Source organism: Nicotiana tabacum, chromosome 4 (genome assembly GCF_000715075.1).
Source record: "Nicotiana tabacum cultivar K326 chromosome 4, ASM71507v2, whole genome shotgun sequence".
Lineage (NCBI taxonomy): Eukaryota > Viridiplantae > Streptophyta > Magnoliopsida > Solanales > Solanaceae > Nicotiana > Nicotiana tabacum.
In genome coordinates, this window is record NC_134083.1 from 2,202,567 (window position 1) to 2,274,655 (window position 72,089).

At 38.9% G+C, this 72,089-nt stretch overlaps 3 protein-coding genes across 9 annotated transcripts; all 3 read left to right on the top strand.

The window, feature by feature from the left end:
* Positions 1 to 16,718: 16,718 nt before the first annotated feature.
* On the top strand, positions 16,719 to 17,546 carry LOC107816335 (uncharacterized). The gene has a single exon (XM_016642031.1). The coding sequence runs from the start codon at positions 16,719 to 16,721 to the stop codon at positions 17,544 to 17,546; it is 828 nt and encodes a 275-aa protein (XP_016497517.1).
* A 2,994-nt stretch (positions 17,547 to 20,540) lies between these two features.
* On the top strand, positions 20,541 to 31,214 carry LOC107816337 (protein ROS1A). Of its 6 annotated transcripts, none has more exons than XM_075251223.1 (22): positions 20,541 to 20,683; positions 20,912 to 21,070; positions 22,343 to 23,170; positions 23,287 to 24,726; positions 24,807 to 25,181; positions 25,253 to 25,343; positions 25,421 to 26,636; positions 26,775 to 26,854; positions 26,951 to 27,035; positions 27,132 to 27,223; positions 27,303 to 27,371; positions 27,496 to 27,532; positions 27,633 to 27,715; positions 28,060 to 28,551; positions 28,840 to 28,876; positions 28,950 to 29,007; positions 29,104 to 29,189; positions 29,274 to 29,339; positions 29,446 to 29,560; positions 29,661 to 29,699; positions 30,229 to 30,366; positions 30,911 to 31,214. In XM_075251223.1, exons 2-21 carry the CDS (start codon positions 20,926 to 20,928, stop codon positions 30,318 to 30,320), a joined length of 5,526 nt encoding a protein of 1,841 aa, XP_075107324.1. In that variant the 5' UTR covers positions 20,541 to 20,683; positions 20,912 to 20,925; the 3' UTR covers positions 30,321 to 30,366; positions 30,911 to 31,214. The 6 variants fall into 6 exon arrangements, 4 of the variants coding, with proteins under 4 accessions (XP_075107324.1, XP_075107323.1, XP_016497519.2 ...); XM_075251222.1 differs by having other exon boundaries at positions 31,181 to 31,214; XM_016642033.2 differs by lacking the exon at positions 30,911 to 31,214 and having other exon boundaries at positions 30,229 to 30,595.
* A 6,103-nt stretch (positions 31,215 to 37,317) lies between these two features.
* Positions 37,318 to 41,124, top strand: LOC107816336 (AP2-like ethylene-responsive transcription factor AIL1). Of its 2 annotated transcripts, XM_016642032.2 has the most exons (9): positions 37,318 to 37,702; positions 37,790 to 38,297; positions 38,396 to 38,478; positions 38,621 to 38,629; positions 38,803 to 38,891; positions 39,135 to 39,208; positions 39,350 to 39,400; positions 39,889 to 39,965; positions 40,499 to 41,124. In XM_016642032.2, exons 1-9 carry the CDS (start codon positions 37,498 to 37,500, stop codon positions 40,972 to 40,974), a joined length of 1,572 nt encoding a protein of 523 aa, XP_016497518.1. In that variant the 5' UTR covers positions 37,318 to 37,497; the 3' UTR covers positions 40,975 to 41,124. The 2 variants fall into 2 exon arrangements, with proteins under 2 accessions (XP_016497518.1, XP_075107326.1); XM_075251225.1 differs by lacking the exon at positions 38,621 to 38,629.
* Positions 41,125 to 72,089: the final 30,965 nt, after the last annotated feature.

Below are 72,089 nucleotides of genomic sequence, written 5' to 3' on the forward strand. Positions count from 1 at the left end.
AGTGCAGAAGCGGAAAAATGAAGGAGTGCCCGGGGTCGCAGGTGCGAGGAAAATTCCGCATCTGCGATGCCCGCAAATGCGAAGATTGAGGCGCAGGTGCGAGAAGAGCCGGGCTTGACAGTCTCCGCAGGTGCGGAGAAATTGTGCGCATCAGCGACTGCGCAGAAGCAGATTTTGGCGAGCAAAAGCGAGAGGAAGCGCAGGTGCGAGTTGGACGTGCGTATCTGCGGTCGCGCAGATGCGGCTATTTATGCGCTGGTGCGGTCACGCCTGGGCAGAAGAGAGAAATCCGAGGGTTTGATTTCATTCTTCGTTTTTGGACTTGAGAGCTCGAAATTTGGTAATTTTTCAAGGGATTTTCATAGGAAGCTTTGGGGTAATGATTCCTAACTCGTTTTTGGTTGTATTGCATTAATCCATAGTTATTTTCTCCATTTAGTTTCGGGTTTGGATTGAAAATTTAGGAAAAAATTGGAAGAACTTCTTCAATAAAGATTTCGAGTTTTGAAAGGGAATTTATGGTCGGATTTGAGTAATTCTTATATGTTTGGACTCGTGAGTGAATGGATGTTCATATTTTGTGATTTTTACCCGATTCCGAGATGTGGGCCCGGGTTGACTTTTAGGGCGAATTTCGGAATTTATATTAAATATTGATTTTATTGATTAGATAAGTCTATTATTGTTGTATTCATGTTATGCAATTGTGTTTGGCTAGATTTGGGCCATTCGGAGTCGGATAATTGAGGAAAGGGCATTCTTACGGACTGTTTGAGCTTGGTTCGAAGTAAGCATCTGGCCTAACCTTGTGGGGAAGATTTTTCCCTTAGGATTTGAGTCTTCTATGTTAATTTGTAGTCCATGCACGCGAGGTGACGAGTGCGTGCTCGGACTTATTTGTGAAAAGTTGATCTTTTAGGATTCTTAGGTCCTTATATTCACTGAGTATGAAGTTATTCTTGATATGATTAAGTTTCTATTTGCTAGTTTCACCTCTACATGCTTTAATTAGAATTAATTGCTTTCAGGATTCACTCTTATTGCCTATTTGACTCTTATGTGACTTAACTGAAGATTTTTACCTCCTCTATTGTCATGCTATCTTTTCATAACTGCTTATCTTTATTTGAAATTATTATTATATCATCTTATAATTTGTTCAGTCTTAATTGAGGTTATGATTATCTTTCCGCTGCTTATCCTTAATTAAATTATTGAAAATTCTTAGTAATTTCTCAACCTTAAAAGAAGTTTTAGATATCTTATATCTTAGTCGACTTATTTTATTTGGAATTATTTAACTCGTGTTAGTTTCCCTGTCGTTGAAATGTATATTGTGGGATCGTTGATACACATTAGTTTTCCTTTGTTGAGTTGTTCTCTTTACGCCTAGCATTCTTTACTGTGGTTATTCCTTGTGATTTGGTCCCATATTTTTCCTGTGATTTAAAAGTTCTTGAGTTGATTTACTTGTCGTACTTTGTATTATTGCCATTGTTGTTGTTGTATTTATTGTGGTGATGCACGAGGTTTCTGCCGTGCGGTTGTTGTTATGGGGTTGCACGAGGTTTCTGCTGTGCTATTATTACTATTGATATTTGCACATGCGGCGTCACATATATATATATATATATATATATATATATATATATATATATATATATATATATATATATATATATATATATATGTGTGTGTGTGTGTGTGTGTGTGTGTGTGTGTGTGTGTGTGTGTGTGTGTGTGTGTGTGTGTGTGTGTGTGTGTGTGTGTGTGTAATTATGTTACTATTGCACACGTAGAGAGACAAGGTGGGTTGTGTCAGGGATTGATTTATGATGATTTGTGGCCTGGGGGCATTCTTGTTGTTGATATTTGTGAAGTGGTATACATACCTGTGTGAGCTTTATCTTATGAAAGTTGTGAGAACATATTCTACGTGATGTTCGTTCTTTTCCCTTATGTTTTTTTGCTGATATGGACTATGGTAGGATACTTGCACAAGCATACACGTAGTTAAACACTCTTATCGGATAAGAGGTGTTCTTGATATTGTTGAGAATATATGCTCACCCTTGTTTACTTGTCTTCTATGTGAGATTGGCTCTATTGGTACGTGAGTCGTCAGTGTGGTCATGAGGTGTTATGAGGGCATATGATGCCAAGTGTTAGGGTTCAGGTATTGAGATCCGTGAGTTGTGAATTGTCCGAGGTTCGGTACCTCGTGGAGTTGTTAACTAAAACCTGATGTAAAAGAGGTTGCAATTACTGAGTTATTACTTGTCCTTGCTATATTCGTGATTCCGGATTTAGGTTGTGTTCCATTCACTTCGTCTGCGTCATTTTCATGATATTCCGCTGATACTTGTTGTTTCTTGCTTTAATGCCATTACTGTATTGTGAGCCATATTGCATAGTCTTTATGTAGACATCATACTTCTGTTATTCATGTGCTTATATCTGTTCAGTTTATTAGGCCAGTGGGTGTCTTGACTGTTCCTCGTCACTACTCCACCGAGGTTAGTCTTGATACTTACTGGGCACCGCTGTGGTGTGCTCATGCTACTATTCTGTATATTTTTGTATAGATCCAGATACTTGTACGTTAGCTAGATGTGTGGACTGTTGCTGTGGAGACTCAAGGTAAACCTGCTGCTGCGTTCGCAGGCTTCGGAGTCACCTTTCAGTTTTCGTTTTGCACTGTTTATACTTATTTCTGGACAGTTATATTTAGAAGTTTTCTAGCAAACACTCTGTAGAGCTTATGACTTGTACTACCAGTTTTGGAAATTTTAAGAGATCCTATTTAAATAATATTGTTGTTTTAATTATTGTTAGGCTTACCTAGTCCCCAAGACTAGGTGCCATCACGATACCCAACGGAGAGAAAATTGGGTCGTGATAGCAAGCCACAAAGAAAATAACCATGCACTATTATACTGCTCTCTTTCTCAATAAATTTAGTGGGCGTTTCGACATAAGAATTGTAAAATTATGAAAAAAGGGGAAAACAAATTCAAGTAAAAATGGTATTTGAAAATTAGAATTGTGTTTGGACATGAATATAATTTTGGGTTATTTTTTAATTTTGTTGGGTAAAAAATTTGAAAAACAGTTTTTTTGAGTTTTTAAGTTTTCGAAAAATTCATCTTCAAAATATTATGGCCAAATACTGATTTCGAAAAAAAGTAAAAAAATTTCGAAAAAAAGTAAAAAAACAATTCATGGCCAAATGGACTCTTAGCGTGGTATATTCTCGTTGATTCGATAGGGACTAATTTAAAGTTTTATTAACTTATAAATACTAGTTCTACTATCTAATAAGAGAGAGTTAGCAGGCGGTTGTACGACATGTCTGCTTAGGCTTCTGAGGGGTATTTGGTCATTTTAGTTGAAATAAAGCTATATGATTGGTTGATAGAGAATCTTACTCTAGGCACCTTTAAAACTTTTGAGCACTTTGACAAGTTTAGCCCTCTGCTTATATCATCAGTCATCACCACATACTTTCTTTGTACAACCTCACATGGACCCCACAATGAAAGCATGTTTGACCTCGGACTGGGGCCTCCTCTTCTGCTTGACCGGGTGGAACTTCGGATCCATGATTAACTTGTGAGTGGTTATTTCCCGTGGTATCCCTATCATATCGAGGTGGGACCAAGCAAAATAATATTTGTTAGCTATAAGAAATTGAATGAGTTTTTTCCTGAGCTCGGGGTTTAACCCCGTGCCTAGGTATACCTTTCGATTGGGCAAGTGTTCACTTAGTACGACTTGCTCCAGTTCCTCGACCGTTGATTTTGTAGCGTCGGAATCATCGGGGAATATGAAAGACCTGGGGACTCCGCAGTCGTCACCCTCGTCTACCCTCCGCTCCTCCGATTCTGTCGAGGTTGGTATCGGTGATAGCTATTTGGCCCCATTTTCGACCACCGGATTCAGACCCTTAGATACCGAGAGTGCTGACGCCGAGATCACCTCATCGATAGCGAACATCTCCCTTACGGCCGGTTGTTCCCCGTAAACTATTTTGATTCCTTCGGGCGTCGGTAATTTCAGCACCTGGTGCAATATCGAAGGTATTGCCCTCATGTTGTGAATCCATGGCCTTCCGAGCAAAGCGTTGTATCTCATATCCTCTTCGATCACATAGAACTTGGCTTCCTGAATGGTTCCGGTGATGTTCACCGGTAGTGTTATTTCCCCTTTAGTGGTTTTACAGGCCATATTGAACCCGTTTAGGACTCTGACTTGGGGTACGATCTGATCTTGTAGGCTGAGTTGTTCCACGACCCTCGATCTGATGATGTTGGCTGAGCTACCTGGATCAATCAACACACGTTTAACTCGATATTTATTTATGAGTATCGATATTACCAGTGCATCATTGTGGGGTTGTGCGATCCCCTCTGCATCTTTGTCGTTGAATGACAAGGTTCCTTCAGGTAGGTAATCTCGAGTTCGTTTCTCCTTTGTGATGGAAAGTTTGGTACGCTTCAGCATCGGTCCCTAGGGGATGTCGACCCCACCGATGATCATGTTTATGACGTGCTGAGGTTCCTCTGGTTCGGTTCGTTTATTAGAATCCATGTTCCCAAAATGGCTCTTGGCCTGATCACTGAGGAATTCTCAAAGATACCCGTTGTTGAACAGCCGGGCTTCTTCTTCCCTTAATCATTGACAATCTTCCGTTCTGTATCCGTGAGTGCCATGATATTTGCACATAAGGTTAGGATCCCTTTGGGATGGATCGGATTGCAAAGGTTGAGGCCATTTGGTATCTTTGATGTGTTTGATGGCAGACACGATAGCAGAGGCGTCGATGCCGAAATTATACTCTGAGAGCCTCGGTGCTTCTTTAGGCCCGATGGGTCTGTCGAAGTTGTTTTTGCTCATGAGTCCTCGGTTGTTATATCCTCGGTCATTCCTTCTTTCATTACTCATAGGGTTTCGCCCAAATCCACTGCTTCTCCGGTCCCTATTGTACGGTTGATATCGATCTTGGTTTGATCTAGGTTCGTGATCGGTGTCTCTCTTGACTCGGTCAGTGATCCTGACGAGGTGTACGGATCTGGAAGGGGTCCCGAGTTGGTCATCCTCGATCCTGATTTTTGATTGATACCGGTTATGGACATAGGTCCAAGTGATGGCTGGATATTCTACCAAGTTCTCTTTCAACTGCTGCGAAGCCAATGAGCTTCGAATGTTGAGTCCTTGGGTGAAAGCCTGAAAGGACCAATCGTTCGCGACTGGGGGCAAATCCATTTGTTCCATTTGGAATCGAGAAATGAACTCTCTGAGCATCTCGTTATCCCTCTGATTTACTTTGAAAAGGTCTGGCTTACTGATCTCGACCTTTATAGTACCGGCGTTTGCTTTTATGAAGGAATCTGCAAGCATAGCAAACGAGTCAATAGAATTAGGAGGAAGGTTGTGGTACCATATCATAGCTCCAGGGTCTCTCAGAATGTTTTCAACAAGACAGACTCGATCTCATCATCTTCCAAGTCGTTCCCTTTGATGGCGCATGTATAAGAGGTTACATGCTCGTTTAAGTCGGCCGTTCCGTTGTACTTAGGGATTTCGGGCATGCGAAATTTTTGGGGAACAGTTTTGGAGCTGCGCTCGGGGGAAAAGGCCTTTGAATAAATTTCTTGGAATCCAGGCCCTTCAATATGGGGGTGCTCCTGGGATTTAGTCGACCCTGGAATTGTAGGTTTCCACCTTTTTATCATTGGCTTAGATTTTCTTTTCCCCTGTTTCTATCCGTTTCGTCAATTCTTCGAGTAATTTCAGGATTTCGGGGTTAGTACCCGATTCACTCTCGCTCGTTTTTTTCGTGATTGGTTCGTTTCTGCCGATGACTTCCCGAGGGAGCTCGGGTTCATTCCTGCTCAGTGTTCGACCTTGGTTCTACAATTGAGTTATCGCCGTATGTTGAGCCTGTAGCATTTCAAAGATCAGACGCAGGTTGATCCCATCATTTTCGCTGTCGTGAGTGTTTTGGGCAATCAAATGCACTTCCCTACGCACGCTGTTTTCGGGGTCGGTAGACTGGTTTGTGTCGATGGCCATATGCGAATAGGCGTCAATGAGAACCACCACCAGGATTCTACCAAGATCGATCGGTGTTGCCTCGTTATCGAGTGCTACATTGTTGTTCCTGTCATGGTGGTTGGATTCTATGTCTATGTTTAGAGGAACAGATTGTGGGTTTGGCATTTCGATCCTGACCTGAAATCGGAAACGCTTCAAAGAACAAGTGTAAAATGGGGTGTGTTATGGTGATTCGTATCAAATTGCCGCTATTATCCTTAGCCCCACGGTGGGCGCCAAACTATTTACCCTCAAAATTGGATAACAATTGAATTTGTTAGTAGTTTAAAGGATATGCAGATTAACTTGATACTGAACGATAAATTAGATTGCAATTAAAATAAATAATGATATATTAACTGCAAACCACACGAGTTGGATGATTTCAGCCTAGGAAAGCTGACCACCCTTTAGTTGAATGTACTTTGATTGACACCAAGATACCAAAGAATAAGAATTTAGAGGATAACGGTAATGTATTGCTTATGAATGTATGTCACAATGTACCTCATGAGTTGTGAGGCCCCCTTTATATATTAGATGAACCTACTTTCTAAGATATTATTCTATTATTTCATAAAAGGTAAAAAGGTCCTTGATTTTCTGACCGTTTGTCCTTTTTTGGTACGTTTCGTGATTTCCGCCGTGATGTCCGGTTAGTCACGGAAATTTTCGACCCTTGTCGGGCAAGCTGGATATATGTTCCTTGAGACCGTTATAACCGGGACTGGTTATGACCTCGGTAAACTCGAAGGCAAATCTGGTGGTTCCGGTGACTAATCTGGTAAGGCAGGAACCGATCTTCGGGATTTTATCACCATCTCTCGATCCCAAATTGTCATGCTGGATGCTCGGTCAAATATCGAGTTTGATTTTACACGTATACAGAGAGACAATTAAAAACATGCAGTTTTGATTCAATTATGAGTTCTCCACAGAAAGAAGAGAGGCAAAAGATCGGGCTTGGCAAGAATTTAAGGTAGAAATGATCCGAGGTAGCCACTTTAAAGGGCTGCTATTTAGGAATTAGCCAGTATATCCTTAATTTCAGTTTTTAGGACAAAAATATCTTGAATTGTCCTGAAGTTAAGATTATTAGTTTAAAATTTTAGGATAAAATAAGTACTGATTAATCTCTAAATAACATCCCTAAATATCACTCAAATTCGGATATATCCCCTTTATGTTGCTAATGACATAGCCCACGTTGCTCAAACTCTAGCCTCGTACTTGCATACGGTGCCAAGGGAGAATTTTTGATAGCGTCAAATGAGTTGCAACTCCACAATATAATGCACAAAAGTACCAAAACTGCATTCACGAATGTGACATATGTCACAATGCCTTCAACTTGCCTACCAACCTTGAATAGCATGAAGACGAAGCCTACTGATAAATGATGAAAAGTGCATAATTGTTAGTATATTTGCATATTAATTCTTGTGTGAGTCACGGGAGATTACATAGTTTTTGAAGTGAAATATGCTCATTATGTGTTTCTTATGTGTAGGAATGAGTTTGGATGATAAATGATCAAAAGATGACAATTGGACACAAAAAGGAGGAGATGAAAGAATTGGGAGCTCGTCCAATCTCATGCATAGCACGAAAACGGACGCGAAAAAGGAGAAAACTGAAGGCACAAAACAGCGAAGTAAAGCGAAGGCACGGATCGCTTCGCAAACTGGAAAAGTGCAAAAGCTAAGTACGCACCCATGGGCGCGCGACGCACGAAGGCAGACGCGGAGTCCAGCTCTCCTATCCGAGATTGAATTGTATTGGACGGTCCTCCACCCTACCAAGGTCATATAAATACACGCTACATGATTTTTACATACTTTTGGAGGAGGAGACACTACTTTGGGGTTACACAACACCTTTGGAGGCAAGAATACACTAGGAGCAAGGAGGAAGATTCGACCACGAGTTTTTCCTTTCTTCTTCCTATTTTCTATTGTTGGTTATGAATTTTAGTATTGTATTTTCACATACTACTATGAGTAGATAATTTATTATTTAGGGTTTTGATGGAACCTTTTGAGGATGAATTCTTGTTAAGTTTAAATATAACTTAGCCTTTGAATTTCTTTACTTGTTCAACTACGTGCTTATTTCTTTTGATTGAGTGACCATCAATTGAATGTGCCTATTTATTATGTATTGATTGGTAATGAGCACATATTTAGGTAGTTATTGAACAACGTCACTCCTAACGTATATGAGGAATCAATACGGCAGGTTTAAAGGTGAGTTTAGGAATAATAAAGCCTTGACGTGGTCATAGTGAGCGGTAAGATTGTGCCAGCTAGCATAGTTCGGGAGAATATGTCTAATAAATTGTGGTAGTTGCTCGGGAGAGAATGACGACACCTAAAGTGATCACGATCAGTAGAGAATAATTAGGCAAAATTATAGGAGACGTAGCGGGAAGGATTCCGACAATAGGGAAAATCATAACTCTAGACCTCCTTAATCTTATCTCCAACCCTTAGTATCTTTAGTTGTTAATTCACTCCTTTAATTTGTTAGTTAATTAGTTGGACATACGAATTTTCATATTTATAACTTCGAAATTGTTCGAACTTGTCTTCTTGGTGATAGTGAACAGTTGTAGCTAAACCTTAGTTCTCTATGGGATTTGACTCCGGACTTTTAGACCGGATTATATTTGCAACGACCGCTTATCCTTTTTAGTACTAGAGTTGGGCGTGATCAAATTTTGGCGTCGTTGCCGGAAAACTAATGTTGTAGCTGTAGCTGTAAATATTGCTTAGTGTCAAGTTTGAATTTTTATTTTATTTTGTTTTTAGTTTTGATTTGTGAGACATGGCATCGTGGAACTATGAGAGTTTTGATGTTGAAAATTCTACTTTTGATCATTCTTATGCATATTGTGGAGGAAACCACTCATGTCAGCAGAGGCGTATCTAGGATTTCAAGAGCATGGGTGCATCATAAGCGCTAGAGACCCGAGTTTCCGAGACGATGCCTAAGAGATATATTGTTGGTTTTGGAATTTTAAAAGTCAAAATAAAGACTAAAAAGAGAAGGATAAAAGATAAAAAGAAAATGTGTAACCTATAAAAAAGGGAAAAAAACAAAAAATGTGTTTAATTAGAAAAAAAGGTAGGGGCATGGGGATTCAACCCTATTTATTAATTAAAATATAATTTAAAAGAAAAAAGAGTAGGGGGATTGAATCTCTAACTAAAAGGCAGAAGGTGCACCTCCTTACCAATGTACTAAAGTGCTCACTTGAGCTTGGGTTCACCCGTGTTAATTTAAGTATTGTTGTTGAAATTCACTAGTGCTATATACATGATTTTAGGGAGAGGAGGATGGGTTCACGTGAATCCACTCCCTCCCCTGCATGTCAAAATTATCAAAATATTTTCGAGAGCGAGTTAAGTGCACCAACTCAATCATATGTGTGGAATGTGTGTGATATGTGTGGTGATCAAGATGGTCACTTTTATGGTTGTGCTTATATTTCGTATCCTCCCCCAACCCCTTACTATGATGATTCTACTTTTTCTTGTGAGGTTAACAGGAACAAAGAAATCGGGGATGACGATCTGAAAGAGATCAAGGATATGCTAAGGTACCTTGTGAAAAAAAAAATGATGAGACACAACTGCAAATACAAAGGCAAGATGCAACTATTCGCAACTTGGAGGCTCAAGTGAGTCAACTAGTTGAAACTTTTAATGCTCAACATGTTAATATTATGGATAGTAGCCAGGAGTAGTGTGTATTAGAGATAGAAATTGAGGTGCCAATGGATGGGTCCAAAGTAGAACACCAACAATCTATCCAACTAGAATTTGAGGATGCCGATGTTGAATAAGTAATACTAGAGTCAACCAAGGACATTTAGGATATAAATTTAGTTGACTCTAGTGTGATTGCTGTTGAGGATGTCGAAAATCTTGAAGTTTATGTATTTGAGCACGATGGATCTCATTCCAAACACTTCTCTACAGTATGTTCGGATGGTGAATTGGAAATTGATCCGTATGAGCATAAAAATGAGTCAAGGGAAGAGCTAAACGAGCCTTATATTTTAAAATTTTCAAGGCCGCCTAGGAAAGGTGACACTCCTCGATCGAGAGCCAAAAATTACATTAGAATTTATTTAATTTTTGGCTCGTAAGAATTTGTATCGCCCCAGGAGCATAATCGTAAACTTGAAGCAAAACTTGGGGTTCAATTCATAAGCTCGAGGTAGAGGCAAAAAGTGATTCGCATCGTGCCGCGACGTTAAATCAAGCGCTTGTTGGGAGGCAACCCAGTTTTTTTTTAACTCATTTTTTTTGTATTATTTGTGTAGTGTCATTTTTTTATTTCTCTAGGAGTATGGGAAGCAAAGTCATTGGAATAAAGCAAAGCAAGTGAGATGGTGAGAACTAAGTGTGGGGTACCCGCACAAAGAATCAAGTTTGGGAGAAGTCTGAGTACCTCATGAGCTGCTAATGCTTCGGCCTATGGCCTACCAGGGAGTTTCTTTTACCCTCGTGTATTTATGGGTGTACAGTAGGGACAATGGACAATTTTAAGTGTGGGGTGAAGAGACTATTTGAGAAGATTCCTATGCTAGTTTAGTTGTGTTATTTTATATGTGTTGGAAAAATTGAAAAACAATAATTAGGTAGAAATAATCCCTTTTGGTTTTTCTTATGACCTCTGTTCTTTTTCAAGGGACGACTCTTCGAACCAGATAGTTTTTTTTTTAGTAGAATTTTCAAAAAAGTTTGGACTTTTCCCAACAATGGACTTCCTAGACAGTTTTCTTGAGGGTTTAAAGTCTAAAGAAAAATACAAAAAGATTTTTTTCTTTTTTTTTTCAACTGTTAATGGAATAGGAAGAACTTGAGTATCTATACTTTTTGACATGTTTTATGTTGGGGCTTAGAGCTGGAGTATTTGCACTGAGTACTTTCTTCTTTATTCTTGTGACTATATGCCTTGAGAGTATATGTGTTTCTTTTGACGCTTGGGCTCGTCTATTGACTCCTTTTACTTCATAGTGTTTGGATTATATGATGACTGTGCTAGTTGCTTTAACTTGAGAGTCGGGTCTGAGCCGCCCTGAGTAAGTCATGTGCATTGTGTGAGGTGAGATATTTGGTTGTACTTTGTGTCGTCCCGTGCTAGTCTAGAACTTGTCCTATGTATGAGCTGAAGCGAAATAAGTAAGCTTTGCGAGTCTAGAAAATGATATAGGTGTTTCTTTGATTGACCTATGAGCTACTTGCCTACTAGTGATAAAATTATCCTTTGTTAGCCCATTTGAACATGTAAACCTTTTCTTTGGTATCCACATTACAAGACGAATCCCTTTTGTTCTTAATTAAATCTTGTTGAACCTTTACCTCCGAAAGCACTTAAGTCGCTAGAAGAGAAGAAAAAGAGATTGGGTAGTTTTTGAGTGAAGCCATAGAAAGAACAAAAGGTGCATGTGTGTATTAAGAGAGCCACTAGCTGGAAATACCAATTTATGGAGGGTGTTGAAAATATTTTGAAAAAAAAAAGAAATAAAAAGAAAATACAAAATAAAAAAATTCCTCCAATTCACTTTGATATGTGCTAGTGCTTACGTAGGTGTGCTTAAAGTCAATGGGCTACGTTATATACGGTTTCGTAGCGATATGTTGAGTGATCATGAAGTGGATGTGCTTAAAAGTTAAAGTATATTGTATTAAAAGTACTTAGGAGGGTTAGTCACTATTATCCATATCTATCATATCCGTCCCTTAGCCTACGTTACAATCCATGAAGACCTAATTGATCCTAGACATTGCGAGCTTAAATTAGTAGAGACTTATATTACGGGTAAGCCTATGGTACGAGCATTGGGGGCACATGAGTTTCTTTATGAGAGTGAGTGAATTCTTTCATTATGCGAGTCCTTAAATTATACTTGAATTCATATTTGAATGTGTGGACTGATTACTCTCTTTGTTTTTTTGGTGAGGGCACATGCTTTACAACGGATTGGTAAGGGACTCGTATCTTTAGTCTGCACAAGAAATGAGTCATAAAGAGGAATGTAGTGGAGTCAATTTTTGAGCCTAGGATGTTAGAAGAGTCACACAAATATTTTAAATAGTCTTGGCATTGGTCTAAAAATGAGGAGAGTATGAAGAGTCCTTATGTCGGGTTCTAAGGATTAATATAAACCATTGTCATTGGTAGAATGCTTGAGTATGTTATGAAAAGTGTACTTGCCGACATGCGGTTGCTCGAGGACCAACAAGAGTTTAAGTGTGGGGTGGTGATAAATGATGAAAAGTGCATATTTTTTAGTATATTTGTCGCAGGAGATTACGTGATTTTTGAGGTGAAATATGCTCATTATGTGTTTCTTATGTGTAAGAACGAGTTTGGATGATAAATGATCAAAAGATGATAATTGGACACAAAAAGGAGGAGATGAAAAGAATTGGGAGCTCGTCCAATCTCATGCGTGGCACGAAAACGGACGCGAAAAAGGAGAAAACTGAAGGTACAACATAGCGAAGTGAAGCAAAGGCACGGATCGCTTCGCGAACTGAAAAATTATAAAAGCTGAGTCCGCGTCCATGGGCGCGCGACGCACGAAGGCAGACACGGATTCCAACTCTCCTATCCGAGATTGGATTGTATTGGACGGCCCTCCACCCTACCTAGGTCATATAAATACATGCTAAACATGATTTTTACACAAATTTGGAGGAGGAGACACTACTTTGGGGTTACACAATACCTTTGGAGGCAAGAATACACTAGGAGCAAGCATGAAGATTCAACCACGAGTTTTTCCTTTCTTCTTCCTGTTTTCTATTGTTGGTTATACATTTTAGTATTGTATTTTCACATACTATTATGAGTAGCTAATTTATTATTTAGGATTTTGATGGAACCTTTTGGAGGATGAATTCTTGTTAAGTTTAAATATAATTTAGCTTTTGAATTTCTTTACTTATTCAACTACGTGCTTATTTCTTTTGATTGAATGGCCATCAATTGACTGTGCCTATTTATTATGTATTGCTTGGGAAAGGGTACATATTTAGATAGTTTTTGAACAATGTCACTCCTAACGTATATGGGGAATCAATACGGCAAGTTTAAAGGTGGATTTAGGAATAACAAAATCTTGACGTGGTCATAGTGAGCGGTAAGATTGTGCCAGCTAGCGTAATTCGGGAGAATATGTCTAGTAAATTGTGGTAGTTGCTCGGGAGAGAATTACGACACCTAAAGTGCTCACGATCAGTAGAGAATAATTAGGCGAAATTATAGGAGACGTAGCGGGAAGGATTCCGACAATTGGGAAAATCATAACTCTAGACCTACTTAATCCTATCTCCAACCCTTAGTATCTTTAGTTGTTAATTCACTCCTTTAATTTGTTAGTTAATTAGTTAGACATAAGAATTTTTATATTTACAACTTAGAAATTGTTCGAACTTGTCTTCTTGGTGATAATGAACAGTTGTAGCTAAACCTTAGTTCTCTGTGAGATTCGACTCTGGACTTTTAGGCCAGATTGTATTTACAGCGATCGCTTATCCTTTTTAGGACTAGAGTTGAGCGTGATCACCTACCCTCAAGGAGGATTTCTTGTTTGCAATTTTTGGGTTCACATGTAATTTTCATGGCTGTGGCATTCAGGTCATCTTTTCGGCACATGAAAGTTGGTTTAGGTTGGGTTAAGTTAGACAGTTTTATAGTGATAGAAAATGTGACTTCACTCTGCAATCAACTGAATGTCAATGCCCTTTGAGAAATCAACTCTATTGTTTTCTTGAAATTTAAAAAGTATATTTTTATGTAGTTTTAAAATAAATTATAAATTTTACTACAAAAGGAAATAATTTTACATCATCAAAAACAACAATGTGTCTCCAGGAGATTAATTCTTTGGAACGGTCAAGAGCCTACCTTAATGCTCAAGTTGATTCTTTGAGAATATTGATACAACAAAAAGAAAAGGAAATGAAGTAAATGTAAAGAAACTTCTATTTTCTTTGAATCAATATTTTTCTCTAAAGATGTTTAAGTGAAGTATGTATGCCCGTTAGAGATGTTTCCCATTTGGCGAAATACATAAGTTGCCACCTAACCTATGGCCCAAATCCACCTTACATATTTTTTGTGGACGATAATCATATTACACACGCAACCTTTCTAAAGTGTATCTAGTACACACCTCTTTTGACCAGGTCCCGTAAAAAGTTCATCCGTATATTTCACACGTTTGACTTTATTTTATAAACTTGACCCACTTATTTTTAACCTCTTATATTATATTAATCAACCCGACCATACCCGACCCATCTGTTAAAAAGGGTTAAACCTAATTTATCCCAAATTAACTCTCATTTCTTCATATATCTCTAAGGAACGCTAGTGAAAGCGATTCCGACGACTATCTCAAGCAAGGCTTTCATCTTGTATGGGAGGTGGATTTATGCGATTTTAGGTTAGTAATTTTCTTCTCCCTGCATTACCCGTTTATTTTAGTAGTGGGTGGGTTGAACCTAAAGTTTTTTCGAAATTGCTTCTATTTGCTTTAGGGTTTTCGGACTTTTTAAAAGGGGAATCTTTTGTCATTATCGATATTACTGTGAAGTTGTCGTGTTGTTGCCTTTACAGAGAGTTTTTTATAAAAAGATTTAATTTGTGTTTGCAAACCGTGTGTAAAGTTAGGGTTTAAGTGATTATTGTAATAGCATTGCTTTGAACAATGTGATATGCTCTTGTCTTTGTCTCCACTTTTGTATTTCATCTGTATTTTCTTATTTTTAGTTGTTGCATATGCCAGTCGATTTATTTGTCCCCTTGTTTATTTGCAGAAAAATATCTTTTAAATTGATGACACTCAAGTGGTACCATGATGGGGTCTTAGTTCCTAGTAACTTTGCTCGTTATGTGGAGGGTAGTCAAACATTGACTTTAGATGTAGATGTGGATTTACTGTCTTTTATTGAACTGATGAACTACACTAAGTTATATGAATTTAAGAATGTGGCTGAGTTGTATATTTGTCCAATGGATAGGACGGATAAATTGATAAATATTCTCACAGATAAGGATATATTAGATATTTGTAATGAATTGGAAGATGAGGATACCTTAGATATTTATGTGACTCATGATGTCCCTTTAAATGTTGTTGACATAAATGAGGCTAGTAAAGGAGTTGGTGGGAGTAATAGTGGAGCTTTTAAGAGCACAGTAATCTTAGAAGAAGAAGATAGTGAACCTGAACCTGCACTTGCCCCTGCTCCTGCACCTTCAAGAGAACAAGAGAGTGAAGTAAATAGTGAATCAGATGGTGATGAGGGTGATGATGACAATGAGAATGATTCAGACTTTGATAATCCTGATAGTGATGAGAGTGATGGAGTAGACTTACATGTTTCTGATGATAATGATTATGGATCTGATATTCATGAAGAATTTGCAGAGTGTAGGGATGAACTGAGAAAATATAGGAGGAAGATGAGTGAAAGGCCAAAAGATAGGGGTGATATTAACCTAGGTGATGCAGGAGTTGATATTGATTTTGATGAATTAAGAACTGGTAGCAAGCAAAATAGGTACACAGGCTTAGTAGGGACATATGAGCCTTATTTTGGGTCGTTTGATACTGAAAGCTTTCCTTCAAATGCTGAAGATGAATTTGATGAATAACATAAGGAGAGAATGGCTGCCAAGAGGAGGAAAAAAGCCCTGATATTTGATCCAACTGTCAAGAAAATAACCTGGGAGTTGGGGATGACTTTTTAGAGTGTTGATGATTTTAGGTTGGTTGTTACTAAGTATGCAATTCATAAAGGAGTTCAAATTGAAAAGTATATTAATGAACCTGGTAGGGTGAGGGTAAAATGCATGCACCCAAAATGTCCATGGTTATTGGCTGCAAGCAAAGATGGCAGATCCAACAATTTTAAGGTAATAAAGTATTGTCCTGTCACAAGTGTTACAAAACAAATAAAAACAAACTCTGCAACTCCAAATACCTTGCAAAGCATTACATGGATAAGATTGTGTCAACCAAATATGAAAGTTTAGGAGATGAAAAAGCTCATTAAGGATGAACTGGACATGTATGTTGGTAGGTCTACTCTCCATAGAGCTAGAGCAGAAATTCTGAAGGAGATATTAGGTGATGTGCATGTTGAATTCAAGAGACTCCATGATTATAGAGATATTTTATTACGGACAAATTCAGGTACAACTTGTGTTGTGAAGGTAGAAGATCAAGGTGAAGGCAAGATTGTCTTCAATTCATTTTACATGTGCTTCTATGCTATGAAAAAAGGATGGTCTGAAGGTTGCAGAAGGATAATTAGCCTTGATGGATTCTTTTTGAAAGGCATTTGTAAGGGTCAACTGCTTGTAGCAGTATCAAAGGATGGCAACAATCAGATATTCCCTATTGCTTGGGCCATTGTAGAGTGTGAGAACAGTTTCACTTGGACATGGTTTTCTGAAATGTGTGACTCATGACTTAGAGCTTCAAGATAGAAGGGATCTCACTATCATGTCTGATATGCAAAAGGTGACTTCATTACTGTCAATACTTAATTTTTCTTATTTATATTTCTGTTGGTAACTAATATATTCTTCTTATGTTACGGGGATTGCTTAAAGCTGTATCAGAAGTATTGGCTGAAAGTGAATATAGGTGGTGTGCCAGACATATATTAGCAAACTGGTCCAAATATTGGAGAGGATTAGAGAGGAAAAATAACTTCTGGAGGTGTGCTAGAGCATCATGTGTGGCAGAATTGAATTTCCACCTGGACAACTTGAATATGCTTATGAATGGAATATGTGAGAGCCTCTTAAGGTATAACAAGGAAACCTGGTGCAGAGCATACTTCAACTGTGACAGAAAATGTGATATAATTGACAACAATATGTGCGAGATCTTTAATGCTTGGATACTTGCTGCTAGACACAAGACATTCATCACAATATTGGAGGAAATCAGAGTGAAAATGATGGAGAGAATAGGAAAGTTGAGGGAGTTTGTAGATACATGGATATGTGATATATCCCCAATTGCTATGAAAGTGTACCAGGATAACATGGTCCAGTCTATGAGGTGTACAATCAAATGGAATGGTGAATATGGCTATGAGGTTGAGGATACCTTATTAAGAGTGGTATTGAAGCACTGTGTGAATATGCAAACTCAGACTTGTACCTGCAGGTCATGGATGCTGAAGGGTATCCCTTGTGCTCATGCGATTGCTGCTATGCACTTCAAGAACATTGAGCTAATTAACTACATATCTCACTGGTACCACAAATCTACTTATCTGAAGGCATATTCAACATTTATCCAGCTTGTACCAAATATGCAGACATGGCCAACATCTACCAATTCACCAATTGAACCCCCACCAATTAAAAAGATGCCTGGCAGACCAAAGAAAAAGAGAAGAAACTGAACATTCTAAGTCTGGAAAGCTTTCAAGAAGGGGTATGGAGATGACATGTTCAGACTGTGGTGGCTATGGACACAACAAAAGGAGCTGCCCCAAGAAATCAAGGCCTGCAGATTCTACTCCTGCAAATGCTTCTTATAGAGAAAGATGTGGAGGAAGAGGCAGAGGAAGAGAAACAGGAACAACTGCTCCTAGAGCTTCAACTTCAACTACTTCTGCCCCTGCTGCTACTGGTAGAGGAAGAGGAACTCGTAGAGGTAGAAGAAGTAATACACTTTCAACTTCAACTACTTCTGCCCCTGGAATAGGAAGATGAACTGGTAGAGGTAGTGGAAGAGGAACTAGAAGTTTTGGGTTTGGACTGTTTCAATCAAGCAGTGGGTTCACAAGTTTTTCTGTAAGTACTTCAAACTTAACTTTATGTCTTGTTTGATTTAACTACTTTACTAAATATTTTCTGTTTTGGCAGTCTGGTGGAGGTAAACTAATAGTGGTTTCTTATGGTGGTGAAAAGAGGTCTTCATCAGATATTCATGAATGTGCCTACAAGTCAACAAGTGGAGTAAAATGGAATGGTAGACCAGCCATTACTAGAAGACAACTTGAAAGAACTGCTGCATCCCATTCCAATCTAAGTCAAGCAAGTTCATCATCCCAGCCATCCAAGAACAACTATATGTAGTTGTGTATTGAATGTTGTTATTGTGATTGTTAAGTTATTTTGGAACTGTTGTTAGATTATTTTGGAACTGCTGTTAAGTGGTGTATTCAATGTTGTTATTTTGTTAAGGCAGGCTGTTGTTATTTTGGTATGCTGTTAAGATATCAACCTATATTTTTGTTAAGGCGGGCTACTATTAGGTGACTGTAATGAATACCTTTACTTTATGATGATATGTGTTTTAAATTGAAAATTTCTGGGCAGATTCATCTCTTTAGTTTTACTACTTTAGTATTTCAGCATTTGAGTTGTATTTTAGGCAGCAATTTTAGCCACTATTTAACTGTGTACGCAGTATATTATCTGCATTTTCAGCTCACATAGCAATAATCACAAACCAAACAACATTAACAGTTACAAAAAATTTCATTCATTTCTAACAAAGGGATACAAAATCTACCAAAAAGCTTCATTCATTTTCTTACATTATATAACAATCAACACAATCAACTTCAATACAATTACAATTAAAACCAGCACACACAATCTCCTCCAATTTCTTTGATTCCTATTTTCTTTTAATAATGCATCAAACACCCTCTTCTTCTTAAGCAGCCCCAAAATCACAATTTTCAAGTGTTCTGGAGTTGGGGGATCAAACCACACAAAAAAATTACATGCCGAGCGACTGTCCCTCTGAAAATCGAAGAGAAAAAATTATTAAGGAATATAAAATCGATTATAAAAGTATAATTGATATTTACCTCATAAAATGGACATTCGTAAAATCGACGACTAGGATTATCAATACTCCATGACTGTATCACCACAACTTCTTCACCACAATAACAAAATTTTCTCAGATTATGCATTTCTCCTAACCCTAAAATTGAACCCTAGAAATTGAACCCTAATGTCGAAAAACAGAAGGAAGAAGTAAAAGAAGATTGTAATATTGGCAACAGAAAAACACCTAAGAAGATGTCAAAAAGAAGAAATATTCTGCAACTTCGAGCTTTCAAGGAGGAAGATGGAGGTGAATACGGGTCCAATTTGAGAAGAAATGGGTTGAGGGCCCTTTTATTTGTTTAAAAATGGCCGTTGGGATTTGTTTATGGCCGTTGATTTAAGTCAGAAATTGTCTGCTTTTACTGTCCACGCGCTTCTACCGTTTTGTGTTACACACGCTTAGACCTGGTCACAAGAGGTGTGTACTAGATACACTTTAGAAAAGTTGCGTGCGTAATATTATTATCGTTCATAAAAAGTGTGTAAGGAGGATTTGAGCCATATGTCAGGTGGCAACTTATGTAATTTGCCTTCCCATTTTGATGAATATGGTGATTAGCGCCTTCTTCTTTCTTCGGCCTTCACCCAAGATACTACATACTTCTTTGTCCTATGTTATTTGCTATAGTTATATGTATGTTATGAACTATATGCTCTCTCTCTCTCTGTTATCTTATAAAAGGAAAATACATTTTGTCTGTCTCTCTCTATTCAATTTGTGTACTTTGCAAATTATTTTTATGCCTTATGTTCAATGCCGTAGTTGAAAAGGACAATGGTCTTTACCATACAAATTGTCCTTTTCCAAATTCCAAGTAAAGAAATAATATTGATAAATGACTAATTGGGCCTTCAAATCCAGCATGGACCTCATATACCAACATGCTTAAATAGCATACTCAATATGGGAGATAAGTAGAATAAATTGATACACTTTTTAATATTTAGGGTTTTTTTTGTTTTTTTTTTTGAATTCTAATAATTATTTGGAAAAACTCTCTGACTGAAATCTCTAAACGTATAAATGAAAAATCCGTGCATTTTTTGAATATAGAATAGAAAATCAAAATAATTTAATTCAAAAAGTCGGTCTTTTAAAAGAGGAAAAGAACTGTTGAGCCAAAATAATGCAGGTACAAAAATTTTGAACTACATATAATCATGTAAAGTATTTATTTAATCAACCTATTATGGAAAGATATGTTTCCTTATTATCGGAAAAGTAGTTTAGTTATGTAGAAATGGAAAATAATAATAAAGAAGAGAAAGTGGTCATGAAGGATAAATACATAGTATATTAAATTACATAATTGAAAATTAAAGTAAGAATTCATATTATATAATTATGTATGTATGAAAATACACGTTTTTAATTGGTTTAATGTAAATAGGTGCATATAAATTTTTACAGTTATGAAGCAGTTGGTTAAGTCAACTTAATTTCAGGATTTACAGTTGTAATAATCACAATTAGTCATACGTTGTACTCTCATGGTAGAAGTCAAACTCTTTTAACCCTACCCCTCTTTACACTTTTTACTGGCCCATTCCTCCACTTATCTCATACACCACCACTTTTACATACAGTCCCTGTTTCTGCTGCGGGAATCAATTTTAGGAATTCTGTATAATGCTTTTCTCTTCCTTCTAGTTTCTCTTATTGTCAGTTTTCCTGCTGGAATTTTCACAGGTAAGTTAGAAATTTTATAATTACAGTTTTCCTGTGAGTAAGAACAAATTTATGTTTGGGATGATCATCTCGCCCACAAAGCAAAATGATTAGTTATAGAGACTTAAAGTTTTTTTTTCGAGTGTGTTGACTTCGTTCTCTTATTCAATTACTAGTTTAATTTCCGTTACTGTTTTTAGGTTTTTAATCCTGATGATTTTTCTTGTGTTTTTCATGTAATTGAAATAGGAGAAGAAGTAGAGATGGAACTGGGCAATGCTGCGCAGGAACAGTTGCAGAAAGCAGTTTCATGGGCACCAATAACACCCGACAAGTGCATGTTAGCAACACCAGAATTTAACTCTAATAATGCTGATTTCAACAAAGTTTCGTCCATAAGTAGTTCAGGTAAGTTATATACACTGACACTGTTGATATTGTTATAGGATCAGTATAGCTTTACCTATTATAACAGTTAATTACCATTAAAGTGACCTCATTGTACAAATATTTTTTTACTGTCAGCGTGTAGCTTAATTTTAGTATCACAGTTTCAGTAGGTCGGATTTTTCAATAATTATTAAGAAATTGATCCTGTGTATTTTGTTTCTGCGTGATGGTTGCCTCAATAGATTATGGAACATTTTTTCCCCAAGTATATGCAAGCTCCTTTTCTGCAAATATCCAAGAGTTTTTGTATATCCTTCTCAATGTATAAGTAACACTTTATATAACTACGCTTTTTGTTCATTTCATGCAACTAACAATGATGTAATTTGTTGAGCAGTTTAGTAAACTTTCCATCCAATGTTGTTTTAAGTAACTGCGGCATCTATTATAGCAACATTTGAGAGTAAATCTTTTAGATTATCAATAGTTAATGGAACTTAGTGATCGTAGTTGAATGTATGACTGAAGCAGTTAATACAGCAGAAGCTAATCCCAAATAAGCCATGCAGTGAGAAAAGAAGGAAAACAGTAAGAATAAGGAAGAGAGAAAAGATAGGTTTTCACTCAAGTCATGCTTTACGATGCTCGGTCTAAACGAGAAGTAAAAGCCTAATGATGAACTATCTAGCAGAGTTTCTGTTAGACGGTACTGATATATTGTCTCTTCTCGTCTTTTCTGTCTTCTTGAGCTGAGGGTCTATCGGAAACAGCCTCTATGCCCCATCGGGATAGGGGTAAGGTCTGTGTACACACTACCCTCCCCAGACCCCACCTGTGGGATTTTACTGGGTTGTTGTTGATGTTGCTACTGAAATTAACAAAACATGTAGGACTAAAATATAAGGATGGAAGAACCTCATGCTACCATTCGTTACAATAACCACCGGAAGATTAGTGTTAGAATGGTAGAATACATGACAACACTGCAAGCATTCATTACAATAACCACTGGAAGATTGGTATTAGAATGGTAGAATACACGATAATGCTGCACTTAGTGGCTCAATTTTGATTCCTTGATGCTTAATTAAATTCTTCTTAGTTTTCCTTTTTTTCCTTGTATTATTGTTGGAATTATAATGAGCTACCTGTTTCTGATGTACTTAAATGTAATTGATGTAATTTTTCAAAAGAAAGGGCACCAACAAAATCACTGTCAACTAATCCATGTCCAAATTTCCAGTAAGTTCAAATGTTTTAAACGTTGAGCATCCAAATTTCTTTTTGCAGATAACAGCCTAAAAAAGGATGAGGAGGTTTCTGCTGTGATTGAAGGGAGGAGCAAAGTCCAAAGTGGAAAACTGGATTGTGATTCTAAATCAGCTTCCATGTCTCCTTCAACTCCTATTCAGAAGGGTTATCCCAGGAAGAAACAGGGTGGTATCTTTGACCTGAATGACAGACCAAGGAAGAAACCTAGATTGAAAAAACACAAACCAAAAATCTTTGATGAAAGCAAGCCCAAAAAGACTCCAAAGCCTAAGATAAAGCCTTCGACTCCAAAACCAGTTAACTTAAAGGCAAGTGCTAGGACAAAGAGTAAACTAAGAAAGGACTGCGACAAAGTCTCAGTTGATTTATCAGGAGATAGTGATATGCAAGCACCTAACAGAAAGACTCCAGGAACTATTCCTGAATCTCTAGTCCTAAAGGTTTCAACTCCTCAGCCGGAAATGGAGCACAATATTAATGTAGATCTTGGGCATGATGTGAAGTCATGCAGACGAGCTCTAGATTTTAATTTGGAAATTGAGAATGATGTTATTTCCGAGAGAGCTGCAGAAGTGATCAAAGATCATGTAACACATAGTTGCAACAAATTCTTGACAAATAGACTGGACGGTGTTAACGAGCAAGCAGTTGAAACTGATATCAACTGTGCTGCAAATGTAGACAAGGAGTCACTGATTCCGAACTTGATTGTTCTGGCAAAAGATGAAAGCAGCCATGACACACGTGCTAGCCTGTTGAAAGCTAATTTACATGACGGTTATGATATTAGCACCACTGGCTTAGAACATAATATAGAGGCAGAGTCAACTTCCCAGCCCAACCGAGGTAACCAAATTCCATTGTATGACTATTCTTTTGTTGTAAGTTTTTTACTTCTCAAAGAATTCTTGGAACTGATCTCACTTTTCGAAGAATTAACATTGGCACCATGTCTTTGGCAGAAAATGAAGCTAGTACCTGCCAAATTGACCAAAGAGCCTGCCAGCATCATATTCTGAACGTTTATAAAAGGAGGACCAAAAGTAAAACAGGTATGATGTCCTTGCCAGGAAATGAAGCTGGTATCTACCAGAATGACCATGGAACAACGGACCAAATTGGTTGTCAGAATCGTTTTCTGAAAGTTTATGGAAGGAGGAGAAGAAGAAACATTGGTACCTTGTCTTTGGCAGGAAATGAAGCTGATATCTACCCGAATGACCATGAAGCCCCAGATCAAAGTGATTCTCAGCATCATTTTCCAAAAGTTTATAAAAGAAGGACAAGAGGTAACATTGGTACTATATCTTTTATAGGAGATGAAGCTGATCTCTACCAGAATGACCGAGGATCTGCGGACCAGACTGGTTGGCATTTTCCAATAATATGCAAGAAAAGGAGGACTAAAAGGAGAAAAGCACTTGTGTTTTTCAATTTTTTGAATGCTCATCATGCAGACAAAGGCCAGAATGCATTGAATACTGATATGAGATGCAAAGTGTCTTCCAGTGCAAAGAGGAGGTATGGAAGACTTGGTGCAAAGAGAGCTACAAAAAAGCGTTTTAAAATTGCCAAGAGAGCTAAAAAGAGTTGTTTTATAATTGCCAAGAGAGCTACAAGGAGAAGTTCTAGAACTGCCAGTGGTACTAAAAAGATATGGTTTTCAACTGTGAACTTGGAGCAGAATGTAAACTTAAAATCACATTTTGTTGGAGAGGTTCTACCTACCGAATATCAAATTAGAGCTGCAATGGCTGATCCAGAATCTTTTGATTGTGTGCTTGGCTTGTCCCCTATAGTGAAGTCTCGGAGGAAGAGATCTATCCATCCTAAGAGGACCAAGTCTGCTTACGGGGAAGAAAACACAGATCTAGAACCTTTAAGTCTTGCCTTAACTTTGCCTCCACTAGTCATGTCCAAAAGGAAAAGATCTAAAAATAGTGAAAGATCAACTGTTATTCTAGATTCCCTCTGCCTTACATCAGAAATAAGTGCAATTAACAGGATTGAACCTTTTATAGATACATCAGCTTGCCCTGAAATTCAAGGATGCCCACAACATGAATATCTGTGGCCTAAAGCAGATAAATCAGCTCGCAATGAAATTCAGGAATGCCAACAACATGAAGATGTATGGCCTAGAACAGATATATCAGCTTGCAATGAAATCCAAGAATGGCCACCGCATGAAGATCTGTGGCCTAGAACAGATAAATCAGCTTGCAATGAAATTCGAGAATGCCCACAACATGAAGAGCTGTGGCCTAGAACAGATAAATCAGCTTGCAATGAAATTCGAGAATACCCACAACATGAAGATCTGTGGCGTAGAACAGATAAATCAGCTTGCAATGAAATTCAAGAATGCCTACGGCATGAAAATCTGTGTCCTAGATCACAGAGTAATCTACTTCCGACCTGCATTTATCCTTTTCTCACTTATTGTAATAGTTGTAATGTATATATTGATACAATTTTGCAGGTTCAACGGACTTGGAATCCTTGGTTGCATCACTTATTCAGAGGTTAGAGAATATAAGAATCTGCGATCAGAGAACCTATAGAAAAAGAATAGCGATCAGTAAGAAAAGAACCAGTAATAATGCTGGACAGCTTGTCTTGTGGAATCCTTTTGGTCCAATAACTGTTCACAAGGGAAAGTATAAGCCCTTGAGACCAAAACTGCCCAAGGTTGATATTGATACGGAGTCACTGCGAGTGTGGAAACTACTTATAGAAAATGAAGGTGAAATTGATGAAGACCTGGATAAAGAGAAGGAGATATGGTGGGAGGAGCAAAGAAAAATATTTCAAGGAAGGGCGGTGTCATTTATTGCCCGCATGCGTCTTGTCTTAGGTACATCTTAAACTTTTCTGTCTTACAAGTAGTTTGATGCTTTAACTTTCATGCTAAAGGGAAACTTCCAGGTGATAGGCGCTTTTCCCAATGGAAAGGGTCCGTGGTAGACTCTGTGGTTGGCGTTTACCTAACACAAAATGTATCAGATAATCTTTCAAGGTAAACTTCATTGTATTACATACCCATTTTTTCTCATTCCGTGGAGTGTAAATAATCTTATTGCACCCACTATGTAGCAATGCCTTCATGCTTCTTGCTTCAGCATTCCCACCGCAAAATAAGCAAGAAATGACTACCCCACAAGGACAAGCTTTTATGATAAGAGAGGGAATGCGAGATTCATTTGAAAGAGAAGTCTGTGCCAATCAGAATGATCCTGGGTTTGCTGGTTCTTCTCGAAGTGCAATGTCCATATGTAGGTCAAGCTTAGATGAATTATCTTTTGTAGATGATATACATACATCAGAATATTTGCCTACATCTTATAGACACTTACCTCACGTGGGGGACTGCATAAATGAGAGATTGGATGGAACTCGAGAGGAAAAAAATAGACCTGAGGATACTTGTGGAAGTCAGGTTACAGTCACTTGTTGCAGCTCAGAAGTGATAATCTCCACTGAGAGTGGTGACTGCATAAATGAGAGATTGGATGGAACTCGAGAGGATACTTGTGGAAGTCAGGTTACAGTCACTTCTTGCAGCTCAGAAGTGATAATCTCCACTAAGTGTGGTGACTGTATAAATGAGAGATTGGATGGAACTCGAGAGGAAAAAATTAGGGCTGAGGATACTTGTGGAAGTCAGGTTACAGTCGCTTCATGCAGCTCAGAAGTGATAATCTCCGCTAACAGTGGTGACTGCATAAATGAGAGATTGGATGGAACTCGAGAGGAAAATAATAGAGCTGAGGATACTTGTGGAAGTCAGGTTACAGCCACTTCTTGCAGTTCAGAAGTGAGAATCTCTGCTAACAGTGGTGTCTGCATTAATGAGAGATTGGATGGAACTCGAGAGGATGCTTGTGGAAGTCAGGTGACAGTCACTTCATGCAGCTCAGAAGTGATAATCTCCGCTAACAGTGGTGACCACATAAATGAGAGATCGGATGGAACTCGAGAGGAGAAAAATATAGCTGAGCATACTTGTGGAAGTCAGGTTACAGCCACTTCTTGCAGTTCAGAAGTGATAATCTCCGCTAAGAGTGGTGATTTAGGAAATGAAGCGGTCAATTTGCCCAAGACAATATCGAGAAAGAAAGATGAATTCCCAAAAAGAGAAATTGATTGGGATGAATTGAGGAAAACCTATTCTACTGGAAGATCCGGTGTTCTTACCGAAAGAAATAGGGATTCTGTCAATTGGGAAGCCGTTAGACATGCAGATGTTGAAAAGATTTTTGAGCCAATCAAAGGTCGAGGACAGGGTAATGTTCTTGCTGCAAAGATCAAGGTACACTGTAGTGGTTTCAGTTCTCTCATTTTATTTATAATCTATGTGTACCACACTTAGAGTAGCTCATAGTTGATTGATTGATCTGCTTACATTGGTGTTCTTTTAATCAATCGGTTGGTGATATGAGCTTTGCAGAATTTTCTTAATCGATTGGTTGAAGATCATGGAAGCATTGACCTTGAGTGGTTAAGAGATGTCCCACGAGATAAAGTGAAGTAAGAACGTAAATTATTTACTCAAAATTATGGTCATCGTGGTATTTAAAGTTAAGATGTTGTCGAGCATTGTTTTATTACTCTGCTTCTGTTCAGAGAATACTTGTTGAGTATAGATGGGATTGGACCGAAGAGTGTGGATTGTGTTCGACTTTTGACACTTCGGAATCTTGCTTTTCCTGTAAGTTTTCAGCAGGGAGTTTTTGTCCACTTTTTTTGGCCTTAAGGAATCTCAACATTCTGGGTTTTTCTTATTTTCTCATTTTTTGCTCACAAGGTTGACATAAATGTTGCTCGAATAGCAGTACGTCTAGGATGGGTCCCTTTGCAACCACTACCTGATGGCATCCAGATGCATCTTCTGGAGAGGTTTTAATTGAATAAATTCTATTTAGTGTTGCTAAGGTTGAGCTAGTGTATATTAAGTGTTGATTTTCTTTCCAATTAGGTACCCCCTGGAGAGTGACATACAAAAGTACCTTTGGCCACGTCTTTGCAACCTTGATCTGCTAACACTGTAATGCATTTCCACTTTCTTTAGAGTTTTCGTGTTAATGGATTTGCTTGTTACCTTTAATTCTAAGTAACCGAAAATTTGTTCCTGAAAATCTTCTGCTCATTAAGTTTGGTACGTGTGGCAGATATGAACTGCATTATCATATGATCACATTTGGAAAGGTCAGATTTACACTCAACCGTCAATGAGAGCAGAGTTTGATTAGCTATATTATTTCTTCACTGAGCACTAACAGCAGGAGTTTTCTTCAATATCACACAGGTTTTCTGTACGAAGAGAAGTCCAAACTGTAATGCCTGCCCAATGAGAGCCGACTGCAGACACTTTGCAAGTGCATTTGCAAGGTTCGCATCGGATTACTGCTCAACTATAAAATAAACTATTTTTTGTTTTTTTGATGCAATTGATATCTAGGCCTGTTTAGTAAACGAAAATATCTGAAGTATTAACAATTCCCATAGGTAAAGATAATAGAAGGAGACAAGATAGGAAAAGAAAGAGAAGAAAATTTGGTAAAGAAGTATCACTAGTAGGTTACTTCCCTTTTGGTGTTGGTAGAAAAACCTATTCACCTGAATAACCTCAGGTGCAAAAAAGTGATTTCCAAACAATGAATACTTCATATTCCAAGAAACCTTGTCAAATTCATCCTCGTGCGTCAGAATATTTATAAATTTGCACTATGCAGTTCTAGGCTTCGCCTCCCAGGACCACAGCAGAAAGGAGTGGTCACCGTTAAGCAGCCTGTTAGAGTTGATGAAGTCCCAAACATGTGTCTGCCATCACCAACTTTGTCCCTTTCTAGCAGAAGCTTCTTGGAGTCCAGGTTCCAGACTCAAGATTGTGAGCCTATCATAGAAATGCCAGCATCTCCTGAGCAAAAACCTCTAGAATCACTGGAACGAGACATTGAAGACTTTCCTTATGAGGTGGAGCATGAGCAGGAGATACCTACCATCCGACTCAACACTGAAGAGTTTCGAGAAAATGTCTTGAACTTTATCAACAAGTCCAACACTACAGAGTTTCAAGAAAGTGTGTTGAACATTGTTGATGAGATCAGTACATTGAATCGAGATGAAGAAGTGTCAAAAGCCTTGGTTCTTTTGAATCCAGTGTCTGCTTCACATCCTGCTCGTAAACTGAAGTATGAGAGTCGACTAAGGACTGAGCACTTAGTGTAAGTAATAATTCCATCTTTTTGCGTATAGCAAATATTTCAAGTTACAGAACCATATGCTTATAACATGAGCAAATAGTATGTTAAATTGAACACATGCAGTTGTTATTTGCTTAAGCTTTTGGCATACAGCATTTGGCTGATTATAACTATGACAGGGTTTGATGTTTTTGACATCAAAATTTTCATCAGGCAGCATATTTACTAAGTCTTGATACTTATATTTCTTATGTGAGAAAATATCTAGAAAAGTTTCATAAAAGCCAACAATTCCTCATTCGGTTGCAGGTATGAGCTTCCAGATTCACATCCTCTTTTGAGTGGGGTAATTTCTTATACATCTTAAGATGTCAGTTGTTTTTATGCAACTACATGGATTAATGTCTACTACTTTACAGTTTGAGGAACGGGAGCCTGATGACCCCTGCCCTTACCTTCTTGCCATCTGCCGAACAGGTAAAGAAGTATTGGTGGATGCTTACTATGAATGTCATCTCCTAATAATGCATCTCTCCTGACGTAGTTCAAACTAACTATTTTTTTAACTTTAAGAGGAACTAGAACGACGTGATGCAGAGATATGCTCAGGCAGTCCAAGTTCCTCCCAATATGATCAGATAGTTTATGGAACTATTTTGGTAAGTTCATCACGAACATTCCTTCATATTGTTTCCTAAGAGATTCTTCATTTGGATATGAGACATACTACCATGATTTTACAGATACCATGTCGGACGGCGAACAGGGGAAGTTTTCCACTTAATGGAACGTACTTTCAAGTTAATGAGGTAATCAGATTGTGTGATTGTTTCCCCATGAACTCCTCTTTGTTGCTGCATGGTCACTACTTCATTGTGTTACAGTCAACCTCACAAATAATTTATTGTACACCAGGTTTTTGCTGATCATGAGTCAAGCAAAAACCCAATTCCTGTTCCGAGGACATCAATATGGCATTTGAGACGAAGAACTTTATTGTGTGGAACTTCAGTTACGACCATTTTTAAAGGTAGAAAATATTCTGTTGCTTGTAATATTTCACTTGATCTGGTCATGTTTTATCAAGACTTGGCTTCATAAATACTGATATTACTCATAATTCAAACCAGGCATGTCAACAGAAGACATTCAGTATTGCTTTTGGAGAGGTATGGCACATCTCTTCTGTATATACAAAATTGAAAAAAGTGTTGCTATTGTGAGGTTCTATACCTTCATATCTCTTCTGAACTTGATATATTAAATAGAATTACTAAGAATGGTCAGAAGTCTAGTGAAAATTGAAAGGAAATCTTGGCTAAAATGGATTTCACAAAATATAAGTTTCTATTATAGTGGAAATCTTGGAAATACATAATGAAATGACTAGGATATCTTGCCTACGAACTAGGTGATAGAGAAATGTTGGAACAAAATACAGTATCATGTCTTTTGTATACAACGTAGGGGCCAAATATTATACTCCAATGACAGTGAAAAGGCATTTCCACAGGCATATTAGCCCTGTTCATCTTTTATGTTTGATTTGATGATGGTAAGTTTCGTAACAAGGCAAGTAATATCATGACCGTAATTCACAATCACCTTATGTTTAGATGAATAAAAATTACAAGAAACAGTACTTTCTTGCTGAAGGAAAAAATTGTCTTATGTTTCCGATCTTGTATCTTTTCGCAGGATATATGACTGTGAGAGGATATGACAGAGAGCAGAGGGCACCCAGACCCCTCCATGATCGGTTCCATTCAGGATCAAAAAGTAAAAGATAGTGAATTCTGATGATTTGCATTTAGAGGTGGCAAAATGATTTGATAGGTGATAAAAGCATAAACTATTTTTGAAAACCTGTACCCATTTATCATTCGTTTAACATAATTTTCTTGTGAGAATCATGATCGTCCTTTGATGGAAAAGGTCATCCTAGTCGCTCATATAGTTGCTAGAATTGTTTCATTCTTTTGCGATTTCTATTACTTGACAGGATTTTCTTGTTGTAGTTATTTCAATCATTGCTTTGATCATTTGGTTAGTCTATTTTCCTGATTAAGAGCTATCCTGCCAAGTTATAAGGACATAACTTATGCTAGATCCTGGGAGACCTTTATTCTCTGTGAAACAAAGGAAGATATCTATTCTCATTTGGGATGCACTCAAATGGTATATGACTTGAAAAATATCAAGGAAAAAGATGGTGTATGACTTGAGTGCCTTTATTTAGGAGGAGTCGAACATATGTCAGTCAGCTCATTGTCATACAAAATGTTTGATGTATTCTGGACAGTATAAAGTTATGGTTGTTTATTCTTCTTTGTATGGTACTTGCTCTTTCCCTCTTTAATTTTTGAACAACCTCTTGCAGAAATGCAGGATAAGGCTGCGTATACTAGACCCTTGTGGTCCGGCCCTTCCCCGGACCCGCGCATAGCAGGAGTTTAGTTCACCGGGCTGCCCTTTTTTTTTGATAGTCTTATGTTAGCTAAATTCATCCTTAAATTGCTTCATATAGTAGAGTCGTATGTTGATTGTTTGTTTAAGCAGGTCATAGGTGCCTAAAATTGAGGGATTGTAGCTGCGTGCAATTATGTCAAAGCTGATTGTTGATATATTGTATTTCTATTCTCTTACACAGCATAACTTTGGTTTGACGGTAAGTTGTTGGTTAACTATGCATGCTCCATGCCATGGTTCATAACGTCTTTAACAGGTAAACATATAACTTTTATATCACTCCTTATCATCCAAGTACAATTTAATATGTTCTATAATAGATTTCGTAGACTATGATTAACATTACCGACCTGAACGTAGAACTGCTATACCATTATCATGTGAAGTATACATGGATGTTTTCCATAGTATCGGAAGTTCAGAGAATTCTTTCTGCTCCCACCATTGTCACCCACTGATTTCTGTATGGTTAGCATACTTATTGTTTTGTAATGTAGAGGGCCTCAGAAAACAACTGGAATTTCTTTAGTTCAATTTAACTTGTACTCTGAACACTTGAAGGATGCTATGCACTTCAACTTGGCAACTGCTGAGAGGATTTCATTTAGAATGCATTTCCATCCATACCTTTACATAAGGTTTGCACATAATGTTTGGGTCTTGTAAGAAGAGCGACTTAGTTGAAACATGAGAGGATGCTTCAGTCAAGCACAATATCTATTGATGTTGAACTCCAACAGAAATGCTGTCTAAGAATTTCAAGTTCTAACTTCTATACTTGGAGCCCAGTTGTTCTAGAGCAAATTTTTAGTATAGGTCTTACAGGTTTTATAATCCATGTATGAATTAGTGTATGTTATTTTATGTATGCCGGCTAAAAAATATAAATGGTGAAGCGGCTGGCTATTTATGTAAAGATCTCTTTAAAATTGGTGGCCCAATTCGATTGTGCGAAGGATAGGTCCATTGCCTGCCACGGTGGGCTTCTCACAGAAATTCTACTTGTAACAGAGTGGAGATCATGCGGTAAATGTTTGTCATAGTATATTGATAAAAGGATAGTACCTGAAGGAGTTAATGAGATTGTTAAGTTGGGGGGGTAGCACCAAGAGTTGGTAAGTACCCTCCATTCTCGGGTTTAAGCCTTCGGAATGGAGTCACTTTTAGTAAAATACGCTTTGCTCTAAAGTGAGACTTTAGTCGCTCTAAAGTGGATAATCCAAGTCGAGTGGAAAACAAAATAAAAATAAAAATTGGAGGGTAGAGATTGGAAGTGCAGGAATACGGTGCATTTGGGCAGAAACAAACAACAATGGTGTCTCTCTCTAATGTCCACACCTGACGAACTGCTGGTCTGTGCTCGGCCTTCAGCACTGCCAAAACTGAGAAACTGAAAGGAAACGAAAGGGGAGGAACGAAAATCGAGGCACCTCAATCTAAAGTCTACACTCTCTCTGCTCTGCCTACTTCTCAGACTCTTTTATAATACCATAAAAATATTAGATTCTCATATACTCCTCCCCAGTACTGTATTTGTTATGAATATCCAAACCCCATTATACTACCCATCGGTACACCGAAGAATTTAGAAGCAGTGAGAAAAAGTCTTTATACGGAAAACAGAAGTAAAAGTTGTAATTTTTCAAATGTACTTTATACGAAAACAGAGAATAGAAAAAGCTTTTAAAGGTATATTTTCTAAAATTGTACTAATAATTTGATGGATAGTAAGCACTTGATCTTTTTAAGTTATTTGGGGGGAGGGGGGTCGAGAGGGGGAGGGTTGGACCAAGCCTGCCTCCCTCTGCATTTTCACCTGACTGCCTTGACGTATTACTGTATATGATTTGAAAAAAATAGCACTATACTATTTTTATCGTCATATGCAAAAGTCGGCTATTCTTGTGGGTCGAAAGAATTACTTACTATATATTCAATTGTTTAATACGTAAACTCTGTATTAAATCAACTTAACCAAATATACATAAACTAAAACAAAAAGTTTCATAGGGTAAAATAATACTTAATAATAATAATAATAACTGTTATTATTATTATTATTAAGTTTTTGAACTAACTTTTTATTTTCTCTCAAATTAGTTTTGTCGAGTGTCCAACTTTTGTATGTATGCTCTTGTTTGTGAATACAAAAAATTATACCAACAAGGGTTGTGGTGGAGTGTTAAGTACTCCTTTATCCTTAACCAGAGGTAGGGGTGGCTAGTGGGCCGGTTAGGACCGGGACCGGCCCAGGACCGCAAGCCCACATGGGCGGTGGGCCTAAACGGTCCTAACCGGATAGGACCGGGACCGTGGGGTGGTGGGCCGGGTAGTGGGCCGGTCTCATAGGGGAGGCCCGTGAGACCGGGACCGGCTCAGAAGTGGGCCGGTTCAAGCGGTCCTAAACGGGCCCAACGGATAATTTTTTTAAATTTTTTTTTTGACCGTTTGGCTATTTAAAAACTAGCCGTTTGATCTGCCAAAATAGTTGTTGGCTATTTGCAAAATAGCCATTTAACCCCCCAAATTTTGTTTTAACCCCAAACTTTTTATAATTACACTTTTTCCCTATTTTCAACTATAAATACCCCCTCATTCTTTCATTTTTCTCACAAAATCATCAATCTCTCTCTAATATTCTTCTATAATTGCTTACTTAATTGTTACAATTTGTGCAAAATTGTGAAGTTGGTGAATTGAAGTCTTCAACGATAATTATTTTTCAACAAGTTGTTCGTCAATTCGGTAAACTCGTTCCAACTCTTAAGTTTTAATATTATAATTTTGTTTGTTTTATTTACTTTGCTTGATTAATTAAGATGGCTTATTCCCTAAAAAAATATTTAGTAAAAATAAGAAAAAATCCAAGAGTGGTGAATCTAGTGGCCAATCTGTTCCTCCTCCACTTTCCCCGGCTCCCCGGCCGAAACCTGTTACCCGTCCTACACCTGCTATTCTTGATAGCGATAATAGTTTATTACAATTTATCGAGAGTCAATTTTGCCATAATATTGCACTCGGTGAACAATTAAACCATGAATATATGAATGTTGTTTATGGTAATCCAACTATTGATGAAAATGATAATGAATAAATAGATTTTGATGAAACGCAACCGGATGACGATACACCTACTAGTCCTGCTCCTGAAGTTAACCCAACTAATAATAATCCAAATGATCCCCCGTCTGACCCTCCTGTTACTGCCCCTACCTTTTCTAGACAACCTTCTAAACGGGCAGAAACATCTCTTGTTTGGTCATTTTTTACTCAACTAAGAGAAAAAAATAGGACTAAGTGTAAAACTTGTGGTAAAGAGTTAGTTTTAAAATATGTTGGAAGTGGGAGGGGGAGGGGGAGTTTGACTAGACACATAATTGCTACACCCTCAAGATAAAGCTAGATATTTTCGTATGAAAGCTTTGGCCGAGGGGACAAGTGCACCTAGTGTGGCTGACCTTAGTACCGGGTCAAATCAATTTCAACCGGGAATTAATACTGTTACCGGTGGTATTTTATATTATGATCCAAAAAAAGATCGGGAAGAATTGGCAAAAATGGTTACTGTTATGTGCTTACCCTATAGTTTTCCTTCTAACCCTCACTTTGTGCATTATATTAGAAAAGTTTATAATCCTACTTATAAAGATTTTCCTCGCACAAGCGTAAAGAGTGATATTTATAAATATAAACATAAATATGAACAATATTTGCGCTATTTATTTACTCATATAAATTGTCGTGTTGCTATTACAACTGATATTGGTAGAAGTGGTAATGACTGTGATTACCTTACTGTTACCAGTCATTGGATTGATGAGGATTGGATAATGCAAAAGTGCATTATTGCTTATAGAATAATTAATTCACGTCACACAGGGCAATTTATTTCTAGCACGATTACTGATATTTGTAGATATTTTTTACATTAGTGATAAAATAATATAAGTTTCAATGGATAATGCTACTAGTAACACAAATATTGTAGCCTTGCTTACCACTACACTAAGTCCTGCATTTAGTAATATTTTTCATGTTAGATGTATTTGTCATATTTACCATTTAATTGTGGGTGATGGTATGCGAATTTTAAATGTTGAAATTGAAAAGGTTAAAATGGCTCTTAATTGGCTTTTTTATTCAAACCGTAAAAGTAGACTTAGAGAATATTTTAAAAAGATGCGATGAATTTGGCCTAAGAGAAAGAAAGGTTCCTAAACCTTGTCCAACTAGATGGAATTACATATATGAAAGTTTAGTTGTTGCATATGAATATAGAAACCCCATAAACTCAACGTTTAATGCTCATGTAAGTGATGATGATGAGCACCTTACAAATGCGGATTAAGCTAATGTTAAAATGCTTGTAGATTTTTTAGAAAAATATCATATTGCTATAAATAAATTTTCTGGGCAATATTATCCTACTATCTCTAACTGTTTAGTTTATATTGTAGAACTTGCAAATTTGTTTGATCATTTTTCAGAGGGTGGGGAAATTCATCAACTTGCTATTGATTCCATGAGAAAAAATTTTAAAAAATATTTTTTCCCTATTCCCCCTATTTATGGTGTTGCTGAATTGTTAAATCGTACTACGAAATTAGGAGGTCCTCAATTTTGGTATGAAACTGTTTATAATGGTTTAGCACTTGAAGATGAGGAGTTGTCTACACTTGCGGACGCAATAGCCTCAATTAAAATAAATGTTCAAACTATTTATAATGCTTATCAAGTTGCATTAGATCATGCTAGACCAAATGTTCCAACTCCTTCTTCTTCTAGTTCTCAATCATCTAAAAGAATTGCGGGAGTAAGAGTACTTCGTGCTTGGGCAGGGTTCAGGGGTTCTCAAGGTTCTAGTACTAGTGATTTTTTACAACTAAATGAGCTTGAAGTTTATTTGTCACAGGGAATTAAGGAAGTGAATCCCGACGGCTCCTTTAATATTTTGGAATGGTAGAAGGACAAAGAAAAACACTTTCCGATTCTTTCAAGGATGGCCCGAGACATTTTAACTATTCAAGTTTCAACAGTGGCATCAGAGAGCGCTTTCAGTCAAGCAAGCCTTCAACTCGGTGATTATAGAGCGTCTATGAGGGAGAGCTTGGAAAAATCAGTACTTTTCAGAGATTGGATCCGTTCGTAAAGAAGAAATTTTGGACTTGTTGAATCACAACCAGAGGTAGACGAAGCTTATGAAGAAATGCTAGCTGAACTTGCGGAGGATGATGCTTCGCCTGGAAGCGGTGATGACCAAGCTTCATTTCCGCCACCACCAACGGAAATTCCTCCGGACCTTGAAGGATTTATGAAATTTGTAAGAGATACCATGTAAATTAATATGTAACTTGTATTTTGGCACATCTTGATTAGTTTCTTTTTCTTCTCAATGGTGGTATTAGCACCTTGTTGTGCTCATTCCATAGGGGGGAGGAAGACTAAGAAAGATATTGCCATGATTTTTTAATGCTATAATAAAAATATAACGCATTGCTTTGAATATCTCTTTACAATATTTTTGTCTTTTTATATACCTTAAGCTATACATATAGTATAATATAGTATATACTATACTCTCTCTCTCTCTCTCTCTCTCTCTCTCTCTCTCATATATATATATATATATATATATATATATATATATATATATATATATATCTTAATATATACATAGTATATAAGCCATATTCAATAGTATACATCTTACGATATACTATATATATATCTTAATATAGTAAGATGTATATTTAGTATATATATATATACATCTTACTATATACATAGTATATAAGCCATATTCGATAGTATACATCTTACGATATACTATATATACATCTTAATATAGTAAGATGTATATTTAGTATATATATATATATATATATATATATATATATATATATATATATATATATATATATATATATATAAGATGTATATATAGTATAGTATATATTACAGTATATATGTATATATAGTTCGTGGTCCCAGTCCCGGACCGGTTCCAACGAGAAGCCCGCGAAGCCCGAGACTTAGGATCGGGCCCGGCCCACATGCCACCATTAACCAGAGGTTTCGGGTTCGAGTCCTTGGGTATGGAGTCGTTTTTGGTTAGGGAGCGTTTTACTCTAAATGTAGGACTTTCCGACGCGAATTCAGATTTAATCGGATCCTAATGTGGGTACCGGTAAACGGACGTATGAAACAAAGAAAAAAAAAAAAGAATACAAAAAAATGTTGTTCTCATCTTATATGTTCCACTAGTCCACTTGACAAGCGAAAAAAAGACATTTAATTGGCACCGGTTGAGTACAACATAAATCCGTCCTACATATATGTACGTACATTCGAGTCTCCTTCACTGATTCTTCGAAGTATGAGCTCAAACTCCATAGAAGCAAGACAAAAAACGCTCACGGAGTTCTAGAGAGAGAAACATATATTTTCAGAGTGTAACATTTGAGTTTTTCTATCTCGTTTTGCTTCGTAATAGTTATAATGAGTACTTGGTTGGGTTTCTCTCTCTCTGCCGACTTCAACATTGGCGACGATGAAGAAGAAGAAGAAGAAGAAGTAATAAAAGATTATCAAAGTCGCAACGAAAATCAAGCTACTGGAAATGACGCTAACTTAGTAGAAGAAACTCCTTTGTCGGTTATGCCTTCACACTACCCTTTCCCTCGCTGTGACACAACCACTGAAGGTCTAAATTTTTTTCACATTATTTTACTTATTAATTCGTTCATTTTTATGAAGTTGATACGTAATACTTTTCCTTTTTTTAAAATAGATTGTTGGAGGTATGAGAATCATGAGATGACTAGTGCTACTAATCTGGACGAAGAAGGCCCAAAGCTTGAAGATTTCTTAGGATGTTGTTACTCAAATTCTCCTCCTGATCATGAACAACAAATTGCTGAAATCAATGTTAACATTCCGCCCACCATAAATCCCTCTGATCACGAACAACAATTTCAGGTAATGGTACCAAACGGTTCATTTCAGAGCTCTAATGAGTTTACAAACTCTACTACTGGTAGTGTCTACCATTTGCCATTTGATGGAGCTACTTCAGTTTCTGGATTTAAATCTTGGTTACGCCAATCTGCTGCTGCTGCACCATTAATTTCATCTGCTGAAGAAAATAGAACTAACAATTGCCAAACACTTTCGCTTGCCGCGGCTCCGAAAAAGCGGCCGGTAGCTGTTAAGAATGTTACCGGTTCAAGGGAACCGGTTCCGAGAAAATCCATTGATACTTTCGGCCAAAGAACCTCTCAGTACCGTGGTGTCACAAGGTAAAAAAAATTACACCATCAGTTCATATATCTTAAACTCTTTTTTGCTTAATAATTTTGAATAATTATTGTTTCGTTAAATTAATGGACCAAATTAGACATCGGTGGACTGGAAGATACGAGGCTCATTTGTGGGATAACAGCTGTAGAAAAGAAGGGCAAACTAGGAAAGGCAGACAAGGTGCGTATTATTACTGCTTTATGTACTGAAATTTAATTAATTTCTCTAGGGAAATGTTACTCTTCTGCGAATATACTGACGTTTTTTTTCTTGTTTAATTTGTTGTTTTATCTTTGCTTCCTCCAACATTTGGATCAATCAGTCTATCTAGGTATTTGACATTCTCTTTTTCCTTTTTTCTTTTCCGGTTTCTGACACTGTTGTTCTGTTTTGACTTGGGCTTAAAATAATTTTGACATTTCGAAATTTAAAGTTAATTATGTTCCTAAAGTTTGGACGGTGTGTGCATGTTTAATTTAATTCTTGCACGTAAATAAACTTCAGGTGGTTATGATACGGAGGAAAAGGCAGCTAGAGCATACGATTTAGCTGCTTTAAAATACTGGGGTGCCACCACGCATATCAATTTTCCCGTAAGTACATTTCCTTTAATAATCTTCGGATAATCAAGTTTTAAACTTGAGAGTTCTAACTTTTCTGTTCTCACCATTAAATCATTGCACGTATATTTGTTGTAATTTTAGTTATTTTTCACGTCTCTATACTTCGTTATCGTTGAAAAAATATTGGATTCAGTTGATCCCTTGAATTTATACAACATCCTCCCTTGCTAATTCTTAATGATAGGAATATTAATCAGTGATTTTCTATATCAGCTAAACACTTATGAAAAGGAGCTGGAGGAGATGAAAAACATGAATAGGCAAGAATTTGTTGCACACTTGAGAAGGTAGGTAGAGTAATGTTCCTTCCATTTTTTTCACTAGTCTTATTTTTCTTTTCCTGTTTGATGGTGTATTACACTGAAAAAGATGAAACATACTTGTAATTCAATTGCTAAATTTGACCTTCCCATTTTTATGTTAAACAGGAAAAGCAGTGGGTTTTCAAGAGGAGCATCAATGTACAGAGGAGTAACGAGGTTCGTAGCATAGCATTAAACCAAAAGGCAACCTTTTTTTCAACGATTAAAGTGTTTTCACATTCACTATTTTGGCTGCAAAATTTTGCAGCTTTCTTTGAATGCAATTATCTTTGTTCAATAATAGGGCAACAGGCAAACTTTAATGCATGTGCAATCATGCAAACCAATGAACCATACCTATGAAAATCTAGTACCTAAGGAAAATATATTGTATTAAATCTCTAAAATCTCTCTCTAGTTCTCACAAATTTCGAATCTCCAATTCTCCACACTAGAAATAGTACGAAACTTATTTTAACTAGAAATAAAAAATCTATCCCCATATTAATTCTTACTACGAAATTTTATTTACTGCAAATAAACTAGCAAATATCAAATTATAAACAATTAAGATTTTCTACTACAACTTTCAATTAGTTTTCCGACAAGTACCAGGCGTATAGAATTGGGCAATACCCATTGATTAAACTTGGGAAATTGGGCAGGCATCATCAGCATGGGAGGTGGCAAGCCAGAATTGGAAGAGTTGCAGGCAACAAGGACTTGTACCTTGGTACCTTCAGTAAGTAATTTGTTTGTCTTATTGTTTTACTGTGTATTTTTTTCCCAATTTTTTACTCATTTTCTGTTCGTGTGGCTGTCTTCCTATTTCTTTTTTTTTCTTTAATTTTCTAACAAGCCATTTTGGTTTTATTCTCTTCAATGTGCTATTAAGTTATTGAAAAGGAACTACATCTTTAATGTGAATTTTGGGCCAAATTTTTTTATGACTAACGAACCATAAGTTCAGTCATTTTAAAGTGAGAAAAATTAGTACTTACAAAAAGAATTCTCATCTCACAAAATATTAACCGAAAACAAACATTACGAAATCGGGCTTGGACAGATAGATTTAATCCTGTGTATTTCAAATTCATAGGAGTCTTAGCATATTTGAATCCGATCCGGTAATACTTGAGAAAGATTAGAATATTTTAGTATATGCGAACATGTCATTCATCCAACTCATCTAAACATCAAATATCCCAACCTTTGGGAATTTGAATCACAGAATATTCTCAGTCCCATATTATTTGGTCATATGTCTAATTTCAGGTACTCAAGAGGAAGCAGCTGAAGCGTATGATATTGCTGCAATCAAGTTCAGAGGAACAAGCGCTGTAACCAATTTTGATAGTAGTAGGTACGACGTCAAGAGGATTTGTTCGAGCACAACTTTAATTGCTAGTGATCTAGCCAAGCGCTCCCCATCAAAGGATTCTGGCGTCAGCCCATCTTCCTTTGAAGACTATAATAATTCATGCACATCTTCACCTCAACCCATTTTGGCCATAACAAATGGGGAGCAATTGCAGCAGCAGCCTGCAGATAATTCATTCATGGACATATCAAACAGCAGGAGCTCTGGCTCTCGTTCTGCTGAAATGAGTTGTGATTTCGGGGTTGGATTAGAGTATCCCCAGTTTGAAGATGGACGCAAAAGAATTGATGATAATACTCAGAGCTTAGGACGAATTGGGAATATGGACCTAGTTCATCCAGTTCCCATGTTCGCATTATGGAACCAATGAAAACCGAAAACTATGTATGAGTCTTTTGTTTGCAACTGGTGATGAATGATGATACATTTCTAGAGATTAGTCTAACTCCCAACTGTTTTGGATGTTAATTCGATGGCAATGAAAACAAAAGATGAATGCAGCTTTGGTAGTTTGAAGCGATTTTTGAGCTCATAAAACTTGCTCCCACATCATTTTATCCTTGTCAACAAATTCATAGGCGGATTCAGGATTTGAAGTTTATGGGTTTCTGTCGCAATCTCAAATTAATATACCATAATAAATACGTTCATAGTTAGATATTTATAGATATTTAGTAAATTTTTAATAAAAATATAGGATTTACGCAAAAGTTACTGTGTTTCCGAAAACTCATATACTATACTCTAGATATGCCCTGTCAAAAATAGTAGTACTATTTTATTAAGCATGTCTTATAGTATATCGACACTAGTAGATTAACTCGAAAAAAAAAATCATGGTATTCCTTAAATTCTTTAGTTAGTCACTAATAACATTTAACAAGTAGAAATTGCTTTAAATTATATCCTCACGTTGCAAAACAATGTCAAACGCTAATAGGATATGCGTCCATGTAAAATTATGACTCTTTTGCTCTTAAAAATGGATAATAATTGAATTTATATGCGGTTTTAAGGATATGTGGACTAATTCAATACAAATGATTAATACGTTAGATGGGCAAATTAATGATAGAATAAACAGCCAAATCAATAGTAGAATTGAGTCCGGGCTCGGTTATGAGCTTAACAATTAACCTGTCCTCGGTTCGGAGCCAAACACTTATGATGAACTACGAGAAAAATTAAGGACTTTGAATCACTTTCAGGAGTAGAGTAAACAAATATATATTACCTTGATATGCGTGTTACAGTGTCTTTGTTGAATAATAAACCTCTCATTTATATAGTAGAGGAGTTTTACCCACAAAGGTAAAAATCTTCCTTTTCGCTAATCACTGATCTGCTATCGATACGGGCCGAGATCCTCGCCAAGATATCCAGTTGGGCACGGATATCATGGCCATTTATTAATCACGCGCGGTCGTTTGGTAATGCTTTCCGAGATCTTGAAACACGAACCAGATCCGGGGAATGTAATCTCGATGGTTCCGAGGGCAGGTGTCTTGCTCGGGTTTTGATACGAGAGGCTCCTAGCTCCGATTTTGGTTACTTGTAGTTACGCCCTTGCTTCGTTTGCCCTATTCGGAAAATCGGGGCGCTCATTAGCCTCAGTTTTACCCGTTTATATATATAGTCTCCTTGTTTCTCAGAGATTAGGTTTTGTCGAAATGATGAGAAATGATATATGTTCTCATGTTCCTTCCTCTGTACGTTACAACCGAAACGACGAAGAAGTAGAAACGTCCCATCAGTCGCGTCGTTCTGACTTCGTACACATGTCAACCATCGGTTGATTGCCCCCGAATGCGAAGTGTCGCGCACTTTCCCTATAAAAGCTTTTATCCCCTTTCTTTTTCCACTTTCCGATCAAGCTTCTACCTTCGAATAGCTGTTACCGTGTTCTTAACTCACATCATACTAACCTTTCTTCTTTCTTTTATAGGTTTGCCTAAGACCGTCGAGCTTAGGCCTTTGGAAAGGATGAGGACGTATCCTTATCCGTTGATCCCTCTGTTTCGGGACAACCCGGGGCTGCCGCGGGGGAAAAGAAGAAGAGGAAAAAAAAACCTTTGGGTTCCCCGGGTCCCAAGGTAAAGCCAAAGAAGAGGGTGGCTCGCAAGCCCATGAAGAGTACCAGCTCCCGGGTGCCAGATTCGGACTCGCTTCTCCGGCTCAGGGATGAGTCGAAGAAGACCATATTTTTATTGCCCATGGAATGACCCCTCCCGGGGAGCAGGCGGCAGTCGAGGGGGAGATTCGCGAGGCCGACTTCCCTCAGACTCGAAAAGCCGATATGGAGATAGGGGTGGGACCCCGAGGACGCCGGTTCTGCTCCGAAGGAAGCACCCGATGTGATAGAAATTATGGGAACGCCCTCTTACACCGAGTCCATGCTTGAGGAGGCCCAAGCAGGAAAAGAGAAGTCTAATGAAGGGGCTCATGGCGCGGACGATCCCCTTCATTCTTTCTTTGATGATTTGGACTCGCCCACTTTGGAAGATATTTTCGGGATGGGCGACTTGGAAGTCCCGAAGAAGGATACATCTTTGAAAGTTGGCGGGCTGAGTTCGAGCCCAAAATTGATTAATCAGTTTCCCGCTCCAAGTGTGGACCCTGGTCGAAATAGATCGGTTATTCTTACAGTCCCGGAGGATGCCAGGGTTCTATCTGCTCCAGTGGGAGTAGCCAGCTATCTCTGATGCATGGTGAGCGAGGAGGACTAGGCAAAAATAAACGAGGTGGACGTGCCGTGCCTTTTCAATGAGGCAGTAATCGCTGAACCGGGTAAGGCATCATTACGTCTTTTTGAATTTTACTTAGCTTTTTAATATCTCTCACGTCTTTCATTATTTTACAGGCCTCTATACTTCACCACGAGAGATTCCTGCAGTATCATGTCGAGGTCAATCAGCTCGAGCTCGAGCTCAAGGAGCAGGCTTGAAAGAAGGATATGTACAAGCTCCTCAGCGAGCAACAAGACAGGACTGTCAAGGACCTTCAGAACGAGTTGGATAGGGCTCATAAGGAAGCATCGGCCCTGAGGCGGGAGCATGCCAACTTGGTCGAAAAGGTAAAGGTCTTTGAAGTTAGAAACGAGAAACTAGTCGTAGTGGCTAACGACAAAACCTCGCAAGTCCAACAGAAGATCGGCCAGGTCGACCAACTCCAAAAATAAATGAACGAGATCCAAGCCATGGCTGATGTGTGGAAGAGCAAGATGGATTTGTTGGCTTCAGAGAAAGAAATAGCCCAGGAAAAGCTGACATCAATAGAGGTTCAACTTCGGGTGGCGAAGGAGAAAGCTGACAAGCGGGCTCGGCTATCGCAGAACGGGACGCCCTCGGTAGAGAGCGCGAAACAATGAAGTCCAAGATGGAGACAACCTCTACCGATGCTGAGGAGATGGTGGCCTAATACAAGGCCGATGTCGAAGTAGTCGAGGCCCGCCTGAAGACTAATGCCGAATATGTCAGGCAGTTGTATCGAAGGGAGACCCTCGAAGAAATTCACGCCCGAGCCTTCGATCTGTCGGCCAAGATTGAGGAAGCAATAAAGCTTGAGGCCGAGGCAAAGAAACGTTTTGAGCCTGAAGGTGCCGAAGGCTCCGAGGGTTCTGAGGGGTCCGAAGGCTCCGGCGGTTATGATGACGAGTTGGGCCCCGGTGAATATCAGGCATGAATGCCTTAGAACGTTTTTTGATTTTTGATTTGTGTATATTTTTTTTTCATTTTGAGGCCATTTTTATTGGGCTTTGTAAGTACATTCTGGAATATATTAGATTTCCCTTTCTGGCAATTTCAAGTCTCTACTTTTTTAGCATCTTTTCATAATCTCTATTCTTGCAAATATTTCTGATGCCTTAGCATAGAATCAAATATACCAATAAGTCGTTCGTTTTTTATATGTCCGAACAGAGCCCGACTTCGATGCAACTTTATTTGCTCGAGGTCTTGAAAATTCGGTGTGACTGGCAGTTTTCCCAAGATGCTTAAGTGATTTTAGATGATGCTTTGCCGAGGGTAACCTTTTAGCAGGTTTTGAATTTTTATAAAGGCCTTATGTTCTGATTACAATCTTCGGACGTCTCCGAGCTATTTTTTAGGGTGGCCGTAGCCTTTCGTGTTTAAGCACTACCTAATAGGTTTTGTGCCGACGGGATTTTATATCCCGAGTTGCCTGAACTTATTTCGAACAACAGTCCCCAAGTAGGGTAGCCCTTGGGCTTGATAGTCCCCGAATAGGGGTAGTCCTTAGGCTCGATAGTCCCCGAATAAGGGGTAGTCCTTAGGCTCGATAGTCCCCGAATAAGGGGTATCCCTTAGGCTCGATGTTTGAATAGGCAAAGTAAGGTAGAAACTTTCTTTAATTTCTGTGTGTAAAGTACATGATCGGAAGTGTGCAAAAGCTTGTATTATGGCTAAGGTGGCCTATGCGGGCACGATTCACTTGACCGTTTGACCCTTACAATAAATCCTAAGCACTGAGCTTAAGTTGTTCAAGTACAAAGTTTCCTTCTTTCCTTTATAAGAACCTTAACCTGGGGGTGATGGACCCTAGTATTCGAGGTCGATCTTGAGAGGGATCGGATATTGTTGATGTGACCATTGACTCCGATTTAAAATCGTTCTTCGAATCTAAGTTAGCATGATTTACCGTTGCCTCATTAAAAACTTCGCCGGGAAACCCATTTGGGACAAAACGCGGTTCAAAGGAAAAAGAGTGCAACACGTGCTTTCAGACCTAATAGTCACATTCTCCTTTGGTTGTTGCCTGCAAGCATTAGTGTAATTTATAATATTATAAAAAATTAAATGAGATCGTACCTTAGCAATAGTAATGCTTTAAGTGCGTCACGTTCCAGTTGTTCGGTAGCTGTGTACCGTTTCCCGCTTCGAGTTTGTACGAGCCCTTGCCAGTAATTTTGACGACTCGATATGGTCTTTCCTAATTCGGTCCCAACTTTCCCTCGTTCGGTTTTCGGGTATGCAGTGTTACTTTTCTTAACACCAAGTCCCCTATCTTAAAGTGTTGGAGGCTAGCTCTTCGGTTGTAATATCTTTCTATCATGTTGTTTTTGGGCGGCCAACCAGACTAGGGCAGCCTCTCGTCTTTCATCCAATAGTTTCAGGCTCGTACTCATGGCTTCACCGTTTGATTCTTCGGTCGCATATCGGAACCTGAGGCTCAGTTCTCCCACTTCGACCGGTATTAATACTTCATCACCGTAGATCAATGAAAATGGGGTGGCCCCGGTACTAAATTTTGAAGTTGTACGGTACGCCCACAAGACTTCAGGCAGAATTACCTTCCACTTTCCTTTGGCATCTGTCAACCTCTTTTTCAAGTTTTGGAGTATGGTCTTGTTTGTAGATTCCGCTTTTCCGTTCCCACCAGTGTGATAGGGTGTGGATAGTATCTTTATAATCTTGTGTTTTTCAAAAAACTTGTTTACCTTGTTGCCGATGAATTGTTTCCCATTATCACACACGATCTCGGCCGGTATCCCGAACCGGCATATTATGTGGTCTCAAATGATGTCAATGACTTCATTTTTCTGGACTTTCTCGAACGCTTGAGTTTCGACCCAATTGGAAAAATAATCGGTCATAAACAGTATGAATTGAGCCTTACCAGGTGCCCACGGCAGAGGACCGACGATGTCCATTCCCCATTTCATGAACGACCATGGGGACAAGACCGAATGGAGTAGCTCCCCGAGTTGATGGATCATCGGTGTGTGTCTTTCAAAGCTGCCGCATCTTCGTACAAAGTCCTTTGCATCTTTCTCCATGTTGATCCAGTAATAGTCGGCCCTCATTATCTTCCGAACCAAAGATTCCGCCCCCGAATGGTTTTCGCATGTGCCTTCGTGAACTTCTCTCAAGACATATTCGGTGTTTTCCGACCCCAAACATATGGCGAGAGGGCCGTCGAAGGTTCTTCTGAATAGAATCCCTTTGGACAGGATGAACCTGGCTGCCTTCGTGCATAGAGCTCTCGATTCTTTAGGATCTGAGGGTAACTTCCCATTCTTCAAATAGTCTATGTATTTGTTTCTCCAATCCCAAGTTAAACTTATTGAGTTTATTTCAGCATGGCCTTCTTCCACTACCGATTTCATGAGTTGTACGACTGTTCCCGAGCTAAATTTATTGTCATCAACCGATGAGTCCAAGTTAGCCAGTGCATCACCTTCACTATTTTAATTTCGGGACATGTGTTGTAGGGTCCATTCCTTGAATTGATGCAGCGTTACCTGCAATTTGTCTAAATACCTTCGCATTCGTTCCTCCTTTACTTCGAACATCCCATTTACTTAATTTACCACAAGGAGGGAATCACACTTAGCTTTGACCACCTCGGTCCCAAGGCTTTTAGTCAATTCGAGACCTATAATCATGGCCTTATACTCGGCCTCATATTTAGTCAATTTCATAGTTCTAGTTCTAATAGACTGCCTAACTACGTTACCCGGAGGCGGCTTCAACATGATGTCGAGTCCATACCTCTTTGCGTTTAAGGCATCCCGTAAAGAGGGCCCATATTCTCGAGGAAGTTCCCGAGGTTAACAACAATTCCTTTTCGACTTTGGGTATTAAGGTCGGCGTAAAGCCGGCCAAATTTTGTGATTTGATGGCGGTTCAGGGTCGATATTCGGTATCGTACCCGCTAATTTCTATGGCCCATCTGGCCAACCGGCCCGAGAGCTCGGGTTTGTGCATAATGTTCTTTAGTGGGTAAGAAGTTACGACACATATGAGGTGGCATTGAAAATACGGCTTTAACTTTCTGTAGGCGCTTAACGAAGCGGGCGCCAATTTTTCCAGGCAAGGATACCTTATTTCAGCCTCGTCTAGGGTTCTACTAACATAGTAAATAGGAAATTGCGTACCTTTCTCTTCTCATACTAGGACTCCACTTACTGCTACCTTGGATACTACTAAGTAAAGGTACAACAGCTCGTACGCCTTCGGAGTATGGAGCAAAGGTGGACTCGAAAGGTACCGTTTGAGTTCTTCCAAAGCTTGTTGGCACTCCAGGGTCTAAGAAAAGTTATTCTTCTTCTTCAATAATTAGAAGAACTGATTGCTCTTGTCTGAAGACCTCGATATGAATCGGCCCAGGGCTGCTATGCGCCCGGATAGCCTCTGAACGGCCTTGACACTGTCCACTACAGTGATATCTTTTATAGCTTTAATTTAATCGGGATTGATATCATCCCTCGGTTAGACACCATGAATCCAAGGAATTTTCCGGATCTAACCCCGAACGTACATTTTTCAGGGTTCAACTTCATATTGTACATATTCAATATGTCAAAAGTTTTCTGCAAATGTTTCAAATGGTCCTCTGCTCGCAGGGACTTAACTAACATGTCGTCAACATAAACTTCCATTTATTTTCCTATTTATTCTTCGAACATCTGGTTTACTAGGCGTTGATAAGTGGCATCGGCGTTCTTTAGTCCGAACGATATTACATTATAACAATAGGTGCCGAATTTAGTGATAAAGGAGGTTTTTGCTTGATCACCCGGGTCCATCCGGATTCGTTTGTACCCGGAATAGGCGTTGAGAAAGATGAGTATATCGAACCAAAGATTTCGCCCCCGAATGGTTATCGCATGTGCCTTCGTGAACTTCTCTCAAGACATATTCGGTGTTTCCCGGCCCCAAGCATATGGCGAAAGGGCCGTCGAAGGTTCTTCTGAATAAAGTCCCTTCGGACAGGATGAACCTGGCTGCCTTCGTGCATAGAGCTCTCGATTCTTTAGGATCTGAGGGCAACTTCCCATTCTTCAAATAGTCTATGTATTTGTTTCACCAATCCCAAGTTAAACTTATTGAGTTTATTTCGACATGGCCTTCTTCCACTACCGATTTCATGAGTTGTACGACTATTCCCGAGCTAAATTTATTGTCATCAACCGATGAGTCCAAGTTAGCCAGTGCATCACCCTCACTATTTAATCTCGAGGCATGTGTTGTAGGGTCCATTCCTTGAATTGATGCAGCGTTACCTGCAATTTGTCTAAATACCTTCGCATTCGTTCCTCTTTTACTTCGAACATCCCCTTAACTTAATTTACCACAAGGAGGGAATCACACTTAGCTTTGACCACCTCGGTCCCAAGGCTTTTAGCCAATTCGACACCTGTAATCATGGCCTCATACTTGGCCTCATATTTAGTCAATTTCATAGTTCTAGTTTTAATAGACTGCCTAACTACGTTACCCGGAGGCGGCTTCAACATAATGTCGAGTCCAGACCTCTTTGCATTCAAGGCATCCCGTAAAGAGGGCCCATATTCTCGAGGAAGTCCTTGAGGTTAACAACAATTTCTTTTCGACTTCGGATATTAAGGTCAGCGTAAAGCCGGCCAAATTTTGTGATTTGATGGCGGTTCAGGGTCGATATTCGATATCATACCCGCTAATTTCTACGGCCCATCTGGCCAGCCGGCCCGAGAGCTCGGGTTTGTGCATAATGTTCTTTAGTAGGTAAGAAGCTACGACACATATGAGGTGGCATTGAAAATACGGCTTTAACTTTCTGTAGGCGCTTAACGAAGCGGGCGCCAATTTTTCCAGGCAAGGATACCTTATTTCAGCCTCGTCTAGGGTTCTACTAACATAGTAAATAGGAAATTGCGTACCTTTCTCTTCTCATACTAGGACTCCACTTACTGCTACCTTGGATACTACTAAGTAAAGGTACAACAGCTCGTACGCCTTCGGAGTATGGAGCAAAGGTGGACTCGAAAGGTACCGTTTGAGTTCTTCCAAAGCTTGTTGGCACTCCAGGGTCTAAGAAAAGTTATTCTTCTTCTTCAATAATTAGAAGAACTGATTGCTCTTGTCTGAAGACCTCTATATGAATCTGCCCAGGGCTGCTATGCGCCCGGATAGCCTCTGAACGGCCTTGACACTGTCCACTATGGTGATATCTTCTATAGCTTTAATTTAATCGGGATTGATATCACCCCTCGGTTAGATACCATGAATCCAAGGAATTTTCCGGATCTAACCCCGAACGTATATTTTTCAGGGTTCAGCTTCATATTGTACATATTCAATATGTCAAAAGTTTTCTGCAAATGTTTCAAATGGTCCTCTGCTCGCAGGGACTTAACTAACATGTCGTCAACATAAACTTTCATTTATTTTCCTATTTATTCTTCGAACATCCGGTTTACTAGGCGTTGATAAGTGGCATCGGCGTTCTTTAGTCCGAACGATATTGCATTATAACAATAGGTGCCGAATTTAGTGATAAAGGAGGTTTTTGCTTGATCACCCGGGTCCATCCGGATTCGTTTGTACCCGGAATAGGCGTTGAGAAAGATGAGTATCTCGTGCTCGTCCGTCGCATCGATCATGTGATAGATGTTAGGCAAAGGAAAAGAGTCCTTAGGGTACGCCTTGTTCAATTCTTGTAATCTACGCACATTCTTAATTTATTTTCTTTTTTAGGCACTACCACTACGTTAGCTAACCAATTCGGGTACTTAACTTCCCGAATGGAACCTATTTTAAGGAGTTTGGATACCTCATCTTTGATGAATGCATGCTTGATTTCGGATTGAGGCCTCATCTTTTGTTTAACCAGGTGGAACTTCGGATCCAAGCTCAGTTTATGAGTGGTTATTTCTGGCAGGATCCGTGTCATATCAAGATGGGACCAAGTGAAACAATCTATGTTAACTATAAGGAATTTAATGAGTTTTTTCCTAAGCTCGGGAGATAACCTCATGCCCAGGTATACCTTCCGATCGGGCAAATGATCGATCAATATGACTTGCTCCAAATCCTCGACCGTTAACTTGGTGGCATCGGAATCATCAGGGGTGATGAACGACCTAGAGACTCTGTAGTCATCATCCTCGCCTGCTCCTTGCTTCTCCGGTTCGGTCGGGCCAGTATCGGTGATTGCTATTTAGTTCTTCCTTCCTAACCGGCTCCGCGTTCTTTTATGTCGAGAGTGTGAACATCAAGATCACCTCATCGACTGCGAGCATTTCTTTTGCAGTCGGCTATTCTCCGTAAACTGTATTGATTCCTCCCGGTATGGGAAACTTCAGTGCCTAGTGTAGTGTCGAGGGTACTGCCCTCATGTTGTGAAACCATGGTCTCCCGAATAGAGAATTATATCTCATATCCCCTTTGATCACATAGAATTTTGTTTCCTAAATGGTCCCGACGGTGTTCACCGGTAGGTTTATCTCCCATTTAGTAGTTTCGCATGCCATGTTGAATCCGTTTAAAACGCGAACTGTTGGCACTATTTGGTCTTGTAGACCCAACTGCTCTACGACCCTCGATCTGATAATGCTAGCCGAGCTATCTGGATCAATCAACACACGCTTAACTCAAGATTCATTTATAAGCACAGATATTACCAGTGCATCATTGTGCGGTTGTACGATGCCTTTGACGTCCTCATCGTTGAACAAAATGGTTCCTTCCGGGACATAATCTCGGGTTCATTTTTCCCTTGTGATGGACACCTTAGTGCGCTTTAGCATTGGTCCCTGGGGGACATCGACTCCTCCAATGATCATGTTGATGACCTGTTGAGGTTCTTCTTGTTCAGTCTATTTATTGGAGTCCCTGTTCCTGAAGTGACTTTTGACTCGATTACTCAGAAATTCCCGGTGATGCCTGTTATTGAATAACCGGGCCACTTATTCTCTTAATTAACGGCAGTCCTCGGTATTGTGGCCATGAGTGCCATGATACTTACACATCAAGTTAGGGTCTCTCCGAGTAGGGTCGGACTACAATGGCTGAGGCTACTTGGTATCCTTGATGCGCCCGATGGCAGATACGATGCTGGCAGCATCGACATTGAAGTTATATTCCGATAACCTTGGTGTGTCCCAAACTCCGAGTGGCCTATCGAAGCCGTTTTTGCTCATGACTCCCCGTCTATTATGGCCTCGATCATTCCTCTTCTCATTTTTTATGCCCAGATCCGTTACTCCTTCATTCTCTGCTATACGGTTGATACCAGTATCTGTTCGGTCTTGGTTCATGATCGGCGACTCTCTTAGACCTGTCATTAGTTCTGATTGGATAAACGGACCCGGAGGGGGTCCCGAGCTTATCATCCTCTACTCTGATTTTTTACTAGTACTTATTATGGACGTTGGCCCAAGTTACCGTCAGGTACTCTATCAAATTTTGTTTCAACTGTTGCGAAGCCAAGGAGCTTCGGGGGTTAAGTCCTTGGGTGCATGCTTGAACAGCCCAATTATCCGAAACCGAAGGCAAGTCTATCCGTTCCATTTGAAACCTCGATATGAACTCCCTAAGCATTTCGTTGTCTCTTTGTTTTACTTTGAAAAATCTAATTTTCTAGTCTCGACCTTGATGTCCCTGGCATGCGCTTTCACAAAGGCATATGTAATCATAGAAAACGAATCAATAGAATTTGGGGGTAAGTTGTGATACCATATCATCGCTCCCTTTGACATGGTTTCCCCGAACCTTTTTAGCAAAACTGACTCGATTTCGTCCTCTTCTAAGTCATTTCCCATTATGGCACACGTGTAAGAGGTCACGTGCTCATTTGGATCTGTGGTTCATTATACTTCGGAATTTCGGGAATACGAAACTTCTTCGGGATTGGCTTCGGTGCCACACTCGGAGGGAAACGCTTTTGGAAATATTTCTCTGAGTCCAGGCCTTTCATTATCGGGGGCGCTCCTAGGATTTGATCAATTTTGGAGTTATAGGTCTCCACTTTTTTGTCGTTGGCCTCAATTTTCTTCTCCCCCGATTCCACCCGCTTTGTCAGTTCCTCAAGCATTTTTATTATTTCGGGGTTGGTCCCGGGCTGAGCTTCACCCGGCCTTTCTGTGGCTTGCTCATTTCGTTGGGCGTTTTCCCGGGATGGTTCGGTCTAAACTCTGATGGGGGCGCAACTTTGATTCTGCAGTTGCTCTGTCGCCGCCTGTTAGGCCTGTAACATTTTGAAGATTACCAGCAAATTGATCTCGTCGCCTTCACCTTCAGGCGTAACTCGAGTCGTTGGATGGGCTTCTCCACGAATGTTGTTCTCAGGGTCGGTCGGCAGGTTGGCGTCGACTGGGTCTGCAACTAGGACTCCGTTGGAATTAGCAGGGGGCACCTCGTTGCTTGGCACTATATTGTTGTTCTCGCCGTGATGGCCAGATTCAACATCAACATTCAAGTGAGCATCTTGAGAGTTTGACATTTTTAGGTTGACCTGAAATTAAAATCTCAAAGAACAAGTGTAAAACATAGTGTGTTATGAAAATTTGTATCAAATTACCACTATATCTTTAGCCCCACGGTGGGCGCCAAACTGTTTACCCTTAAAAATGGATAACAATTGAATTTATACACAGTTTTAAGGATATGTGGACTAATTCAATACAAGTGATTAATAATGTTAGATGAGCAAATTAAAGATAGATCAATAAACAGCCAAACCAGTAGCAGTATTGAGTCCGGGCTCGATTATGAGCTTAACAATTAACCTGCCCTCGGTTTGGAGCCAAACACTTATGATGAACTATGAGCAAAATTAAGGACTTTGAATCACTTTCAAGAGCAGAGAAAACAAATGTATATTGCCTTAATATACGTGTTACAGTGACTTTGTTGAATAATAAACCTCCCCTTTATATAGTAGGGGAGTTTTACCCTAAGTACAATTCTAAGAAAGATAAAAATCTTCCTTTTCACTAATCACTGATCTGCTGCCGATACGGGCTGAGATCTACACCGTGATATCTGGTTGGGCACGGATATCACGGCCCTTTGTTAATCCTGCGCGGTCGTTTGGTAATGCTTTTCGAGGTCTTGGAACACGAACCAGATTCGAGGGATGTGATCTCGATGGTTCCGAGGGCATGTGTCTTGTTCGGTTCTTGATACGATAGGATTCTAGCTCCGATTTCGATTCCTTGTAGTTATGTCCTTATTTCGTTTGCCCTACCGAAAAATCGGGGTACTCATAAGCCTCGGTTTTACACGTATACAATGAAATTGAAAATGACTTCAAAATCAATGTTTTTATGGACAGACCTGTAGATGTCAAGTTACTTGATGCTACAATGATGTTGACACGTTTATCATTCAATAATTCACATGCAGTTTCGTCAAAACACAATTTACTACACTCCAGCCTATATCAAGTCTTGGTGAGAAAATTTTATTATCAAGTACAAAAGAGTAAAGACTGTAGAGATAAAGTGTGTATAAGTCGGAGTTTGGACATACATTTGATTGAAACTTGCAAAAAGGGTTTTTGAAGTTGTGTTGAAAATTTATTTTAGAAAGTTAAAGTTATGTTTGGACATGCATTTTATTTGAAGAAAAGTTGAAGTTTTGTGAGTGAGACAAAAAGTTTTGTCCAAAAATTGCCTTAAACCAACGTGAAAATTTTTAAATTTTTTTTCTCCAAAACATGATCATATTTCATAAACAAACAATATTTTCAAAAATATTCTAAAAATTAAAGCCAAAATCTATGGTCAAACGAGAGTTAAATCTCTTCGGAAGCCTAATTTATTTACAAAGGGGATTTCCGATATAGAAGAGATTTAGGGCCCGTTTGGCCATAAAAAAGATTCTTTCTTTTTTTTCAAAATATTTTTTACTTTTTTCGAAATAAGTGTTTGGCCATGGATATTTCTAATTTCACTTGAAGTTGAATTTCGAAATTTTTTCAGAATTTGAAAAACTCCAAAAAGCTATTTTTCAGTATTTTTACTTCAAAGCACTCACAAAAAATCAAAAACAGCTCCAAATTATATTCATGTCCAAACACAACTCAAATTTTCAAATGACATTTTTAACTTAGAAAAAAAAAACACCTTTTTCCGGAATTTCACAGCTTTTATGTCCAAAACGCCCACTTAGACTAACATCAAGTGCCACATTTTGCTTTCCAGTCATCAAATTAATTGATATCTTTGACAAAAAGTATCTAAAGTTGAATTTTTCAATTACTATCTTGAACTTTAAAGTTTATGCTCCTTCAGTTCCAATTAATACGAGATTCATATACCACAATACTTGACACCATTCCGTTCTATAAACTCAATGCAAATTATACTTAAGCTTGACTAGCTTTCATGTAGTGCCCCTAAATGCCGACTGGGTAGAGAAAAAAACTAAATTAGTCAACTTGGAAATACCATAAATCAACCATCGATGTGATGGTTGGCCAAGGGCATCGGCAGTATTTTGACTACACACCCGAAATACTGCTCAAAAATTGGAAGAGCAGTGTTTTAAACAGAAGGGCTCTGTCAGTATAACTATAACCCTAGACCTGTATGCTTAAAACAAGGCTTTATCACGAAAAGTCAAATTAGATGTGCGGTTAAAAAGTTAAATCACGTGAATACTCATCTCCTATAGCCAATAGTAAAAATTATTTAAGTACCCAAAAAATACTTACGTAGTAAATATTATTTAAGTTTAGGTTAAAAATAAAATTGTATATCTACATAAGTTTGTTTGTGAAAGGGTCAAATAAAAACACACGACTCTGTCAAGTACTAGTATGTTTATTTGGTACTACACGTACTAATATTAGAATTTCTAGTTTTATTTTTTCGAAATTTTTTACAAAAGAAACAAGAAGACTTTTTGCCTTAATATGCGTGCCTCTATGTCAAGTCTCTCTCTGGTTCTCTTTTTCCTGTGACTACTGCCGGAGGAGTTTATACTTTTTCCTATACTGATTTTATTCCCCCATTTATTTCAACTGTCAGCCTATCGATTCTACAATTTGACCATCACAAAAGAACAAAACACCATTGCCAAAGATTTTCAGTAGTTTTCTATTTCCCTTTTGCTTTTGTTTATTCAGTTTAAAACGAAAATATCAAACAAAGCAAAAGAGATAACATCTCATGTTTCTGTAATAAAAAACAATATAACAACCTTTATGAGCAGTCTCGTAATCTAGATTTTTAAAATGTAGCAGTGAATTTATATCCATGTTAACAAAAATGAGGCTCCTTTGCACATTTGAAATAAATTTGTAAAATTTAATTCCAACGTTTACCAAATACTTTAAGGTATATCTAAATGAATTTAAATTATAGTATAAAGTATAGTTAAAAAAATGAGGCTCCGTTGCTCCAGTAGCCCACTTATACCCTTCCAAACAGCTGTTCCGGCTAGGCAGAGACTATCTTTAAAAATCTTAAAATTAAGTACTGGAGTAGCTCTTTTCTGTAAACTCTATTTTACCTACAGAGCATTGATCAGGAGAGAATATACATGGATAGATTCGATTACTGAGTTTCTGAAAATTGCATTGCTTTCGTTCTAATTGTACGAAAAAGCAAATGAAGAAACAATCTCTAATGCAAACTGAGATATTTCTCTTTTTTCTTTCCCAGAGCTGGTACTGCTGCATCCCCATGCATCATGCATCCATCTTTTTATACTTTTATTCAGACTTACGTAATATATCCTTGCCTTTTTCTTCTGCTTCAGCCTTTCACACTTTTGGGGTTTTGAGCTTTGGATTTTTCTTCACACTTCTGTGTTCATTTCTCTTTTTTCCTTTTCTATTTCCTCTTTCTATTTGAATAAGCAAACATCATAAAACAAATTAGTAATTTTAATAGCCAAAATCCGTCTTTAGAATATTTAGCGTAATATGACATTAAAGAAAGTTATCGGTCGAGTTCGCCCAAGACACAGCGAGGTCAATAGCTGAGGTGTCGACATGAGTCGTGGTCAAGATATCGACGGTTATCGCTATCAAGATGTCAGCAAGGGTCGAGGTCGATATCGACTATTGATGATAGAACTTGTAACGGCTAATTTGTCAAAATAGAGTATTAAAAGAGAATATTCTAGTGAATATTCCCTGCATTTGTATTATTAGGGTTTCCTAGGAAAAAAGCTTCATATATATAGAAAGAAGAGACAATGATAGGGGCATGCAATATTGATTCTGATAAGAACACTTTTGAGAAGAGGACTGTCCCTCTGGCAAAAACACAAAGATTCTTGTTCATATTGTTCCCCACTTTCCATCAAATTCGAGTACCGTTCATGTGAATCTTGGATCTATCTGCCATTCATCATTGTCAGGCAAAATATTCGTTCAATTCATCCATTATTGGGTGAATCATTCTCTTTATTTACTTAAATGTCATTTATTGACATTTATTGTTGGCTATATCTCCCTTAATGTTCTTGCTTTAAGAGAATTCAATATTTATTGTCACCAACCACGTACAAAATCTGTCTCATCTAACTGGGTCTAACCCCTCATCATATAAATTTAATAGTTTAAACGAAAATTATATTTTTTTGGTCAAACAGTAATCAATAACTTCATAACTGTATAACTTCTGATATGCAGTTTTTATTATGCATGTTTTGCTTATGATTTGGTAACAGACCAAATAATTTAATTGCTTAGAAATCAATCCTAAACAATATATATATATATATATATATATATATATATATATATATATATATATATATATATATATATACACACACACAATATATATATCTATATATATTTGAAGCAACAATTCCCAATGCCTTTTTGGTGTTTTGAAAGATACAACAGTATACCCACATGCATGGGCCCCAATACGTATTAGGCCCACATTCCATATTTATGGCCCATACCTCCCTAGATGATGAGTGAGTTAATACTGTACAATTTCTATAAAGGGTTCTCCTGTCTCTTCAATTCCAACATCTCTCTTTTTATGCACATTATGTTTCTTTTTTGGGATCAATATGGAATTAAATTTCTTTGTAAAGAAAAAAAAGAGAGTAGAAAACAAAATAGGGATACATTAGTAGTATACTATTGTGCTGCCAGAGCTCTCAACATTACAGTTACGAGCAGATATCTACTTCCTCCGTAAAAGCGTGAATTCATTTCTTTCTGTTCAAATTATGTGTATCTAATAAAGATCCTGGTCCTTTCTTTCAAACAAAAAATTGACATGAGAATATAACACTTGGAAATTCATAATAAAGATTCATGATTGAAGAATTAAAAGACAAACTTAATACATCTTAATCTGTAACTAATGGTTTTCTTAATTGATAACTAAACTCTGTGTTTCCATTGAGTACAAATAATAGTAGCAATTTGTTTTTCCTGAAGAAGGTTAGCTAATTTATAAACAGTGCCACATGAGCATTAGGCGTTAACAAACAAAGGCCAGGCCTCACGAATCGCTAGTTTTAGGGCCTAGATCCAGTCTTGAGTTTCATATCCAAATCAGGTCAACAGTTTTTGGGTTCTATCTTACTTGGGATCTTTACACAAATAGCCGGCCATATTCATTAATATATTTATATATGGCTAGAAAAATTAATAATGTATATTTACGGCTATTTGTGTAAAGATCTCTAATAAGAAAGAAGAATTCGACCCACAGCATAAAAACTGTAGTCCACGAAAATATAAATAGTTGTGCAATATTGAACTCGTGCATTCTAAATTTTTGGATTTGTCTTTGCTCAACTAATATCCTCGTTGGATATTTTATCTTAAGAATTCCAAGTATATATATTCAAAAAATTTGCCAAGGTTAACGGGATCCGATGACTTCAGCTGAATACATAGGTCAGCCTCTGTTTGTCACTAATTCGTAGTACTTTGCTAGCATTGTGAAACTTTTGTTTACCCGAAAAATGGATAGAGTTGAATTTATACGTAGTTACGAGGATATGTGGCGTAACTTAACACAAAATGTAAGGATAAATAGAAATGTAAATATAGATTGCAGAGAATGCGAAATAGATAAGGTTGTCAGGAACAATGAATCTTAGGATTCAACAAATAGAATCAATCTAAGAAATCTGAAAGAACGATTCTTTACTGTAGAAGAATATAGCGCTTTTATTACAAAGTAAGCCTCAGAAAACTGTTTTACAGAAATGGTAACCAAGCCCTTTTATAGTGGAGGGATTTGGCTCTAAGCATAATAAAATAAACATTCAGTGGGAGACCCACGATAAGTCAGCTTTTTCACAATTTCTGCCAAGATTCTCTCTAGTGGGACTGCAACGGCTTTTGTCTGCGAGCTCGAGCTTGCTTAGAACCCTCAATTTTGGTTTGAGCTTGATTTTGACTCGAGCTCTTGATCTTGGTTCGAGCCCGATCCTGGCTCGAGCCCTCGAATTGATTCGAGGTCAATGTTGGTTGGTCTCTGAATTATCAGCATGATAGATCTAGTCTGCCTCATGGTTCGATTTCGATTCGAGCTTGATAATGATATCGAACTCGATACAGATCGGCCTCCCCGAGTTCGAGGTTAGTTTGTTCCACCTTCGGGATCTTACTTCGATAGATCATCGTTCGAACTCGATCGGACGTGCTAAGGCCGAAAACTATTTCGACCGTATACAGATAGTCCCCTCGTTTCTCAGAAAGAATGTGGCGAGAAACGATATGATTTTTTAACGGCTCGATCGGATTATAACCTGACGTTTCCATCGGATTCGACCATGACGCATCTGGTAGCTGTCCCGCCGGTTTAGTCTTTCAAGGCATTTAATGCATGTCAGGCGGTGGTCGGCCACCGCTGATACTGAACCGCCATCGCTTGAACCTATAAATAACCCTTTCTTTTATCTTTTACCACTTTTACATCTTCTATCTTCCAAATTTCTCAAGTTCTTCTTCGTGCTCTCCAACTTACCAGTAAATCTGTGATTTCTTTCTGCAAAAGCCCCTCCTCAATTTTACCAAGTCTTTGTCATTTTTCTCTATTAACTTTTTCCTGAACTCGAAAATGGCAAAAATATCACAAACCATCCCTCCGAAAGAGAAAACTTCATCTTCATAGTGTGTCGGCGATGATACACCGGCAGAACCACGGCCTGAGGAGTGCGTTCCTGGTGCATGCGTCCTTACTTCTGATTTCAAGGTCGATAAAGGATCATCAGTGCCTGGTCGATGTGAGTCGGTATCCAGGTATATATGTTCGATAACCGAGAAGCACCTCCAACTGCTAAAGAAAGATTGCAATTGGGGTAAAAAAGAAATAATGAAGATATCACTTCGCACGTGAGAGGGTTTTTGAATGTGTATTCTTATCCTTTCACGTTGGGTCCCCTCAATTCCGTTATCATTGATTTCTGTCGTCAATACCAAATAACTCTAGGCCAGGTCCACCCTTCTTTTTGGCGGATCGTTATCCTGATCCGATATTTCGTAAGCAAAATCGAGGGGATGTCGTTCACCCTCGACCATCTTATCCGATTATACCGTCCTCGATTTTTTTGAGGAGGGTTAATAAAACTTCAGCGTCAGGCTACTAAGGCTCTGTTCTCGAGTATTGACGAGGACAGAGACTGGGTTTGGATGGGCAAGTTCGTTCGAGTAAGGACTTCGGACCTTATTCCGACTGAAAAGATGCCTTTTTCCCGAGGAGTGAAATATGAAGCATAAGTGTGATCTTGCTGTTACTTCTACTTTGTTCTTTCATTTATTCTCTCATCGACACTCCTCTTTTTGTGATGTAGCGGTTTCCTGGATGCCTGGAGCAGTTCCCGATCTCAAGAATTGGGTACGAGCCCTTGTTTCGACCTCCACATACGCCAAGCACTCATGGCGTGATTTGTGAAAGGGTCGGTGGGAGGCCAAAAATCACGGTAAGCTCATTTCTCGTATTCTTTGATGATCCGAACGAGGTAGTTTTCAAAATATTTTATTAAGGTTTTCCATATGCAGGTTTGGGTAAAGACACAGTTTTGAGGCCCTTGTCCAATGAGGAGGAAATTTTGGCCTCTGTCCCAAAGCCGGTGAAGGTAAATAGAAGGAAAAAAGCCTTTGTTCCCGAAAAACCGAAGAAGAGGATGGCTCATAAGCCGAACAAGAATGTCATTCCTTTGACCGTGGAATCCGTTCTGTGTCTAAGGGATGAAGATGAAGAAGAAGAAGAAGAAGAAGAAAATGATGAGTCCGCGGTGGCGGTCCGAATAAAGAGAACCATTGATGCCTCATCGACGGCTGGATCGATGAAGCTCCATGAGGCTCCGCCTCGAACTGAGGATATACCGGAGAAAGATTCGGGTAGAGTCCCCAAACTATCGGATATCGAAGAAGCATCTCATCGGAGTCAACGGGCAGGGGATATGAACGAAGGGGCCTTCGAACCCCTTCGAACCGAGGAGAATGCTCCAGGCGATTCGTTTGGGGCAGCAGAAATCGAGGATTCGCCTACCTTTCCCGCTTTTTCCGTAGGGGTGGTTCGGGAAGCTCAAGCTCTAGGAGCCTTCGATCTAGACAGGCCTCACGATGAAGAAGATCCCTTTCGTGACCTGTTTACCTACATTGAGGACGTTGTCGGTGCTAGTGATGAATCGGATCTTTTTCACGGATTGCGGCAGGCTTTGAATCAGGTGAGCTTTTAAAATTATTTTGTCGGTACTATCTTTATGTTCATTTTTCGTTAACTTCGCTTCTTGTTTCTTTGTAGGCAGCGGCAGTTCATCAAGAACAATGTTCTCGATCCCAAAATGAGCTGCATCGATACGAGGCCGACCTATAATGGGCCACTGATGAGAGGAACTCCCTTAGACTTTCCTTAGGGCAGAGAGAAGAGGAAATAAAAGACCTCCGAGCTGAGCTGGCCAAGGCTTATCGAGATCATACCGATTTGTCTGAGTAGGTAATGATGTTTTTGAAATCCTATGGGCTTGATACCTGAACGATAGCTAACATTTCGGTCTCACAGCTGCAGTAAAAAATCGAGATGATCGGGAAGCTTCGTGAGGAGGTCGATGTGATAAGAATGGAGTCTTTGCGGTGGAAAGAAGGTATGGACCGCTTGCTGCAGAAAAAGAGACTGCTCGAGCCCAGTTATCATCGTCCGAAACCCAACTTCAGCAAATAAAGGAAAAAGGCCTGGTTCAAGCAAGAAGAATTGAGGAGCTTGAGGCTCGGTTGGCCTCTGTACTTGCCAAGGCCGAATCTGATGCCGAAAAGGCAAAGGCCGATGCGGATGCGCTCGTGGCCGTCTATCGGGCCGATGCTGAAGATGCCCAAGTCCAGGCAAGAGAGGCAGCCGAGTTCGTCAATACTCGATCACATTGGGTCGTCGAACTTGCTAAGTGCCGATCCCGAAGGGAAACTCTCGAGGAGATCCATGCTCGTGGTTTCGATCTCGCTGAAGAGATAAAAAGGGCCAAAGAACTCGAAGCCGATGTTGAAGCTCTGGTTTCTGATGGCGATGATGATGACGGTGATGATGATGATGGGAGTAAGAGTGGATCCGAGAATGCAAGAACGGGGGGAGCCTGATAAAGAAGAGATCGCTCCTGACCGAGAAGTTTAGTTCTTAGTTTTTACGTTGTAATCACCCATGCAGATAAATTTGTATATAGATATATCCCTTTTTTTGCCGACTTGCTTCTGTTTTTGTTTCCTGTCTTGTGAGGACTTTATTCACGGCTTATGAATGTTTTCACAATGATTTAAATGACTTAATCAAATCTGGACTTTGTAGCCTCTGTAACCGAGCGAGCACTTACTCAAACTTGGAGCGATGTTGCCCTTAGGCTTATTAATTGAGTCAATGATTCGAGCTTGAAGAAATATAGCCCGTAGGCGTAATGGTTGAGTGAGTGTTTGCTCGAACTAGAAATAAAAGTAGCCCGTAGGCTTAGTCGAGTGAAAGATTCGAACTCAAAATAATGTAGCCCGTAGGCGTAATGGTCGAGTGAGTGTTTGCTCGAACTCGAAATAAAAGTAGCCCGTAGGCTTAGTCGAGTGAATGATTCAAACTCGAAGTAATGTAGCCCATAGGCGTAATGGTGGAGTGAGTGTTTCCTCGAACTCGAAATAAAAGTAGCCTGTAGGCTGTCGAGTGAATGATTCGAACTCGAATTAATGTAGCCCGTAGGCGCAATGGTCGAGTGAGTATTTGCTCAAACTCGAAATAAAAGTAGCCCGTAGGCTTAGTCGAGTGAATGATTCGAACTCGAAGTAATGTAGCCTGTAGGCGTAATGATCGAGTGAGTGTTTGCTCGAACTCGAAATAAAAGTAGCCCGTAGGCGAACTCGAAATAAAAGTAGCCCGTAGGCTTAGTCGAGTGAATGATTCGAACTCAAAATAATGTAGCCCGTAGGCATAATAGTCGAGTGAGTGTTTGCTCGAACTTGAAATAAAAGTAGCCCGTAGGCTTAGTCGAGTGAATGATTCGAACTCAAAGTAATGTAGCCTGTAAGCGTAATGGTCGAGTGAGTGTTTGCTCGGACTCAAAATAAAAGTAGCCCGTAGGCTTTGTCGAGTGAATGATTCGAACTCGAAGTAATGTAGCCCGTAGGCGTAATGGTCGAGTGAGTGTTTGCTCGAACTCGAAATAAAAGTAGCCCGTAGGCTTAGTCGAGTGAATGATTCGAACTCGAAGTAATGTAGCCCGTAGGCGTAATGGTCGAGTGAGTGTTTGCTCGAACTCGAAATAAAAGTAGCCCGTAGGCTTAATGGTCAAGTTTATCTTAATTCTGATTGCATAATAAATCTCAAAATAGAGGAAATTTCCTTGGATATAAGATGCCGATAAAGAAGAGAACTTTCTTCGCACGTTATTACATGCCTGGGTTCGGGCCAATCTATATGAGCATGGTTTGCTTCGACCATTTGGCTCTTACAATCTTTCCTATTAGAACCATGTTGTTGTGAAATAACTCTCTTGCGAGGCCTCGGATATTGTTGTAAATGTTGCACGATCAATAGTTGTCTCATTAAAAGAGTGCAACGCGTGCCTTCAAGCGAGAGATCCATCTCAGCCCTTGTTCGGACTTCTGCAGGGGTCAGTTTTGAAATATAAACGAATATGGAAAGGTCGTACCTTAGCAGTAGTACCATTTTAGATGTGATACATTCCATCTGCTTGATAGCTCTTTGTCGTTTATAATGTCGAGAATGTTTGATCCCTTTCCGATGTTCTCGAGCACCTAATATGGTCCTTCCCAATTCGGTCCTAGTTTTCCTTCGTTCGGATTTCGGGTATTGATGGTAAGTTTTCTTAACACTAAGTCCCCAGGCTTGAAATGACAGAGCTTGGTTCTTCGATTATAGTATCTTTCGATTCGCTGCTTTTGGGCGGCCAATTGGACGAGAGTAGCTTCTCGTCTTTCGTCCGATAGTTCGAGGTTGGTATTCATAGCCTCGTTATTTGATTATTCCATCGCGAATCGAAATCTGGCACTGGGTTCACCAATTTCGACTGGTATCAATGCTTCGGACCCATATACTAAGGAGAATGGGGTCACCCCCGTACTGGATTTTGACTTCGTCCGATATGCCCAAAGGACTTCGGGCAAGATTTCTCTCCATTTCCCTTTAGCATCGTTCAACCTCTTCTTTAAGTTTTGAATGACAGTTTTGTTTGTTGATTCGGCCTGTCCATTCCCACTGGGGTGGTATGGCATTGATAGTATCCTTCTTATCTTGTGGTCTTCGAGGAATCTTGTTACTTTGCTGCCAACGAATTGTTTTCCATTGTCACACACTATTTCGGCGGGTATCCCGAATCGGCATATGATATGATCCCAAATAAAGTCTATAACTTCTTTCTCTATTATTTTCTCGAACACCTGCGCTTCAACCCATTTTGAAAAATAATCAGTCATAAATAAAATGAATTTGGCTTTACCTGGGGTCGATGGCAGAGGGCCGACGATATCCATTTCCCACTTCATGAACGGCCACGGGGATAGGACTGAGTGGAGTTACTCTCCGGGTTGGTTGATCATCGGTGCGAACCTTTGACATTTGTCAGATTTACGAACAAATTCCTTCGCATCTTTGCCCATATCGATCCAATAATACCCTACTCTGATTATTTTTCGAACTAATGTATCGGCTCTAGAGTGATTCCCACAAGTACCCTCGTGCACTTCCCGTAGGATATAATCAGTATCTCCCGGACCCAAGCATACTGCCAACGGTCCATCGAATGTTCTTCGGTACAACATTCCGTCCGAAGCCAACGTGAATCGAGCAGCTTTAGTCCGTAGGGTTCTGGAGTCTTTAGGGTCCGATGGGAGTTTCCCGCTCTTCAAGTATTCAATATACTTATTTCTCCAATCCCAGGTTAAGCTTGCAGAATTTATTTTGGCGTGACCTTCTTCGATTACCGATCTAGAAAGTTGAACAACATTCTTCGAGCCCGAGTCATCTACATCGACCGACGACCCCAAATTCGCAAGCGCATCAGCCTCATTATTCTGTTCCCGTGGTATATCCGTAAAGTCCATTGTTTGAAATCGATCATACGATCGATGTTGGGCAGCGGAAAGGAATCTTTGGGGCATGCTTTGTTCAAATCCTTATAGTCCACACACATTCTAAGTTTGTCCCCTTTTTTAGGCACTACAACTACGTTGGCTAATCATTTGGGATATTTTACTTCCCGAATGGACCCTACTTTGAGAAGCTTGGTTACCTCGTCTTTTATGAATGCGTGCTTTCCCTCGGACTGGGGTCTTCTCTTTTTTGCTTCGCCGGTCTGAACCGGGGGTCCAAGCTTAGTCGATGCGTTGTTATGTCCGGCGAGATCCCTGTTATATCTAAATGGGACCAGGCAAAACAATCAATGTTATCGATAAGAAATTGAACGAGTTTCTTCCTGAGTTCGGGGCTCAACCCGTTCCTAAGTATACCTTTCACTCGGGCCAGTGCTCGATTAATATGACTTGCTCTAGCTCCTCGATTGTTGATTTGGTGGCGTCAGAGTCATCGGGAATCATGAAAGATCGAGAAACCCTTTGATTATCATCCTCTTCGATCTTTTGGTTATCTGGCTGGGTCGAAGTCGATATCTGTGATTGCTATTTGGTGTCCCGTTCTCCTTATGATCCCGATCCCTTTATCGGTGAAGGTGAGGATATTGGTTTAGCTTCCTCGACGACGAACATTTCCTTCGCGGATGGTTGCTCTCTGTACACCGTTTTGACACCTCCTAAAGTCAGGAATTTGAGGGCCTGGTATAGGTTCGAAGGTACAGCTCTCATGTTGTGGATCCATGGCCTTCTGAAAAGGGCGTTGTATCTCATATCACCTTCGATCACGTGAAACTTTATTTCCTGGTCAGTTCCGGTAACGTTTATTAGTAGGATTATCTCGCCATTGGTGGTTTCACATGCCATATTGAACCCGTTTAGAACCAGATTTGCTGGTACGATCCGGTCCTGCAGGCCGAGCTGTTCTACGGTCTTCAATTGGATGATGTTGGCCGAGCTACCTGGATCGATTAACACACGATTAATTTTTATTTTATTCGTGAGTACGGATATTACTAGTGCGTCGTTATGAGGTTGGATGACCCCTTCTGCATCTTCATCATCGAAGGACAATGTCCCCGTGGGTGCGTAATCTTGAGTCCGAGGTCACTTTTCCCTCATAACCGATGTTTTAGTGCGTTTAAGCACCGGTCCTTGAGGGCTATCGATGCCACCGATGATCATGTGAATGACATGTTGTGGTTCTTCTTGCTCGTTTTGCTTGCTGGAATCCCTGTTTTTAAGATGGTTCTTCGCCCTCTTACTCAGAAATTCCCGAAGGTTCCCTTTGCTAAATAAGCGGGCTATTTCCTCTCTTAGTTGCCTGCAATCTTCTGTTTTGTGGCCATGGGAACCATGGGTCGAGGCCATTTAGTGTCTTTGATGCGTCCGATAGCCGACACGATAGCGGATGTACCAACACTGAAGTTATATTCTGATAGTCGAGGTGCTTCTATAGGATCGGCATATTTATCAAAGCCGTTCTTACTCATAAGTCCCCGATAATTTTTCCCTCGATCAATCCTTCGATATTTACGAACTATATTGCATGCTGAACCGTTGTTCACCCGATCTGCGACGTACGGTCGATATCGGTCTTTGTTCGACCTTTGTTCTCTGTCAATCTCCTTTTGGTTTTTAGTAACTGTCTTGTTCTGATGAACGGGTCCGTACGGAGCTCCCAACTGATCATCCTCGACCCTAATTTTTGATTGGTATCGGTTGTGTACATCTGCCCAAGTTATCGCTGGATACTCGATCAAATTTTGTTTTAGTCGATGTGATGCTGTCGAGCTTAGCTCGTTCAACCCTTGGGTGAAAGCTTGTACGGCCCAATCGTCTGTGACCCGTCGTAATTCCATGCGTTCCATTTGAAATCGGGATACGAATTCCCTCAGCATTTCATTCTCCCTTTGCTTTACTTTGAAGAGGTCTGATTTTCTTGTTGCAACCTTTATAGCACCAGCATGTGCCTTTACGAACGAATATGCTAACATGGCAAAAGAATCGATGGAATTCGGCGGTAAATTGTGGTACCAGATCATCGCTCATTTCGAGAGGGTCTCCCCGAACGTTTTCAACAACACGGATTCGATCTCATCGTCCTCTAAATCGTTACCTTTTATGGCACATGTGTAAGAGGTGACATGTTCGTTAGGATCGGTCGTACCGTTATATTTGGGAATTTCGGGCATACAGAATGTTTTGGGGATTGGCTTCGGCGCCGCACTCGACGGAAAAGGCTTTTGTATGAACTTTTTTGAATCAAGCCCCTTTATCATTGGTGGAGCCCCCGGGATTTGATCGACCCTGGTATTGTACGTTTCCACCCTCTTGTCGTTGGCTTGGACTTATTTTGTGAGTTCTTCGAGCAATTTAGTAATTCCGGGAGTAGTCCCCGATTCTTGCTCGTTAGATTTCACTATTGCGGGCTCTGTTCTGGGGGTGACTTCTCGAAGTGGATTGGAATTTGATCTGCTTTGTGCGCGAGTTTGGCTCTGTAGCTGAGCTATCGCTACTTGTTGGGCTTGTAGCATCTCGAAGATCATACGTAAGTTGGCCCCGATTTTCCCCACGTTTTGGGTGTCTCGGTTTACGGATCGAGTATCGCCCTGAATGCTTCTTTCCGGTTCGGAACGCTGATTCGCCTCCAAAGCTATTTGTGAATTGACATCCAATGGTATTTCGGCCCAAATTTTGGGTACTTCGATTCGAGCCTCGGTGCCATCATTAATTGTCCTTCCAACCCCGGGTGCCAAGTTGTTGGTTTCATCTTGAAGGCCGGCTTCGTTATCGATCGGTGAAGCCATTTGATTGGTGGTTATTCGTAGCTAATCCGAAATTCAAGATGTTTTCGAAAATAAGTGCAAAGCCCAATGGCATATTTTTTCAGATTTGTATCAAATAACCACTGTTATCCTCGGCCCTACGGTGGGCGCCAAACTGTTTACCCAAAAAATGGATAGAGTTGAACTTATACGTAGTTCCGAGGATATGTGGCGTAACTTAACACAAAATATAAGGATAAATAGAAATGTAAATATAGATTGCAGAGAATGTGAAATAGATAAGGTTGTCAGGAACAATGAATCTTAGGATTCAACAAATAGAATCAATCTAAGAAATCTGAAAGAACGATTCTTTACTGTAGAAGAATATAGCGCTTTTATTACAATGTAAGCCTCAGAAAACCGTTTTACAGAAATGGTAACCAAGCCCTTTTATAGTGGAGGTATTTGGCTCTAAGAATAATAAAATAAACATTCAGTGGGAGACCCACGATAAGTCAGTTTTTCCATAATTTCTGCCAAGATTCTCTCTAGTGGGACTGCAACGGCTTTTGTCTGCGAGCTCGATCTTGCTTAGAACCCTCAATTTTGGTTTGAGCTTGATTTCGACTCGAGCTCTTGATCTTGGTTCGAGCCCGATCTTGGCTCGAGCCCTCGAATTGATTCGAGGTCAATGTTGGTTGGTCTCTGGATTATCAGCATGATAGATCTATTATGCCTCATGGTTCGATTTTGATTCGAGCTTGATAATGATATCGAACTCGACACGGATCGGCCTCCCCGGGTTCGAGGTTAGTTTGTTCCACCTTCGAGATCTTACTTCGATAGATCATCGTTCGAACTCGATCAGACGTACTAAGGCCGAAAACTATTTCGACCGTATACAACTTTCTAACAACATAACGAGCTTTTAGAATTGAATAATCTATCAAAGATTGTGGTATAGTCAATTTTCCTATAAATAATACGAGGACCCTTTTGAGAAGTGTTGCAAGATTTTTTGTTTCAAATTAAGTCAAAAAAGCTATTTTGATGATAAGTGAAACTTTTTCATCCTCTGCAGGTAGACCATTTTATACACTATGTCCTCTTTTTCTATTTGAAACATTTTTTTTCTCTATATGTTGGGCCAAGACTATCTTGTTAGTTGTGGAACAGCACACACTAACCTTTTTAGGATCCATCTTGTTACTTTTCCTGAACAGATCTGATTATCATTGAGTTGACAAACTTATGGAAGGATAATGGAGAAAATAAAGTCTTAATATTTCATAATTTAGGTTTTCGTTAGCTTAATCAATTGGTGGGTACAGGGATATGTTAAATTATTCAACGGAACTTTTTTATTGCAAAACAATATATACTCCTAGTACATTTTAGGCTGTCTGATTGCTAGACAAAGCTATTGTACACCAAATAACACTGCTAAAATAATGGCCCCCTAAATAATTGAACGTTAAGAGTAAGGTTGTGCAATTATTCTTTGCAATGTTGGTGTACCTTTAGACAATTACCTTTTTATTTTTCAATTGGATACTGATTTAGATTGCAGTTCCCATTAATCATTATTGCCAATGGTGAAAAGGGAATACAGATAGAGAGATTAATTCTATGGGCAACCAAATAATAAGTTGGTTAAGATGAGAAATACAAAATAAAATATGACTGAAATAATTATTATGTATGTAGGGTAGGAAATCTTGGATTCCCTGGCAGACGTTATAGTATTGCAGAATTCAGATTTACCAAATTATACTTATTTAATTTACTAGAGATCTGGTGAGGTGCATAAACGATAGATAATGGTTTTCTATGATTGTGGCATTCTTGATCTTAGAGGAACATTTAAACATTGAAGTGATCAAAACTCTATCTTTGAATCACTCACTTGTTTAATTTCTTCAAAAGTATTTCCTCTTGTACATTCTCTTTAATGAGTGTATTGATGGAAAAAAGGTGCCACACGTGGAACCTTACTAAAGTGGCAAAGCATGATACGTAGAACAATGGTAAAGTAACGACTGACGTATTCCATTAATGAAATTTATTGAGCAAGGAAGATGCAGAGTAAACACCCACGAGATAGTAAAGAACAAATGACCGAGCCTAAATAGCTGTTGAAAAGGTACGAGCGGAATGAATCAAGACAAAAAAGAAGGAAGATTCACGAACCAACAGTAAATAAGGAAATGGAATCAGAGTCGTTACAATGCCTTTACAGTTACGAATGTGTTAGTTATGATTATCAACCATAACGAGCAATTAATACCATTAATGCTCATAATGTATTCGTCATAAATATGGGGAAACGTTATAATTGGATACTTCTATATAAGGATATAGAATCTCACTTGTAAGGACAAGTTACGAGTATTATTGAAATATACTTATATTTTCTTGCTTCAAAAAAGCCTTCTACATAATTTGAGGGATAGATTATTATTCCATTCCTTATCTCTTTTTTACTAATTCACATTGCTATTTTTATTTCTTTTCAAGCGGATTGTTGAGGAAGTAAGGTATTATTTGGTTATCAGTGGCCCGATTTTTTTTAAATATAGGCTTTGACCAAAGATCTTATTTTTTGGTTAAACAAATTGGTTCCGTTACCGGGAATCTGACAATTTCTTTACTTTCCAAATCCTTCTTTCTCACAACTAAATTATGTCAACTGGTAACGACAACAACCAACTGAACCTTCAAGAGGGAACACCACCACATCACTCTCCAACAGAATCCCCTCGCCAGTCCCGAGGAGGATCACCTGAGAAATCCATGTCACACGCTAATGATCAACAAGGTGATTGTCATGCCCCAAAACCGAGGAGCGCGACTGCCGCTCAACCGAGTGAACCCGACCGAGCAAGACTGTTAGATTCCTTCTACCCAAACTCATTCATGAATAAAGAGAATATATGTTTTTCTTAATTAAACCATAAAGTGGTCATGTCTGCAATTACAAATTTCTCACCATAAGTTTCACCATTTTTAAAGTCTCAAATGGACAAGTAATACAACCATAACATAACATAGTTTGTCTTTCCCAGCACCAATACACAACCCACACTATGTCTACGGAGCCTCTATAGATAAAAAAGAGTACAATGATAATGCCGGCAACAAGGCCCCGGCTATACCTCAAACAGAATACACAAAGTACAAAAGATTCATGACCCCGGAATGAAGTGGGGCTCACCAAGTCAGCTGGGAAGAAGGTGCACTGCTATCACTGACCAATATCTCCTGCTGTGGAACCACTTACATCTATTGAAAGATGCAGCGCCTCTGGCAAAAGGGACGTTAGTACTGTCGAATAGCACTAGTATGTATAACTAAACACCCTCTCAATAGAATGACAAATAATACAAATAATATTATCATAATATCAATGAAGGCCTTAATCAACATCAAACCTCAATTTAGGATCAAGACAGTGTTCAAATTAATTTTCATATCTCACATTGGGAGATTTTTAGTATCGATATACCATTGTCCACAATACCATTATTCACAATACCGGTACCACCGTACTCTTAGCATGGAGTCCGATCACGACCCGATTGGCTAGGCCATCTCATTAGAGACATCAACCACAATTTCTCTCAATATCAATACCACCGTCTTTACCATGGAGTCCGATTACGACCCGATCGGCTAGGCTATCCATTAGGGACATCAACCACAATTACTATTTCAATTACAATTTCCAGCACAATCACCACCATGTGTGCAACATGGTGTCCGATCACGACCCGATCGGCTAGGCCGTCTTATTTGAGACATCAACCTTTTTATATCAATCATCGCATTTCGTATTACTTTCACATCTTTTTATTTTATTGGCACTAATGGCCATAATTATAAGATCATTCTTGGCACGTTGGCCATATTCAATATTTCATGCTCACATTATCAATTTCAAATATCATCCTCATCATTAACAATAAACACAATTCAAATCAAAGTGTGTAGTACACATGTGAGAAATCTAAAGTCTAATGCACATAGAGGTATTTCACAAAATTTGGCATAATAGCCTTTATTTGAACTTGACTTAAAGTAGAAACATTATTAATGCACAACCCATATTTTAACACATCCTCAATTGGTAACATAACATGAATAGAGCATTTGGGATGCTTGTTGAACATATATCTTATAACCCAATCTTACTCGGAATAGCCAAATTTCATAATGAATCACTTGGGACTTACATGAATATCGTGGGATTCAATTCTAAGAGAAGAGTTTAGCCAACATACCTCACTTGAGCTTCCTTACACTCTAAATATTCTGGAATTCTTAGCAACTTCAATATATTGTAGAAATATAACAAATTGAACCAAAATTAGGAAGATGATCATGTTTCTAGATCATTTGTGCATTTTATCAAGCACAAGGCGTGCATAAGGTTTCAAGGTCC

Bases quoted from the DNA above. Each gene is read 5' to 3' on its own strand.
- LOC107816335 (XM_016642031.1), top strand. From the start codon at position 16,719: ATGTTACGGGGATTGCTTAAAGCTGTATCAGAAGTATTGGCTGAAAGT.
- LOC107816337 (XM_075251223.1), top strand. From the start codon at position 20,926: ATGGAACTGGGCAATGCTGCGCAGGAACAGTTGCAGAAAGCAGTTTCA. The intron at 29,008-29,103 runs GTAAAGAAGTAT...TTTAACTTTAAG, and splicing joins TCTTGCCATCTGCCGAACAG to AGGAACTAGAACGACGTGAT. The intron at 29,700-30,228 runs GTATGGCACATC...ATCTTTTCGCAG, and splicing joins TCAGTATTGCTTTTGGAGAG to GATATATGACTGTGAGAGGA.
- LOC107816336 (XM_016642032.2), top strand. From the start codon at position 37,498: ATGAGTACTTGGTTGGGTTTCTCTCTCTCTGCCGACTTCAACATTGGC. The intron at 38,298-38,395 runs GTAAAAAAAATT...GGACCAAATTAG, and splicing joins CAGTACCGTGGTGTCACAAG to ACATCGGTGGACTGGAAGAT. The intron at 39,966-40,498 runs GTAAGTAATTTG...GTCTAATTTCAG, and splicing joins CTTGTACCTTGGTACCTTCA to GTACTCAAGAGGAAGCAGCT.